The following is a 72089-nucleotide window of genomic DNA, read 5'->3' as shown; positions in this document are numbered from 1 at the left end:
GTTTTTTACAGACCAGCTTGAATTGAAGTGGGTGCAAAATCACTCTCAAGTGGAACCCTCATTTGGGTGCCATTGAATCATTTAGTTCCTTGTTCATGTGTCAGCCCAACTTGCCTATTTTGAAGTATGAGGGGAATACAAACTAGACAGGAGGGAAAATTTTATGATGCAAAAAAAAGCTTTAATGACATAGGAAATGAAGAAACAGCAGTATTTTTTTTCAGCAGGGAAAAGGGTGATAAATTAGAATGCAATTGATTTTTCAATCTGCACTATTGCTTCATTGGTTGTGGAAACAGAGGTTTCACAATGCTTCAGTGGTTACAGTTCAAGGCATTCAAGAATCTCTTCAGACAGGACATGCGAGTGCACAGTTGTGGGTTGTTCATCGTCAGAGCGGAAAAAAGGGGTGGGCTTATATGCTCTCCCCCACCCGCTTCAAGTCATAGTCGTGAAGTCTGTAGAAAGCAACAGAGCCTGGAAAGGATATTACTGCGAGTTATTTCTTCTTGTGTGCAATTGTGGAAACCAAAAATGCACACAGAGTTCAAGTGTGGATTCGCTGATCATTCAGCTCAAGGAGCTTGCATCAGCAGGCGACAGAAGGCGAAGGGTTTCCCCAAGTCCACTCCTGCAAGTTCAAGCTTTGGGTTCATCATCTTGTGTTTCTGCGGTTGTCCCGTGAGCTCTGGGTTGTTTCCTCTGGGTTCAGTAGCAGGTGTAGCATGCGGTACTAGGCAGCAGCGCCAAGCTTCCACCATAGGAGCCGCCATAAGACCTGCTGCTGTAGCCGCCTCCACCATATCCGCTTCTGCGGCCTCCAGAGTATATAATCCTTCTGGTGCCATAACTTCTGCCACCATATCCACCGCTACCGTATCCACCACTGCCATATCCGCCCATGCCATATCCGCAACTTCCACCATATCCACCACTGCCGTATCCACCACTGCCACCATATCCGCCACTTCCACCATATCCGCCACTGCCATATCCCCCACTTCCACCATATCCGCCACTTCCGTATCCACCACTTCCACCATATCCGCCACTGCTGTATCCGCCACTTCCACCATATCCGCCACTGCTGTAGCCACCACTTCCACCATATCCGCCACTGCTGTAGCCACCACTGCCACCATATCCGCCACTGCTGTAGCCACCACTGCCACTGTATCGGCGTCCCCCGCTGATTCGGCGTCCTCCTCCTCCACCACCCAGACTGCCTCCAATTCCACCAGTGCCACCACCAACACTACCTCCAGATCCACCAAGACCGCCACCCATGCTGCCACCACCTATGCTGCCTCTACGTCCGCTCACACTGCCACCACCTATGCTGCCTCTACGTCCGCCTCCGCTGCCACCACCTATGCTGCCTCTACGTCCGCCCCCGCTGCCACCACCTATGCTGCCTCTACGTCCACCCCCGGTGCCACCACCTATGCTGCCTCGACGTCCACCAGATCCACCAATGCCACCACTATCACCCATGCTACCCCCACCTAAACCACCCAAGCTACCCCCACCTAAACCACCCCCACCACGGCCCCCCATACTTCCACCCCCATAACCACCACCAATGCCCCCATAACCTCCTCCACCACCCAGACTGCCACCTGCACCTAAACCACCAAGCCCACGGCCTCCCATACTTCCACCCCCATAACCACCTTCACCACCAAGGCCTCCATAACCTCCTCCTCCACCCATACCACCACCTATGCCCATGCCGCTTCCGCTACCAATAGCACGGCCCCCCATTCCTCCGCTGCCTCCATATCCACCGCCATAGCCTGCGCATGGGTTGTATTGCTCAATGCCAAAGTTTTGGTCAGGGCAGTACAGCGCTGGTCCTGGGATATTTAGGACGAAGGGTGGTGGCTGTATAGTCACTGTGGATGCAGGACAGCTGGCATAGCACATGTTTCCACCGCCTCCGATGGACATCTTTGCAGGGTGAGAGCTGTTTCTGAAAGAGCACAACGAGAGATCAATGTGGTATGCAACATTTAATTCAACAAACTCATTCCAAATCCCTACAGATTAATAGAGAGGTTGATAAAGTCATGCCCTATGCTGCCGCTCACAAAGGTGTCCATGAACAGAAGCGTCCCACAGCTGGATCAGTCCAATGACCCATTGAGTCCTCTTTTCACATTGGCCAACCGGATGCCTACAGAAAGCCCACAAGTAGCCACTCTCCCCACTTGTAGTTCCCATAAACTGGTATTTAGTGATATTGTGCCTTTGGCAGTGGAGAGTAAACACAGTCATTGTGGCTAGAAGCCATTGATATCCTTCTCCTCCCTTAATTCAATGGTTCTAGATTGCAACTCCCATAAGCCCTGACTCTGCTGGCTGCATGGGCTGCTGGAAGGTGACATTTGTAAGAACATCAGAAGAACCCTAAAGACCATCTAGCCCAACATCCTGTTCTCACAGTGGCCAATTAAATTCCTCCAGGATGCCCATGAGCAGGGCATGAATGCAAGAGCCCCTTATTGTTACCGATAATAATAATAAAAAAAGAACCTGACTGCTGGATCAAGCCAAAGGCCCATTTAAACCAACCTCCTGTTCTCACAGTGGCCCACAACCACTGCAACAGCACTCTGCCCATTTATGATACCCAGCAACTAGAATACATTCTATTGTAGAAGCAATTACCTGCCAATTGCCCAGCTGGCATAGTTTACTCAGGTCACATATTAAGGAAATTAGGAGCAGTCTAACATGTTGGTCATGAAGTCACTTTGGAACAGGGTTCTTTAACCTTCAGTCCCCAGAGGTTCTTGGGCCATAGCTCACATCATCTCCAACTGGTTTAGCAAATGGTCAAGAATGATGGGAGTTGCCCAACAACATCAGTGGACCGATGAACATTGCTTTAGACCTTAATGCTTCATGGCAGTATCTAACAGTGCAACTGTCATTGGCAGAAAGCAGCCTGTGAAGACTATAATGCCCATGCCCTTCTTGGGGGTTTCTGATTGGCCAACTGTGGGAAACAGGACGTTGGGTCTGGTGGACCTTTGGCCTGATAATCCAGAAGGTTATACAAATCTATGCTGTGGCCACATTTGGAATACTATATCCAGTTCTGGGCACCTCAGCTCAGGAAGGATAGTGTACATATCAAAAGGGATATTTATAGAGCTGGAAAAGCTTCTTGAAAGTGCAACCAAAATGATCCAGGGGATGAAGGACAGGTTTGTCCTTTGAGGACAGGTTGTAGCATTTGAGTCTTCTTAGATCAGAGAAAAGGTGACTAAGAGGTGATCATGATAGAAATTTATAAAATTATACATGGCATGGAGAAAGCGGATAAGACAGAGCTTTTTGTCCCTTTCTCATAACAGTAAAACTCATGACTATCCAATGAAGCTAAGCGTTAGTAGAAAATGCTTCTTCACACAGCAAATAGTTAAAACTATGGAGGTCGCTCCTGCAGGACACCATGATGGCCACCAACTTGGAAGGCTTTAAAAGTGGGTGGGAAGAAATAATAGAGGATAAGGTTACCAATGGCTACTAATCATGATGTGTTTGCTCTGCCTTCATGGTCAGAGGCAATAATGCATCTGAATATCAGTTGCTGGAAACCACAGGAGGGGAGAGTGGTGATGTGTTCAAAACCCACTTGTGGGTCCCACAGGCATCTGGTGTCCACTGTGTGGACAGGGTGATGGACTAGATGGGCCATTGGCCTGATCCAGCAGGCTTTTCTTATGTCCTTAGGGATCTGACAGACTTTTGGTCTGATAATCCAGAAAAAAAGTTCCTTAGACAAAAGTCCCTGTGTTTAGTGGTTCTTGAACTGGGATCAGATGAAATATCTTCTGAATTAGTGCCATGGGAGTGGATTTGTCCAGGTTTCATTATTTAGTCATTTTTTTTGGAATAGGATTGATGAAGACCTTTTCAGGTGGTAGTTATGATCACAGGGAAATTTGTGTGGGAAGCAGGGATGGAACACTTTGGAAAGAAAATCAAGGGAGTTGGCTGCTCGAAGCCCGAACAAAGCGTCATTACTCAAAAGCAAGCCCTGCTGAAAACAATGAGTTTCCCTTCTAAGTGAACAACCCTAATTTAATTGGCCATTAGTCTTCAGGATAGGGCGATCATCTTAAGCAGCACTGCAAGATGTTGCAACTTGCCCTTAGGTTAGCATGATGCAAATCTGAAACCAACTAAATTGACAATGAGTTTTAATTAAAAACCATTAGAGTAATCTCTTAATATCTGACCCTTTAGCTATGTAGTGCTTAATGCAAAAAGAAGAAGAAATATATTGCAAACCAGCAACTCCCAAGTCCAGAGGTTCCCTACCTTCCCAATAGACTTGAAGACTTAATGATACTCCTATCATCTCTTGCCTGGCTCAGGTTCAGATGGTGCAGAAAATAAACTCCCCCGCTGTCCCCAAATGGGAAACTGTAACAAAAGGCCATCACAGCCTATATTCCTGTCCTGCTACCAATGAAAGAGGATGAGGACTGCAGAGCCCTCTCTTTGTGTGGTTAGAGGACCACCATTGCATTGGCTGCTAAATTTTGTTTAAATGGAAGTGGATTGAGATTGGAGTGGCTGGTTGGGTTATTCTCTGGCTCAGATTTCAATTAAGAATTATGGAACCTTATTTTCTTTGAGGTGAGGATTCTAAGCATGCAAAGCTCATATCTCATTCCAGAAAGCATCATCTGCATCTGTATTTTGTATAGTCAAAACTGTTTCTCACAGAAGTGATTGTACTGTTTTGGGTGATGGCAAGCTCCTCCACATAATATTAAAACCAAGGAGGACGTGTTGCATCTAAATAGCAAACAAGTCAACATAGATCAATCACTTTTGCCAGAAACATACTTAGAAAGCTTTCAGAATGCAAGGTTTTCATTGTGCGTGTTGTGCTAAGGTAGTCTCCCAGTATGTTATGATCTAGGGTTAACAAGCCAACTCATTCCACTTTCAATCATGTATATGGAACTGAAAACACACACACATTCATTTGGGTCAAAACACATTCAATATTGGTGCATGCAATGTCTTGACATGAGGGATGCCCCCACAACTTTCCATACCCCAAATTTAGGAAGGGTCATAAGATGCTGCTTTATACTAAATGGACCATCGGTCCAAAGCAATCTGCTGCAACCTAATCCTTTCCAGGTGTTATGGATTTCAACTCACATTTGCCCCAGCTGGAATGATTGTGCCCAACTGAGTTGTTGGGAGTTGAGGTCCAAAACATCTGTAAGGCACCAGGTTGGTGAAGGCTGAACTACACTGATTGGCAATGGCTCTCCAGTATTTCCATAACAATAGCCTTCCTAGCTCCTCCTGAAGATGCTGAGATGCTACTACTGAGATTCATTCAGTGAGGACATTGTTATGCCACTGAGCTATGTTCTTTATAACATAAGAAACTGCCTTACATCAAGTCTGACCACTGTCCATCAAGCTCAATGTTGTCTACACTGATTGGCAGCACCTCTCCAGAGTTTCCAACAATGGTTATCCTAGCCCAACCTGGAGATGTTGGGGACTGAACCCAGGTCCTTCCACATGCAACTCTGAGAAACAATCCCTTCTCGGGTTTTTCCTCTGGGTTTCTGAGGTCCCAGTAAACTCACCTTGTTTTGCAAGAAGTTCCAGTGAAATGAGAATTAATCACTGCTCTTCTATTGATTTCAAATTATATATTGTGTTGTTGTATGTGCAATTTTTACACATCATTTAGTTCACTCAGCTTTCCCACCCTTCCTTTAAGGGTGGACATGTATCAAACCCCACACAGAAATAGGGTCAGTTTAATGGGGTTGGATCAAGTGCCTTTGTGTACATCGTTTTCTCAAGGTGCAGCAGCAAATTTTGCTCATTGGTGACAACAATGTACAAAAAGAATCTTGATGTAATCGAGCCTGCGGTTAGACTGTATTTTGTTGTTTTATTTGTTTGCAATAATTTAGCAATGCACACATGCACTTTCAGGATGTGGAGAGGGATAATGCAAAGGAAGTACCATCTGCAGCAAATTAGGCATTCCAATATTGGATTACTTGCAACGCGCAAGTAAGTACTTGGACTACTGCAATGCGCTCTACGTGGGGCTACCTTTGAAGGTGACCCAGAAACTACAACTAATCCAGAATGTGACAGCTAGACTGGTGACTGGGAGCGGCCGCCGAGACCACGTAACACTGGTCTTGAAAGACCTCCATTGGCTCCCAGTACATTTCTGAGTGCAATTCAAAGTGTTGGTGCTGACCTTTAAAGCCCTAAATGGCCTCGGCCCAGTATACCTGAAGGAGCGTCTCCTCCCCCATCGTTCTGCCCAGACACTGAGGTCCAGCTCCGAGGGCCTTCTGGCAGTTCCCTCACTGCGAGAAGCGAAGTTACAGGAAACCAGGCAGAGGGCCTTCTCAGTAGTGGCGCCCTCCCTGTGGAACGCCCTCCCACCAGATGTCAAAGAAATAAACAACTATCTGCCATTTAGAAGACATCTGAAGGCAGCCCTGTTTAGGGAAGTTTTTAATAACTGATGTTTTAATCTATTTTTAACCTTCTGTTGGAAACCACCCAGAGTGGCTGGGGAGACCCAGCTGGATGGGCGGGGTAGAAATAATAAAATTATTATTATTATTATTATTATTATTATTATTATTATTATTATTATTTCTATAAATTCTCCATATTAAATCAGAACTTGAGAGAAGTCTATTGCAATGTGGAAAGAATCCATGTTACACCAAAGGGACAAGGGAATCCTTTCCTCCCTAGTTTACTTGCCAGCTTAGAAGATATTTTGGAGTTCTGAATCATTCATTCTTTTCCCCTGCTGCATCCTTTTTATGACTTGCTTATAGCTGTGCTTCTCTGTTACTCTATATAGGCAAGAGGAGATTGCATATGGATAAGAACTTAAAAACAAAAGAATTGCAACAGTAAGGCTGGGAGGCAGGACTGGTCCCAAGGAGGGGCATAGGCACCTGCAGAGGGCCTCCATCTGCGGAGAGAACTTCCTTCTAACTGCTTCTCTAACTGGTATTGTCGATGGGAAGAGCCAGTGGTAGCACTCCTGAATATCATGCAGAAGGCTGAAGATTCAACCCCCAGCATCTGTAAGTAGGGTTGGGATAAACTCCTGTCTGAAATCCCAGAGATTTCTTGCCAGTCCATGGAGAAAATGCTGAGCTTGATGGACCAATGACTTGGCTTGGTAGAACGCCACCTCCTATGGAGACTTCCAGCAGGTGGTCACTGCACTTGCTGGAAGCGAGAAGATACTGAGACAAGGGGCTTTAGGTGGGTTATTTTGCTCCAAGGCCCACCAAAAGCTGAAGGCAACCCTAGTGGCAAATTTCACTCTGCAGCCTCCACAGCCTCAGAGTTCTAACCTGAGGAGAAGCCTTCTACTGCTCCACAGGAATGGAGAGGCCCATATGTGTGGAAATCAAGCTTGAAAAGAACATTTTCAAAAGAATCCATAATCTTGTTGATAAGTTCTAACTTAACATTGGCAAATTTGCCAACTTTTTAAGTTTCCCCACCCTCTAGAAATACTTGCATCTGTTTCCTTGATTCATAATGTTTAGCAGACGGGCAGAACATAAGGACATAAGACCATAAGAAGAGCTTGTTGGAAAAGGCCAATGGCCCATCTAGTACAGCATCCTTTTTCTCACAGTGGCCAATCAGATTTCTCCAGGAAGCCCACAGGGAGAGCATGGATGCAAGAGTCCTCCCTAATCGTTACCCATAAGAACATCAGAACAGCCTGGCTGCTAGATTAGGCCAATAGTCCACCTAGTCCAACATCCTGCTCACACAGTTGCCAAGCAGATGCCCTAAGGATAAGCCCACAAGCAAGACCAGAGCACAAAAGCACACTCCTCCCCCCTGCAGTTTCCAGCAAGCAGCAAACAGAAGCTTTAGTGCTTCCAACCATGGAGACATTGCACAACCACCATCTGCTTTGCATGCAGAAGTTCCCAGGTTTGTCCTCCAGCATCTCCAGGTAGGGTTGGGAATGTTCTTCAGCCGCAACCCCTGTTGCTACTCAGTAAAGCTCACACTGAGCTAAGATGGACCAATGGTCTGAACAGCACAAAGGCAGTTTCTCATGTTCCTAGGATCAAAATTCAGATTCAAGCAACATTAAATGTGGGCATAATCAAGCTGAGAGAATCACCTTGAAGAGGTTCATTCATCTCCAAATTCATTTCAATTGCAATATCAGCTTTGAAAGACACCCGCTTTGACTTACCTGTGCTTGTTATTGGAGGATGGAAAGAGTCAAGAGAGATGATGAAGGCAGTCCTTGGGTACCGACCTTTTTATACAGTTCCATCCACCACCAGGTGAGTATGACACACTTTTGGGTGTGAATTAATCCATTGACACCTCCATGGAAATTGCTCTTAAGTAATCACCCACTCCCCATACTCTCCAGTGGTTGATTATCAAGCCGATAGGAATAATCACCTTATTGATTGTGTTTACTATTTTTTTCCCTGCGACTCAGCACACTATGGACTCCACCCAACAAGGTTGCCAAATTGAGGTTATGAACTCTTGGTCTTAATACCTTAAGTGGAAAGAAGTCCAGCCTATGAACATCTGTGTAAACACTTTGCACACTGTTCCAAATGTGGAATCACATGCCTTGCTTGCTCCAATTGTCCCTAATTATCAGGGAAGGTCCCAATGTTTGGGATCCTGCCTTGGAATGAATATATATATATATATATATATATATATATATATATATATATATCATTCTCCCTATTTTTCCATAACCTAATGGGGTCATTCAAGGAAACTAAATATTTCCCAGCACATAGTTAAACTTTGGAACATGCTTCCATGAGAAGTAGTGATGGTCACCAACTTAGACAACTTTGAAAGGGGGCTAGACAAATTTATAGAGGATAATATGACTAGCATGGGATGCGGGTGGCACTGTGGTCTAAACCACTGGGCCTTGGGCTTGCCAATCAAAAGGTCGGTGGTTCCAATCCCACCAATGGGCTAAGCTTTCGTTGCTCAGTCCCAGCTCCTGCCAACCTAGCAGTTCGAAAGCACGCCAAAAAGTGCAAGTAGATAAATAGGTACTGCTCTGATGGGAAGGTAAACGGCGTTTCCGTGCACTGCTCTGGTGTCAGTGTTCCGTTGCTAGCCATATGACCCGGAAAAACTGTCTGCGGACAAACGTCAGCTCCCTCAGATTCTAAAGCGAGATGAGCACTGCAACCCCAGAGTCGTTCGCGACTCGACTTAACTGTCAGAGGTCCCTTTAGCTTTACCTTTAATATGACTATCAATGTCCAGAAATCATTATGGACATATATACTACCTCCAAGATCAGAGACAGCATGTCTCTGAATACTGTTTGCTAGGATTCAGCAGGAGTAGAGGGCTACTCTGTTTGCAGATTTCTTGGATGCATCTAGATGTTCTTTGAGCAGAAAAGGTTGCTGGCCTAGATTGATCTTTGGTCTAATACAGCAGAGATCTTCCTACATTCTCAAAATCAGCCTGTTTGTGATCTGAACAATTTTTGTGCATGTTTCACTTCCATTACCTACAGAGATGGAAAAATCTGTCCATTTTGGTTTCTCTCAGTTTCTCATTTTTTCTAATCTTTAATTCAGTTTTTTCCCATTTCCACACCGGTAAACGGACACAAGTCACCACTCACTGGACAGCTGGCCAATCTACACTCAGTGTTGACACAAGATACATTCAGATTCCATTGATTATGTTTCTCCATTGTTTCCTTACCTGATGTCCACATTTTATGTGATCTGCCACATCACATAAACAAAAAAAAATCACTCCTGGAAATCCAGTGGAATATAGTGGAAGTTTAGCTTCATTTCTGTGTTAACTGTTTTCAGAAAAGAATCAATTTGCAACCTCGTGAACCTGCAAAACCACAAGAGTTTTGCACTGCAATTTCCCCCTGATTTTCATGGATTGTGTCATGAAATGATATATGGGGCAGTATTCCAGCATATAGTTCATACTATTCATGACAGCAGAACCACTAACATTATAACCAGGGAAATGAACACTATAATCCCCACTACTGAATGCACCCATTTTCTAGGGTGTTTGCAGTCTTTTTAAAAAATATATCTTTGACCCAATGAGCCAAAAAAACACTGACTATTAAATCACTGAAGGCCAAGCTGTTGTATAGCATAATGGATGCTGCTAACATCTGATCAGTGATGTATAATATTGATGGGGTGTATGGCTCATGAATTGGCAGGAGAAAAGGGGTGTCCCTGCATAATATCAGAGAGAAATGAGGGAAGGCAGAAAATGGAAGATCATTTCTTTTTTGGCATTTATATCCCATTTTTTTCCTCCAAGGAGCTCAAGGTGGTATACATGTATATTGACCATCCTCACTAAATCCCAGCAACAGCCCTGTGAGGTAAATTAGGCTGAGAGGTACTGATGGGCTCAAGGTGACCCAGTGTGCTCACCAGTGGCTGAGTGGTGATTCGAACCCTGATCTCCCAGGTCTTAGTCCCACATGTTGACCACTGCACCACACTGGCAGACGGTGTTGGCTGCAAATGGATTTCTCGATAATGCACCCTACCAATTCTAACCAACACTGCATTTCAAATCTACAACAAACAAGCAAGCCATCTCTTAAACATGGGCTGCAAGGAGATACCTCGCCACATCGCACACATATATTCAAGAGTCATGTAAAATATTGCAGCGGGTTAACTAACAGCCTGTTTTGCTCTGGGCTGCAAATTCTAGTTATAAACTGTATCAATGAATAGAAATTTCTTAAAATACAGTTTATAAGAAAGGGATAGCGAAGGAGAGAGTATATACTAGGGAGAGAAAGAAAGACAGGTATAGAAAAGAATGAAGAAATGTGTGTGTGAGAGAGAGGAGTGCCAACTTGGCCCCACAACCATGGGTGCCCAGGTCATGGGTGCCGTGAAGGATGCATGGCCCTGTCATCGAAATTTGTGGCTGTCCGGTCCATACATTGGGAATTTTGTGGTTGCTCAGGCACCCAGGGCCCCAGGGAGTTGGCACCCATGGGGTGGGTGGGTGTAGGTAGGTTCAATTTGGGTTCAATTTCTAGAATCTCCAGGCATTGTGAGAATGTCCCCTGTCTAAAACACTGGACAGCCACTGCCAATCAGAGTATACAATACTGAGCTAGATGAACCAGTGATAAGACTCAGTGTAAGGTATCTTCCTCTGTTCCTATATGTTCAGTGCCAGGGGAATTGTAACCTTACAATTATTTTTCAGGGAAATGCCATAGCTCAGTAATAGAATATCTGTTTTGAATGCAGAAGACCTTGGGTTGAATATCCAGCATTTCCAACTAGGGCTGGGATTGCCCCTTGTCTGTAACCCTCGACAGCATTGCCAATCAGTAAAGAAATTATTGAGCTTGATGGACCAATGGCAACTTCCTCTGTTCACCAACTGTACACATGCTTAAAGACACAAATGATAACAGGGGCACTTTTGTAGACACCCCCCCCCCCGTTTATATATTACAGAGATTCTTCTGCCTGGTGTATTCATTCACTTTGCAGAAGTCCGCCTTGCCCAGGCTTCTGAAGCAAAAGATAGCTAATGTAGTGATCAGAAGAGTTTTCGAAATAAAGAAAAAGAGCTTAAGAAGCATTTAATACAACATGTAATCTCTCTACAAATCTAGTTGTGCTTATATAATCACCGGGATGCTCAGTCAGCAGCATTTACTACATTGAGGTTACAGGAGAGGAGGGAAGACGTAACCACATTTTGCCAAAAAGGATAACTAACAACTCTTCCCTGGGGACAAAGTGGTCATGATGACTATGCTCTGCCTCCACATTCAGAGGGAGTAACTTCTGAATACCAGTTGCTGAAAGCCGCAGGAGAGAGGAGAGTGTTCTTGCGTCCAGGTCTTGCTTGAGGGCTTCTCAGAGGCATTTGGTGGACCACTGTGAGAACAGGATGCTAAACTCTCTGGGCCATTGGCCTGATACAGCAGGATCTTCTTTTGTTCTTCTTCCAAATATTTAAGGGACTCCCTTGGGCAGTTAAGATCAGCAGAGGTGGTCCTATGGATATTTCCACCACCCTCAGAAGTTTGAGTTGTTGTAGCCTGGGAGAAGGCCTTCTCTGCAGCACCCCCTAAGTCCTCCCTCCCCACAGAGATGCATCTGACAACTTCACTGTACAACTTTTGGTGAATGCTGGATACGTACCACTTTGCCCTGGCATTTCACATCTGAAATGTTTGTTTTCGGAACCTACTTTATGCCTGTGTGACTACAATTTGTTTTAACCCTCATAGGGGGTCAGGTTATATGGTTATAACACACCCTGAGACTAGGTCAGGGTTTCCCAAACTTGGGTCTCCAGCTGTTTTTGGACTACAACTCCCTTCATCCCTAGTTAGCAGGACCAGTGGTCAGGGATGATGGGAACTGTAGTCCAAAAACAGCTGGCAACCTAAGCTTGGGAATCCTTGGACTAGATGATCCTCAGGGTCCCTTCCAACTCTATGATCCTATGCTCTGTTGTTGTTTTTATTTAAAAAAATAAATTAATGTTTGTTTTTAAATGGTTCCCCCCTTATGTTTATAGCTGTTCTTATTTTATCTGCAAGCTGCCTTAAGTCCCTGTCAGGGAAAAAGTTGAGGTAAAAAATAAATACATAAATACATAATAAAACAAGTCAATTCTTTTATATGGATCCCGATGAACCAGGCCAGTCAAAGTTCCATCTTTTGCAGCCCTATTCTCAGACTGATCAACCGGAAGCCCTGTTGTGAAGTCTGCAAGCAGAACAACTTCCATCTTCATAGTTCTAGCCTCATGAGAGAGGAAGAGAAACTTTTCTTTGCCATGTCATGCATGATTTTTATAATATATGGGCCTTTTGCTTGCCTTTTCTCTAAGCAAAACAGCCCAAATGCTGTCTAAAGTCTACCTAGTTCAGAGCTTTCAGCCCTAGTTCAGGTGGTCCCTATGGTATGAGGTTTTGCTCGTTTATCTCAGTTGGCCTAGGTGGGGCTCTAAACAACATGGTTTACACAACACAGATCTAGCCCTCAATCAATGAAAGGAAGATGTTGAAAAACACCCAGATCACCTGCCTCGTCTCTCAGGGTGAAGCCGATGGATGCACACGCCTTTTCCAGCTGCTATGCCTTTCGGCATGAATCAGCTGATGATTACAGCTTTATCTGAACAAAGGGATGCGAACATTAAAAAAGAAAGAAAGAAGACAGCAGGACATGCCATGACCCAATTAAATCCATTTCCATTTTGGCACACTCGTCTCCACCCTTCCGCCAAGAATTGGGTTTTGGGACATATCTGTCCACAAAAGCCCTACAATACAAAACAAGTCAGGCTGAAAGAGGTTGACCCATCACCATCCTGTTGGCATTAAGGCCTTGTTTATTTGTAAGCCTTTTCGCCTGATCCAGCAGAGCTTTTTAAATTTCTAAAGTCCAGCACAGTTTCAGCATTTCCTACTTATCAACAACAGAAGAAAGGTACCAGTAGTAACAACCTTATTGCCCAGGCAGGTGCAATCTGTGGTCCTGAAATCAGTGCAATGACTGACACGGGACACAGGTATTGGGTGAAATCAGGCCAGTGTTGGCAAGTTAAATTAATGGAATATGCTGAAATGTCAAAACTGACAATGAAACTAAGAGGAAGAGACAACAACGAATTTAAGGAAGAATGGAAAATGTTTATTTCATAGATACAGAAGCATTGCACACAGGTTAATACATTAACAGAGTTTTAAGATTACTTGTAATTTTGTTATGAATGGATAATAGGTCATTTAAATAGGTTCAAAATTTAATAATGGGCATGCAGTATGTTGATAAATAATCGAACCAAGGAAGGGACTAGGGGGAAGTCAATTTGTTTTGTTTTGTTCTTGCATTGTTGTTTTTCTTTTTGTTATTTTTGGAAAATTAATAAAAAAGTTATCAAGAAGAAAAGAAAGAAATCAGGCCAATGGACTAGGGTGATTTCTTCATTCCCCTCTGCCCCTGCTGGTGGAGTGCCACTCCACTGTGTTGGGAAAGCACCCAACCTCACTCCAATGGAATCACCCAGCAATGTACCCTTAAACAGGACCTAAGCACAGGTCTCCCTGAGGTGAGAGATTCCAGGCAGACAGATACCCCAGCCCAAGCTCAGGGTGTGGCAATGGTGGACTTTGGTCTTTGAAATTTCAGCAGCTCCCTCTGAGAGGCAAAAATTCTGTGTCTCCCCTGCCTTCCACCTTCTGTTGTTGCAGTGCCCATCTTGGCTTGGCACTCAGTGCTCCGGAGAACCAGCCCTCTAGTCACAACCTGTTTTCTCCCATAACGTTTGCCTGCCCCATTCCTAATGGTTCTTCCTCTTGTTTATGCTGAAAATGTGATGTTTAGGTGCTTTTTTTAAAGCTGCTAATAGCGTTTTATAGATTGTATTTTTATGCTGAGGTCTTTGGATGAAGAGTGGTATATGCATTTAAGAAAGAAAGAAAGAAATCCCAATGGGAACCAAGAGAGGACTTGATAAACGTAGGTTTCTTCGCGCCTTTACGATTTATCGATTGTGAAAATCAAAAGAGGAAGGAGACAGGGAAGGCATAACAGGGTGAGGTTGCCCAGAAGATAAATGTGTCAGAAGGATGCTGGTTTGTTGGTAAAGCACCTGTTTTGCATGGAGATAGTCCCAGGTTGAAATCCTGGCATCTCCAAAAAGATTCCCTGTCTGAAACCCTGGAGAGCTATAGCCAGCCAACATGGGGCAATACTGAGTTGGATGGACCAAAGGTTTTGGCTTGATAAATAAGAACATAAGAAGAGTACAGTGGTACCTTGGGTTACAGACGCTTCCGGTTACAGACGCTTCAGGTTACAGACTCCGCTAACCCAGAAATAGTACCTCGGGTTGAGAACTTTGCTTCAGGATGAGAACAGTGTTGGGAAACTGTGTACGTGCAGCTACTCACACAGAGGCAATTAAGGTTTGGCAGACAGCCAGAAGGCCATCTGAAGGAGTAAGTCTGCGTGGTGGTAGCAGAGGTCGATGGATCGTAACCATCCTCTGCTACCACTAGGCAGATTTACTCCTTCAGATTGCCTTCTGGCTGTCTGCCAGAAATTGTGTGGCGGCAGTGGAAGGCCCCATTAGCTAAAGTGGTGCTTCAGGTTAAGAACAGTTTCAGGTTAAGAATGGACCTCCGGAACAAATTAAGTTCTTAACCCGAGGTACCACTGTATGCTGGATCAGGCCAATGGCCCATCAAGTCTGGCATCCTGTGCTCACAGTGCCTAAGCTGATGCCTACAGCAAACTCACAAGCAGGACACAAGGACAACAGCTCTCATGTTTAAAAACACTTTTGTTTTAAAACCAGAAGCTTTTTTCATTGGATACAGTGGATAGGGAGATACCAAGGCAAGAGAAAAAATTGTTCTTATACGCAACAACTGCGGCAAGACTTTTGTTAGCCCAAAGATGGAAACAACAGGAGTTACCAACAAAAGAAGAGTGGCAGATGAAGCTGATGGACTTTGCGGAACTGGCGAAGCTGATGGGAAGAATCCGGAAATCAGCGTGACCAAGCATTCCAGAAGGACTGGAACAAATTTATATTACGTTTGAAAGACAACTGTAAGCAATTAACAGCATTTGCAGGGTCATCTGAAGATTTGTAAGATGAAACTGCTGCCTATTCAGGTTGAGTAATATAATATTTTAGGTAACGATATAACTAGGAAACGAAGCAAAGTGGAACGATGCAAAGTTTAATTTTGTAAACCATCAGACGGGAGGGAGGGAGGTCGTTAGGCTCAGTTCAGCCAAAGAGATAAAATAAGAGGATATGATGTTACGTAATGTGATTATGGGGACATGGGTGGCGCTGTGGGTTAAACCACAGAGCCTAGGACTTGCCGATCAGAAGGTTGGCGGTTCGAATCCCCATGATGGAGTGAGCTCCCGTTGCTCGGTTCCTGCTCCTGCCAACCTAGCAGTTTGAAAGCATGAAGTGTAAGTAGATAAATAGGTACCGCTCCGGCGGGAAGGTAAACGGCGTTTCCGTGTGCTGCTCTGGTTCGCCAGAAGCGGCTTTGTCATGCTGGCCACATGACCCAGAAGCTGTACGCTGGCTCCCTCGGCCAATAAAGCGAGATGAGCGCTGCAACCCCAAAGTCGGTCACGACTGGACCTAATGGTCAGGGCCCCTTTACCTTTATCTTTAATGTGATTATATGTAAAACCTATTATTATTATTATTATTATTATTATTATTATTATTATTATTATTATTAAAAAAGACAACAGCAGCTCTCTTCCCTGCTATGGTTTCCAGCAACTAGTATAATGCAGCTTCTTGTTTTCCTTTGGGGATGGGCTTTAGCTCAGTGGTAGAGCATCTTCTTAATATTCAGGAGGTACCAGGTTCAATCCTTGTCATCTCCAGGTAGGTCTAAGAAAAGACTTGCTGTCTGAAACCCTGGAGAACTACTGCCGCTCAGTGTATGCAGTGCTGGCCTAAGATGAACTAGTGGCCTCACTCAGTATAAAACAGTTTCCTATGATACTGAACTGGGTTGGGGGATGAGGGTAGTCTCTGTAGGGGACAGAATATGGATATAGATATAATAATAATTAAATCAAAACATTAGTTTTATTGTTTTGTAACAGCACGTTCTACTGTTGTAACCCTCCCTAGGGCCTAATGGAGAAGGGGTGGATAAGAAACCCCATTCATTAAGTAATTAATTAGAACGATTGCTCACTTCCTGCTTCAGGCAATGAGGGTAGTGGTGACTCACATTTGGAAACATCTTGAAGGAACCATAGTAGAAGCTTGACACACTTAGGTTTGTTTTCCTCTCGATACGAGAGAGATAAATTGGAGCAAAAGTTTTGCTGGCTTAGAGGCCAAATAAAACAAGGCACGTTCTGTTCAGCGTTAGTCGGTTTACACGGGGACAGGAAGAGTTTTGGAAAGGGCCAGTACGCTAGGCACTCTTCTGAAATGGATGGCAGAGCCAGTTCTTTATTCCAGAAATTGTGTCAGGAAAGAAGGAACATATGCATACATGCAAAGTGTGCCAGAAAAAAATGGGACATCCTGGGGGATTTTATGCACATGATTGTTGTTGTTTAGTTGTTTAGTCATGTCCGACTCTTCATGACCCCACGGACCAGAGCACGCCAGGCACTCCTGTCTTCCACTGCCTCCCGCAGTTTGGTTAAACTCATGCTGGTAGCTTCGAGAACACTGTCCAACCATCTCGTCCTCTGTCATCCCCTTCTCCTTGTGCCCTCCATCTTTCCCAACATCAGGGTCTTTTCCAGGGAGTCTTCTCTTCTCATGAGGTGGCCAAAGTGCATGATAGCAGTGGCCATTTGGGGTTCCATGCTATTGCGCCATACTCTTGTCAGGAGCTATACCACACAAGATCTCACAATGAAAAGGTGCTTTTTCGGGGTGGGATCACAGAGCAGGCCATGTGGACTGACTCAGGAGCTCGTCCCAGCAGATGTGTGTCCCATCTGTTAATCTAAAAAAGTTGGACGGTATGCACATGCCATATGCAGCAAATACCCTGTGAATAGACAGGGTCTATTCCTGCATTGCAGGTTGTGCCATACCCTTCAACATTTCTCTGATGAAAATAGGGATGCCCTATTCAATTATTTGTATTTGTAATTTTACCTCACTCGTCTGACTGGGTTGCCCCAGCCACAGTGCAGTTTCCAACATACCGTATTTTTTGCTCTATAAGACTCACTTTTTCCCTCCTAAAAAGTAAGGGGAAATGTGTGTGCGTCTTATGGAGCGAATGCAGGCTGCGCAGCTATCCCAGAAGCCAGGACAGCAAGAGGGATTGCTGCTTTCACTGCGCAGCGATCCCTCTTGCTGTTCTGGCTAATGAGATTCAGAATATTTTTTTTCTTGTTTTCCTCCTCCAAAAACTAGGTGCATCTTGTGGCCTGGTGCGTCTTATAGAACGAAAAATAAGGTATATAAAATTTTAATAAAACATTAAACAACTTCCCTATGTAGGGCTGCCTTCAGATGTCTTCTAAAGGTTGTCTTCTAAAGGTTGCACAACCCCATACCCTACAACATTTCTCTGATTCTGTGTCGGTCCCTCAGTTGTGGCAATCCCTCTCCACAGCGGTGCAACTGGCTTCTTCACTATCTGGCTTTCTGCAAAATGCTGAAGACACACCTCTTCCACCGGCCCTTTGAGACCTGAGATATGAATTTTCGGGAGCCACCCTATTCCCATGATTGCAATCTGTTTTAACTATCTATACTTCTGAATTGTAAGTTCTTGTAAGCTGCTCTGGCACCTGCTGGTGAAGGGCAAGAAATAAATGTAATGATTACAGTAATGACGATAATAAGAGTAGTAGCAGGTTGTGTATGTGTGTGTTTGTTTTAAAGAAAATCTGGGCAAAGACATCTGTTTTTGAAAGTTGAAGTCAGCAATATATAGTTTTGGGGTACAAGGAGAATCATAAAATCATAGAATTGTAGAGTTGGAAGGGCCATGAGGATCACCTAGTCCAACCCCCCTGAATGCAGTAATATTTTACAGAATGTAGAGCTCACCTAGTTAGCATCACCTAGGGTACAAAATAGCCTGGCCCTGGCACAGTCAGGACCAAGCTTAAACTATTCAGTATAACAGTCCATATCAAATATTTCCATTTCCCCAGTTAGCATCATTTTTCTAAGTACCTAAGATTGGGCCCTCCAAAACCAGAAGAAGTCCACAATTCATGTAAGAGTCTTCTATCTAGTAGAGGCCTCCACTAACTTAAAGGTAAAGGTAAAGGACCCCTGGCTGTTAAGTCCAGTCGTGAACGACTCTGGGGTTGCGGCGCTCATCTCACTTTACTGGCCGAGGGACCCGACGTTTCGTCCGTAGACAGTTTTTCCAGGTCATGTGGCCAGCATGACTAAGCTTCTTCTGGCAAAATCAGAGCAGCACACGGAAATGCCATTTACCTTCCCATTGGAGCGGTACCTATTTATCTACTTGCACTTTTGATGTGCTTTTGAACTTCTAGGTTGGCAGGAGCTGGGACCGAACAACGGGAGCTCACCCCATTGCAGAGATTTGAACCGCTGACCTTCTGATAAGCAAACCCTAGGCTCAGTGGTTTAGACCACAGCACCACCCATGTCCACTAACTAAGGCCCTCGTTAAGTAGAAGGGAGTGAATTTGCAACTATATTTGCAGAAATAGGGGAAACTGCCTTATAGCAAGTGAGACCTTTGGTCCATCTAGCGCAGTATTGGCCATACTGAGCAGCAGAGGCTGTCGGGGTTTCAGGCAGGGGTCTCTCCCAACCCTACCTGGTGATTGAACCTGGGACCTTCTGAGTGCAAAGCAGGTGTTCTTCCAATGAGCTACATCCCCTAACCCTCTGGAGCAGAAGCTTTAGACGTTCATAGGGGTTTAGTTGAAAGGTAGAGTTGGTAAGGTCATCCCCAAAACTCTTCTGCTAGTGAATGAAACTGCTGGATCCAGAGTCCTTACATGAATGAATATAATTTGAGAATATGAGAAAAGGCATGTTGGATCAGGCCAATGCCCTTCTAGTCAACCATCCTGTTATCACAGTCGTCCCAGTGGTGGAGGAAGGGGGCAACTCATCCCATCTCTAAGGGGGGTGATGAGAAGGCACTCCATGGGGGGCTTGCCCCACCGCCCCTGGGCGCACCGCCCTGCCGCAACCGCGTGTGGAGGATCCTCCGCTCGCGGCTGCAGTGATGGCAGAAGGATCCCGCCGCCGTCAGTACAGCACTTGAGTGGCTACATCAGCAAACTGCCCCATGGCATATGTGCACTGCTGCTACGTTCTGCGCATGCGTGCCGCTGCCACATACGGCACACATGCATGTGCAGCACATAGTACCACCACACATGTGGCACGCATACGGCGCACACGCATGCCCCGCCGGGCAGTTTTCCCCGCCCCCTGACACCCCGGACCGGGTGCTGGTTAGCCTTCCTTTGCCTCTGAGTGGTCAACCAGATGTCCCAGTGAGAAACCTTCCAGCAGGACCCAAGTGAAAGGGCACTCTCCCCTCCTCTTCCTTCCAGCAACTGATATTCAGAAGCATTATTGACTCTGACTATGGAGACAGAGCAAAGTCATCATGGCTATGATGAGAGGGGGGAAATACGTTGGAGAGAAAAAAGCTAACAGGAACATCGATGACAAAGTTCTCATCAGGAATTGCAACAATCTCACCTTCACAAATAAAGAACCATATAATTAAAAGCCACTACTCCCTTAAAAGTGGAGTAAACATTGTATTAAATCTTGTTTGGGTGGCAATTAATTGCATTGTGTGTGTGTAGTGGGGGGGTGGCTCATATCCTTGATGCTGCCCCCAAAACAGTATAAAAATGCAGGTGACTCAAAACACTCCAGAATCTTCATCTGATTCCATTGCGGCTTCTCCTTGCTAGATATCAAGGTAAGAGAGTAAGCAGACCAGCTTCTGAAATGCTCCTTGGTGGCTGCTTTCATTTTTACTTGGTTCAGGTCTGGATTCAGAATTAGAGTTGTGCAGCCCATTGATGCTAGGGAATAGCATAACGTAAGGGTAGTAGATGTAGTAGATGTGTGTGTGTGTGTTTGTGTGTGTGTGTGTATGTGTGCTCCTGTTGTTTTGTCAGTTACGTATCCATAGGTATCTTGATTCAAATGTTTTTGGAAGCTTAGGTCTCTAACATCTCAATATCTTGCACTGTAGCTAAGTTTGTTTACTTGACCTTGTTTCCTTATCTGATTTCTCCCATTACATATATTTACTGTACTGTAGTACAATACATAGGAACGCAGGTGGCGCTGTGGGTAAAAGCCTCAGCGCCTAGGGCTTGCCGATCGAAAGGTCGGCGGTTCGAATCCCTGCGGCGGGGTGCGCTCCCGTCGTTCGGTCCCAGCGCCTGCCAACCTAGCAGTTCGAAAGCACCCTCGGGTGCAAGTAGATAAATAGGGACCGCTTACAAGCGGGAAGGTAAACGGCATTTCCGTGTGCGGCTCTGGCTCGCCAGAGCAGCGATGTCACGCTGGCCACGTGACCTGGAAGTGTCTCCGGACAGCGCTGGCCCCCGGCCTATAGAGTGAGATGGGCGCACAACCCTAGAGTCTGGCAAGACTGGCCCGTACGGGCAGGGGTACCTTTACCTTTACCTTAGTACAATACATCTGCAGGGTAGACAGCATAGTGCTTTCCAAATGATATTGGACTCCCACCACCATCAAGTATCTAAACCCAAGAACTGGAAGATAGGAGCAAATGAGCTACATTACATCAAATCATACCATTGGTCCGTCAGATTAGGCATTGTCTACACCTGGGATGGTAAGCCTGTTGCCTTCCAGATGTTGTTGAGGTACAACTCCACTCATCCTTGGCCCGAGGCCCTTCTGGCTGAGGCTGATAGGAGTTGGAGTGCATGAACATCTGGAGGACTTCATATGGGCTACAGCAGTGGTTCTCAACCTGTGGGTCCCCAGATGTTGTTGGACTACAACTCCCATCATTCCTAGCCAGCATGACCAGTGGTCAGGGATGATGGGAGTTGTAGTCCAGCATCATCTGGGGACCCACAGGTTGAGAACCACTGGGCTACATGCTTGCTCTGCTCTCCAGTCCTCTTCTACAGAATTCTGGTTTAACCAGGAAAGTGTTGGGACTCAATCCCACAAATGGAGCATGAACAGGCCCAGAATGATGGGATAGATTGGACTGTGGCCCCTTCTAAGACTGGCCAGGTGGTGATGGCCACCAACTTGGGTGACTTTAAAAGAAGTGTAGACAAGGTTAAGGAGGATAAGCTATTTCAACTGCTGGTAGCTATAGGCCTCTGAATATCAGTTTCTGGGAATCACAAGCAGGGAGTGTGCTGCTGAGTTTAGCCCTCTTGCAGGCTTCCCATAGACATCTGGTTGGCCACTGTCATGAACCACATGGAGATATATTGACCCGACTGGTCTGACAGGAGGATGAAAATGGGGAATTGTTGACACTGGAGTCTGGTGAGGGGCCCAGTAGGCTGGAGGACATTGATTCAGACCCCAGGAAGGTGACAAGCAGGCTGTAAGGACCTTGGTGCCATCAGACACCTCAGATACTGCACCACCTTTTCCTGACGTAGCACCAGAACTATCTCCCATGTCTTCTCCCACTGAGGAGATTTCTGCAGATAGATTACACAGTGAGACGGCCGAGTCAATTCCACCTCCATCGCCAAGTACATGGAGATGACAGTGCCCAGTTACATGGCTTTGGTCACCACCCACACAACTGACTGTGCCCACCTCACTCTTCAAAAGGAGAGCCATGGGGCGTGTTAAATTTTGGGACAACTGCAGCCCCTGTTGTACCTGTTGAGTGCTGACCAATGTGCCTTTTAACCTGACTTTAATCTGTGCATGAAGGCCTTTGTCTAAAACCGAGCTGAGATTTTAAGTACTGTATCCACTAGTGAGAACAAGGACAGCCAATGTAAGAATGGGATGCTGGACTAGATGGGTCATTGATCTGATCCAGGTGCAGGACTTTTCTTACGTGATTATGAGTAACAGTGAGGTCGGGCTCTTGCCCTCAAGCCCTGCCTGTGGGCTTCCTGGAGGAATCTGATTGGCCTCTGTGAGGATGCCAGACCAGATGGGCCATCTTCTTATATTCTTGATGTGGCTTGAAAGCAGAGCTTTGTTGTGGGGAAAGGAGATAAGGTGAAAACTAGCATGGAGAAGGAGTCAGAGTTGAGGCTGAGAGTGATGCAGTCAAACCCTGGAGTTCTTCTGGTAATATCCATGAACTCAGGTTTCCCCCCCATACAGTTGGAATCTCTTTTGCATTTTTAAAACTAATATCAGATGGCTTTGAACCTTTTCTCTGCACATCCACTGCTTAAAAACACTTATGGGATCCCCGTGGGGGAATGCTGATTTTGACACAACCTTTCATTCCTTCAGTTCATTTCGCCTTCCTTTTTATGTCCTGATGCACATTGATAAAACACTACGAAAAGCAATTACTGTGAGCAGATTGTCTCATGAGTCTTCTTGTGTAGAGTTTAATCATGCACACATCCGTTCCTGCAGATCAGGAAACCCCTGCACAAAACATCAATCAGATTCATTCCTTTGTAATGAATTATCAATGCCTGCATGAGTATTGCTTATGTAGGGCAAAGTTGGCACATAGGTATTCAAAGCTGCTAAGGAGAGGGCCTTTTCAGGGATGGCACTCAGCTCTGGAATGCTCTCCCAAATTCTTATGCTTGGGGGTCAAATATGCCCCCCCCCCAGATCTCTCTATCTGGTCCTCAGGACATTTTCCAGGCCACAACCTTCACTGGTCCTGCGGTGCACCCTGAGTGTTTTTGTCTAGCTCGAACATGACCTTGAATTCTGATAATGCCACTAATTTGCCTGGTTAGAAAATAAAGAGGGATATTTGAGTCAAATTACATTTCTTGCTTTGCCAGTTTTTGCTTCTGGCCCAATGCAACACTGGTTCATGGCCTAGGTTGTCTAGAAGAAAATGTGGTATTCAGCCTGAACGTTTCCTTTTTTAAAAAAAAATAATATTTATTAAAGTTTTCAAATAACAGAAAGTAAAGATAAAAGTACATTTAAAACCTTATTTTCATACATCCACTTTCTGGGACTCCCCCCCTCCCCCACCCCTACCATATTCCCCTTTCATATTGTTGTCTCCACAAGCTCTCACTTCTAATTTAAAGCTTAATTTGTTTACCCCATTATTCAAATTCAAATTTATACAATCCTCATCCATACCCTTGATAGAAAGACAAAAGTTCTCTCCCCAAGGCCCACCCCATTTTCATTCCACAATTTCCCCTTTTTTTATAATAAAAACACCCCACAGAATAGAAATATAAAGAATGAAAAATATAGTAGAAAAAAGAAAACCAATTCAAAAGATAGTTACGAGCCTTTGGATTCTAATTCTCCCCCCCCCCTTCCCCGGTTTAATTTCCCCCTGTCCACCAATCTATGTTGTCTGCCTGGAAATCTTAAATCCATCAATCACATTTTTCCCTCCACTCCTTGCAGGTTTTTTCTTTTTTTTGAATTATTTTTAAAGTTAATTCCTTAGTCTTTAGTCCTTAAAACTGTAAAACTATAAAGCTCCCCCCGTTGTTCTTTCCAAGTTGTAGTCCAGTTTCCTCTTGTTCCGCTGTTAGAACGTTCTAATTCAGAAATTTAATAACTCTGCAGGGGTTATTGTTATTCAGGAACAAAAACTTGCGTTCAGTCCCTTCCTTTCTTCAATAGAAAATTCTATTGTCTCCTTTAGTCTGAACACCCTATAGACAAAATACTGTTTCAGTTTTGCAGCTTTTCCAGGAGATAACCAGTTCTGTAAAATTCCGAAGGTTTTTTCCGCTTACGACCATCTTTGTAAAGTCCCGAAGTTCCTCTAGGGGGATTGTTGTAACTTTGTTTTCTCTAGTCCAAAAGTCCGGTTGTTATCCAAGTTTTCGCCATTTTGTATCCAAGTCTTAGCAAGTTGTAACAAATTGTAGCAAATTTAACCAGCAAGGTCCTCGTAATAAAGTCCTCTTTAAAATTCCGACTTTGACAGCTACTTTGACAGCTGTCAAAATCTCCGGCTCTTTTCACCAGGCTCTCTCCTCAATCACCCTGGTTCCCGGGGGGGGGGGGGGTTACATTTTCCTTCTCCCTCAATTCTTCCTCCAGCACAGTTCTTGTAGTTTCCCATCATGGAATTCTTAGTTTTTATCAAAAATACCGTTCTTTTTGGGCCTCGGTTTCCCAATCCTTGTTTTAGAATGTTTACAGTAGGGAGGGGGACTGACTTCCTTTTTGGATCCCCCCCCCGCTCGTCTCAAATCCGGGAAAATTTTTTTTTTCTCCTTTTGAACCCGATTTCCTAATTACTCACGGGTTGTTGTTAAGAGTCCGAATTCTCAATGGAAGAAGTCAGCGCTTCTCCGCCGAATGGCATGCGGCTTCGCTCGGCAGGGGTAGCGGAGGACTCAAAGCACCACGCTTCTCCCCGGCACCCGATCCGTAGCCTTTAAAAAGGCTCCTTCACGAGTCGGGAGGGCGCTAACGGTGCCAGCCGAGTCTCCATGTCCACGGCCTCCGTGGCCGTGGTTTTTAGGGGTCCCCGCGTCGCCGGCACGGTAGGACCCAGCCCCTGCCGAGCAGGCTCCCTCCGGAGCTCGGAGGGAGTCCGCCATTCGGCGATGGCGCCAACCCGGAAGTCGCCCAGCCTGAACGTTTCCTAACCCTTGTCTTAAACCTTTAAAACCTTTAAATTATGTTTAAATCTGCTACTATATGGCTTTGTGGTAGTAAGCTTTTGTAAGTATCACCCAATGGCCATTGGAATCTCCCAGATAATGTATTTTCTTTTAGGAATACAAACACCAAAAAAAAATAATTTCAAATATATGTATATAACAATTTCTGCAAATTTTAGCCTGAGATCAATGAATTGGCTCCTGGGTAACATAAACTTGGCCCTTTTTGAAATCATTGAAGCTCCATCACCAAGTTGAAAATAGTTTTAAGGTTAGAGGGTGTATTTCAATATTTTGTGGATATTTTGCCACCCAGAGAACGTTTTTAGTGGGCACACACATGGAAAATAAATGGAATGGAAGGCTACAACAAATTGAACAAATTGAACAAATTGAACAAATTGAACAAATTGAACAAATTGAACAAATTGAACATCATATGAAGAATTCTGGAAATGTATTTCTATATTTTTTCCCCTTCATGGATCACTGCCTTGCCGTGGCGAAGGGGCTTGAAGAACTCAGAGAAGCTATGAACTATGCCGAGCAGGGCACACAAGATGAACAGGTCATAGTGGAGAGTTTTGACCAAACGTGATCCACCTGGAGGAGGAACCGGCAAGCCACTCCAGTATCCTTGCCAAGAAAACTCCATGGACAAAGACAACAGGCATAATTCAGTTCAGATGACCATCACATCTACTACTGTGGGCAAGAAACCCGTAAAAGAAATGGAGTGGCCCTCATAGTCAACAAAAGAGTGGCGAAAGCTGTACTGGGATGCAATAAATGGAGGCAGTGAGAGATTTTACTTTCTTGGGCTCCATGATCACTGCAGATGGTGACAGCAGCCACGAAATTAAAAGACGCCTGCTTCTTGGGAGAAGGGCAATGACAGGCCTAGACAGCATCTTGAGAAGTAGAGATGTCACTTTGCCAACAAAGGTCCGTATAGTTAAAGCCATGGTCTTCCCAGTAGTGATGTATGGAAGTGAGAGCTGGACCATAAAGAAGGCTGATCACCGAAGAATTGATGCTTTTGAATTATGGTGCTGGAGAAGACTCTTGAGAGTCCCATGGACGGCAAGAAGATCAAATGCATCCATTCTTAAGGAAATCAGACCTGAGTGCTCACTAGAAGGACAGATCGTGAAGCTGAGGCTCCAGTACTTTGGCCACCTCATGAGAAGAGAAGACTCCCTGGAGAAGACACTGATGCTGGGAAAGATGGAGGGCACAAGGAGAAGGGGGCGACAGAGGACAAGATGGTTGGATAGTGTTTTCGAGGTTACCAGCATGAGTTTGACCAAACTGCGGGAGGTAGTGGAGGACAGAGGTGCCTGGCGTGCTCTGGTCCATGGGGTCACGAAGAGTCGGACACGACTAAACGACTAAACAACAACAACAACAACAACAATTTCTATATTTAAACTGATTACTCCTCCTGCATTGGTTCCACAATGGAAAGAAGACCAGATAATTTCAAAATCTAAGAAGAAAATAGCTGAGAATAATTACGGAAGATCTCTAACCATGTTTTCCTTACTTGCTTTCCTCCTTCGCCTTCTCCTTAGCTGTGATTCCTTCATTGCAGGGAGTTGGTCTACACGACCCTTTTGGGTTCTTCCAACTCTATGGTTCTAATATTCCTGTATGCATCTACCTCCTCTTCTCGCCATACCCTGGAGTCTCTACATCAATATTTCAGCTGCCCTTCATCTGAAGGCCTCCCTGATCTTAGCTACCCTACAGAATTGCCTCCAAAACTAGCTAGCCCATAGAATCACCACCAAATGAGGCCTAAATTGAACTTCTGTAGGACACATAGAGCTCTAGGGGATTGCCAGCAGCATGACTAAAACATTTTGATAAGACTATGTACATTCTCAAAGAGGTACAGTGGTACCTCGAGTTACAAACGCCTCAGGTTACAAACACCTCAGGTTACAAACTCCGCTAACCTAGAAGAGTTACCTCGAGTTAAGAACTTTGCTCTAGGATGAGAACGGAAATTGTGTGCCAGTGGTGAAGCAGCAAGCAAGAGGCCCCATTAGCGAAAGCACGCCTCTCGTTAAGAACAGTTTCAGGTTAAGAATGGACCTCCAGAATGAATTAAGTTCATAACTAGAGGTGCCACTGTACCTCATATCTATATAGGTTATCTGCCTCCTTGTGTTGCTTCCCAAATGGTTTTTGCTCCCTCTACAAACTCTGTTTTGCACCTCTCTCTGCAATGCTGCTTTGTCTCATTCTACTACTAACATCCACCCATTCTGGAAGTTAGAATGCTGGTAGACATTCTATAACTTCACAGCAACTTTGTCGGTGATGGAAGCATCTCAGCATGAAGACAAGCGTGCCCCATATATTTTAGTTTAGTCATAGATTTAGAGGGAAGACACTTATATTTAGATGGAAGGATAGATAAGTCTAGGCATTGCCTTGACTAACAAGGATTAACAACAATTTCAAAATTAGACAATGTTTATTTCTAAAACATTTTACTTTCAATGCTTTATATGGTCTTGAAGCAACCCCATGAGGTAGATGAAGTTTAGAGAGTGTGATTAGCCAATACCCACTATTGTAGTTTGGGCAGAAAGTGGATCTGAACCAAAGTTGCCTTGCTGGATAGTGGCTCACCATTGACTGGAAAGACAACAACAACGAAGTGAAGAAATCAGAGACAAAGTATATTAGTATTGTGTTCAATGGTCATCAGCTTTCCAACTTTTGAAATCTTACCAGGCATTGTCTGTGTAGCTTGATAGCCGACTACGCGGGACACGGGTGGCGCTGTGGGTTAAACGACAGAGCCTAGGACTTGGCAATCGGAAGGTTGGAGGTTCGAATCCCCGTGACAGGGTGAGCTCCCATTGCTCGGTCCCTGCTCCTGCCCACCTAGCAGTTCAAAAGCACGTCAAAGTGCAAGTAGATAAATAGGTACCACTCCGGCGGGAAGGTAAACAGCGTTTCTGTGCGCTGCTCTGGTTTTCCAGAAGCAGCTTAGTCCTGCTGGCCGCATGACCCGGAAGCTGTACGCCAGCTCCCTCGGCCAATAAAGCGAGATGAGCACTGCAGCCCCAGAGTCGGCCATGACTGGACCTAATGGACCTTTAGCTTTACTCAGCAGCCTTCAGTGTTAGAAACTTTAGTTTTCAAATTTGATATTCCCAAAGGAAGCCCAAATGCTGTCCCCCAAATACTAAATTTTAGATGCTTTAATGAGTGCAAAAACATCCATGTTTACTCTTTTGCCTGGTGTCTTGTTCCAGCGTCGCCTTCATCAGGAAACAATATGTCCGGAAGACACTCATGCCATGCATCCTGTCCTGCATCCACGGTCAGAGTACAGCCACCACCCTTTGTACTGACCATCCCGGGACCTGCTCTTTATTGCCCAAACCAGCCTTTGCGCATTCAACATCACAACCCTTGTGCTCGTGGTGGTGGGAGATATTCTGCCTTTTTCTATGAAGCTCCCTTCGAACTGGAATCAGAGGAGGAACCGACTTCTGGATATGGTTCAAGCATAGCAATGCTGTACCGCTCCAGGATGGGGCTGCCTTATCCCTGGCTCTAAGTGAGGAACAGAGGAACCCAAGGAAACAAAGAAATAAAGAAACACGGATGAGCTATTTTGCATGGACTTCTGGAAGCCCCCGCAACCTCAAGTTATGTCACCTAGAACTGTTGAGGGCTAAAACTTCTGAAGTTCAGCTTTAAACATGACAGATCTTCTTGTTGTTTGTCGTTTGAAGGAACTTTCTTCTAATTTCACACCCCCAACCATGGCAGATCCATATTAATTTTCCATATTAATTTTTATGGGCACTAATTCTAACTTGTTGAAAGAACATATATGTTCTTTTACATATATGCTTTCTTAAAAAGAGGTATTTTATCCATACATGATAAGACTGCCCTTAAGAAAGCACCCCTAAATTCTGAGAACCTAAGTAAACTACTGACCAGTTGCCAACCTCCCTTTTTCAGGCAAAATTCTTGACCAGATCCCGGTGCTCTTGGGGGAGACTATCTTTCTAGATAATAAAATCCTCAATATATTGACGATTAAAAGATCCAGTCTACATTCTCATAAATTTACACCCTAAATATATACTACAAAGAAACTTGAAAAGAGCAGTTGACCTCATGTTTTGGCATATCTCAATACTATTCGTGTTGGCAATGTTTTAGAAGGGCATGGACCACTTTTAACACATACTTATTCTTAGAAAAGAGATTTTTGGTGGTAGCCTATCCATGGCTACTCAGAAGTAAGACCCATTGAGATTGGTGAAGCTAGTTTGTATATAAAATTTCAGACTAAAGCATGTGCTTTCTTCACTATGGTGAAAATGGATTTTGCCCCTCGTTTTCATTCGTTGGCCACAAAAATCTGATGCAAAGCCTAAAGTTTTGAATGAGGGGAAAAAATGAGATTACATTATTCATACTGTCTCTTATAGCTGATTTATGTCTGATTTGTTGTAAAACTTTGTGGTTGAAAGTGTAATCTGATGTGTAATCATACCTGCTTGTTCTGTTCTCACTTCAATTTCAAGAGTCCATGTTATCACTTGCTTACCACTTTACTGTATATTAAACCTTGCAAAGCATCATAGAAGCTTTCATGTGTCTAATACTTAGCATGGCAAACTGCTTAAGAGACTGAGGTTGCAATCTTTAAGTGCACGTAAAAAGGAGGAAGTCTCAATGAATTCCTAGGATCACAGAATCAGAAATCAGAGTCCCCGGGAAAGAGGTACTTATTATTAAAGCACTCTTGGCACCCTCCACAAACAAACATCTTCCAGTATTCCTTGAGAGAAGCCAGGAATGTTAAAAATATTCTTAATGTATAAAGGTAAAAAAGGTAAAGGACCCATGGATGGTTAGGTCCAGTCAAAGGCGACTATGGGGTGCAGCGCTCATCTTGCTTTTCAGGCCGAGGGAGCCGGCGTTTGTCCACAGAAAGCTTTCCGGATCATGTCGCCAGCATGACTTAACTGCTTCTGGCACAATGGAACACCGTGACAGAAACCAGAGCACACAGAAACGCCGTTTACCTTCCCACCGCAGCAGTACCTATTTATCTACTTGTTCTGGTGTGCTTTCAAACTGCTAGGTTGGCTGCAGCCGGGACAGAGCAACGGGAGCTCACCCCATTGCGGGGATTCGAACTGCCGACCTTCTGATCGGCAAGCCCAAGAGGCTCAGTGGTTTAGACCACAGCGCCACCCATGTCCCATATTGAATGTATAGCACAGATGTGGCCATTATGTGTTGACCCCCATTTAAAACCACACTTCTGTCTCTGTGGCTTCGTGTTTCCCAATCAAAAGTGTCAGTGAAAGCCATTCTGAATCGCTGGTCCACAGTCAGCTTAGAGGCTGCATATTGAATGGCTATCGATTCAGAGCTTGGGACTGGGGTGCACACCTGTTGTTTGTTTGAGATAATTATCTGTGAAGTCAGTTTCTATACATACACACGCACCCCTCTCTAATCTTCCATCCAAGAGGCATTATCTGAGTTCGAGGATATTCAGACCAGGCCAAAAAATTTCAAGGAAGGTGTAAAGCAGGGCTGCCGAAGATTATGGCCTAGAAAGAGAGTCCCAAGGGCAAGACAGAGAGGTCTGGAGGGATGCATTTGACCCCCAGGTCTACACTAATTCTCTACACTAATTCTACCTTTCACACTGCCTCTCCAGAGCTTCTGAAGCAGCTCCATGTTATAAATGATTTCTGTAATTCATTGCAGTGGCGTAGCGTGGGTTGTCAGCACCCGGGGCAAGGCAAGTAATTTGCGCCCCTAACCCGTGGATTTGCGCCCCCTAACCCGTGGATTTGCGCCCCCTAACCCTAACCCCCAGATGTTGCGCCCGGTGCGGCCGGCCCCCCCCCCTGCACCCCCCACGCTACGCCACTGATTCATTGCAGCTGAAAGTTGGAAGATTCAGGTCAGATAAAAGTAATTCATGCAGTGCATAGTTCAGCTATGGAACTTGTTAACCCCAGGAGGCAGGGATGGCCACCAATTTAGATTACTTTGGAAGAGGATTTGACAAAATCATGGAAGAGAAGGCTATCCCTGGCTGCTAATCCAAATGGCTAAGCTCTGCCTCTGCAGCAATGCTCCTGAATATCTGTTGCTGTAAACTGCAGGAGGCTAGAGTTGATCTTGTGTTCAGGTCCTGGTTTTTGGTTTCCCACAGGCATCTGATTGCCACTGTGAGAAAAGGGCGTTGGACTGGATGGACCGTTAGCCTGATCCAGCAGGATCTTCTTATGCCTTATGCTGTTCTTCCTTCAGATGAAGAACCAGAATCTGCATGGAATGAAACACTGGACTCAGGTGTTGCTTTGAACACCGTGGTTTCATCTTGACGTGTTGTCACCTTAGATAACTCTTGCGGTTGCCTATCTGGTCTAGGCAGCCAGGTGTATGAGCATGATGGTGCTCAGATAGGCGTTCCTTTGAAGTTGCCCAATGATTTTTTTTCCAGGCCTGGATTAACTTCAATGGGATTAATTTCGGGGAGAACCTGAGATCTTAATCTTGCCCAATTTTTGGTGGGGTGGAATTTAGATATGGTTAAGCATCATTCAGGGGTGAATTTATCCTGTTAGATTTATGAGCTGTCGTGATCTTAGATGAACCTGCACATCAGGATAAAAGTTCAGCAGCAATAACGTTAGTGGCATTTAGAGAAGCTCTGTGATAAAATAAGAAATATTGTAAAAAAGTAAAATATAAGAGGGGGGAAGGCATAAAGGCAATATAAAAATTTGGAAATGCGTATTTAAAGAAACCAAATTCGAATGATTGGCAGAAAAGCCGAGGGAAGTCAAAAACTGAAAAGTTCAACAGAAATTGTAATGTGGTATGATTGTATGGAAAAATTAATAAAATATGATGATAAAAAAAAAAAGTTCAGCAGCAACGATTAATCACGTCAAATGATCCTTCTTACCAAGCAATTAGGAATTTGAGTGGGGGAAATAACTGGAGACATGGAAATTTGCCATCTGAAAATTGTCATTTGTCAGCAGGGCAAGGAACTAGCATGGCCCTGAGACAATTAAGGTTTGCATACCTATAACAGGAGGCCATTTTCAACCCATGACTAATAATTTAATAACGAGTGCAGTGTTGTTGATCTATTGTTGTTGTTTTTAGCACTAGCATTAGCATTTATTAGCATTGGCATCTGTTAGGCATAGACCCAGGCTATCAGAAGGACCATAGTCTCCCTTCCAAACCTGGCCGGGCTCTAAGATCTTCAGGGGAGGCCTTCTTCTCAATCCTGCCTCCCCTGCTTGGTGGGGAAGTGGGACAGGGCCTTCTCTGTGGTGGTTGCTAGACTTTGAACCCCTTTCCAAGAAAGGCTAGACCTAACTATCCTTCTCCCTGTGAAGACTGTTTTATTGTGGGAGGCTTTGAAGAACTGGCTACTTTTAAGGAAAGGGCTTTTAATAGCACTGTGCTCTTTTTAATATATTTGTCTTCACATCATTTTAATTCCATATTTTCATTACATTTTTAAGCATTATCTTTTATATATTTTAACTATCTGTGTTTCTTCTAATTTTTGTGAGCTGTCTTGAGTCCCAGTTCTGGAGAGAAAGCTGAGCTATGAATAAATGAAATAATAGTAATTAGTCACTTTGCACAAACAAATTCTCAAAGCAACTTAACAAGATAAAATAAGAACAATTAAAAGCTAAGCTAAAGCTGTTTTAAGTGGCATCATTTATGGTGTGAATGTGATCTTTCTCACATACCTACATACACATACACACTGTATTTGCCCATATCAGATAGTTGTTGTTGTTATTGTTATTGTTGTTGTTGTTGTTGTTGTTGTTGTTGTTGTTGTTGTTGTTATGTGGCTTGCCACATAAGGAGTCTCACAGCAAGTCACAAATATAAGACAGAACAAAATGAAAAAAGCAACAAGAAGAAAAATACTTGCAATAACTTGTAAGATACTCAATGAACCTGCAGCGAAGTCGAATAGGGTTGAATCCCGCTAAGACTTACTCAGAGGAGGCCTGCTGAAATTCATTGATCTAAGTTAGTTGTGTTTCTGAATTTCAATTTGTCTTCTCTGAGTAGGACTAAAATTGGATACAAGACATAATCATGAAACTGCAAAATAATTATATTCCATCAAATGCCTGGGAGAAGAGATGCATTTTCACCTGGCACCAAAAGTGTGTTAATAATGGTGCTAGGTACGCCTAACTGGGGAGAAAATTCAACAAGTAGGGAGCCACCACTAAAAAGTCCCTTTCCATTGTCATCACACTCCAAACTTCCCTCAGCTGGGCCACCTGGGACAGAGTCTCAGATGAATACTGAAGGGTCTGGGTAGGTTCATAGAAGTTAGATATGAATCAAAATTGAAACTGAATGGGGAGTTTGTGAAGGCCGACACGTACAGGAGATACCTTTCCTCATATCTTTGCCTTCCAGCTTTGGAGAATGATAACTGTTCCATCTCTTTGCTCTCTAACTCATGAGGATTGAGAGGGAGGAGTCTTAGCATTTTTGTACCCCCCACTCCCTTCATGTATTGAGTGAGCTTAAATTTAGAATGTCTGAAAAGGGCATCGTTGTTGTTATTGTTGTTGTTGTTGTCGTCATCATCATCATCATCATCATTACATACTACTCTTTGTCAAAAAACAACAGAGTAGTTTATCCATACCCCACCTTTTCCAGACTGGGACTCAGAGCAGCTTACACGAATTAAAATGACCATGATAAAATGCAAAAGCTAAACATGTCTGAATTGTTAAACATGGTTAAATTCTAATAGAATTAAAATGATTTACAAACCAAATTTATTAAAATACAGTGGTACCTCAGGTTAAGAACTTAATTCGTTCTGGAGGTCCGTTCTTAACCTGAAACTGTTCTTAACTTGAGGTACAACTTTAGCTAATGGGGCCTCCTGCTGCTGCCGCCGCATGATTCATGTTCTCATCCTGAAGCAAAGTTCTTAACCCGAGGTACTATTTCTGAGTTAGCGGAGTCTGTAACCTGAAGCGTCTGTATCCTGAAGTGTCTGTAACCCAAGGTACCACTGTACAGCATTTTCCTTTAAAAAGCAGTCAGCCTGTTAGAATAAAACCATATTCACCTACCAGCAAGACAACGAAGAGGGAGCCAGTCTACCTTCTCTAGGAAGGAAGTTCCAAAGTCTGGGAGCAGCCACTGAGAAGACCCTCTGCTACTATTCATTTAAACATATCAGAGCAGATATATATATATATATATATATATATATATATATATATATATATAACCATACAATGAGGGGAAACACATTAAAAAGTTATAACCAAAAATCTGCTATTATGGAAAGATGTCTTCTTAATTGCCTGCATACGCCTGATGGAATACACAATTTTCAGCCAAAGTTTGCAGCACAAAACATAACAGCACTATATAAACACATAATATGATATCCATACTATACATAAAAAGAATCAAAACAGTTATATAAATACAATTTGTAACAATCAGCAATACATAGTACCTAATCCACAATGAATATAATGAACACATGCTAAGTAGCAACGTCAAAGGATACACAATAGCACCCCAACAATAAACTTGGTGACACTTGTCAGTTGCTGAGTCTTGTAACATTAAGTTATTACCTACTTAACTCGGTCGCAGCTGTACAATATAATGCACATTGAACAACAGCCTCTGGAAAAATAAGGGAGGGGAAAATCAACAGGGAGGTATCCGAAGTGCCGAAATGGTATAGAATTGCATCATCTTCTTTCTGTAGAAAACTTAGTCTAAATTTCCACCCCCCCCCAAAAAAAAAGGACAGACCTTCTCAATTCTCTCCTGGGACCTTTTCTTATCTTTCCCAGTCTCTCACCCCAGGAGAGCAGGTCCTTAGTCTTTAGTTGTTCCATGGGAATCTCACGGTCATCACTTGTTTTTTTATGTTTGATTTCTTATTCTGTTTAATATTCAGTTGGAAGCCTCCCAGAGTGGCTGGGGAAACCCAGTCGGATGGGTGGGGTATAAATAAGAATTATTATTATTATTATTATTATTATTATTATTATTATTATTATTATTATTTTGAGGGAGGCATTCAAGCAAAAACCAGAGCTTCAGATCTGTGCCCTTAAAATGGATTCAAGCACTCTGACTGCATTCACATGGTAGTTTATCCCCTTTCCCCAATGTTTTCCCTAATTGTTCATCTCCACTTTATATGTGAGTTTTCAAGTGGTACAAAAGCCACTTCTGGAAAACTAATGGAATGGAATGCATGTTTGATGCTCGCTTCTGTGTTACTTGACTCCAGAGAAAACAAACCCATTTGCAGGACACTTAGTTCGGAAAATCGTGGGAGCAAAGTGATGAAATTTGGGGTTGTATGCCAGCAGGCAGTTATTCCCTGCCAATTTCATGGAAGAATATTAGCCATGTCCTTCAAATTGATTTGGGGCCAGATCCTGTTTGGATGTTCCCAGGTCAGCTTGGGTCGTGATAAGGGGGTGCATAGCCCTTGAAAACAACAAATCCCATTATTCATTTATAAATCTTTCCTGCTGCTGCTGCTGTTTGGAATTGCTGAGCAACGCTGGTTACTTTCTGCTAGTGATCAATAAACAGGCTGTGATTTCTGCATTGCATGGGGTTGGACTAGATGACTGTTGGGGTCCCTTCCAACTCTACAGTTCTGTGATGCTATAATTCTATTATAGGTCACCTGGAAGAGCCCTGTGACTGTGAGGAATTCATTTGGTAGTGTTTTGTTGTTGCTGCTGTTGTTGTTCAGCCACCTGCTACTGATATGACGCGGGTGGTGCTGTGGGTTAAACCACTGAGCCTAGGACTTGCCCATCAGAAGGTCGGCGGTTCAAATCCCTGTGACAGGGTGAGCTCCCATTGCTCGGTCCCTGCTCCTGCCAACCTAGCAGTTTGAAAGCATGTCAAAGTGCAAGTAGATAAATAGGTACCGCTCCGGCGGGAAGGTAAACGGTGTTTCCGTGCGCTGCTCTGGTTTGCCAGAAGTGGCTTAGTGATGCTGGCCACATGACCCGGAAGCTGTCTGCGGACAAACGCCAGCTCCTTCGGCCAATAAAGCGAGATGAGCACCGCAACCCCAGAGTCAGCCACGACTGGACCTAATGGTCAGGGGTCCATTTACCTTTACTGATATCTACCTGTGATGCATTCTTTTGGTGACAGCACAGGAGTCACTGACCACAACAAATTCACTTATTCCATATTTGTGGTTTGACCTTTCTTCTTTGTTTTTGGTGGCATGCCAGTGAAAGAAGGTGTGCAGAGCCAGCAACTGACTCATTTGCTAAAAATCTTCCCGGAATCACTACCTGCATTACAGGTCACGCAGGTTCTGCTGTTGGGATCACGCTGTTGTCTTCTCTCACCCCCTAGAGAGGGCACTGTTCCCATGCGCAGCAGAGTAAGCAAAGCGATGGAACACATCTATTCCTTTCTTACATAAAGAGCCTACCTGTCATTATCTCCCAAACATCAGCAACAGCTTTCATTTGCAAGCAGATTCGCTGGAGGCTGAGAGATAATGAGCATGGCATCAAATGCGCCGAGAGCAAGTCAAATGGCTTATCGGGCGTGGGAGGAAGATTACAGCAGGGAGACACAAGTTATTGAGAAGGGAGATTCTACGGAAGAAAAAGAATTTTGTATGCCGAGTCAGGTACCTGGTTTATCAAGTCTACAGACTGACGGAAGAAGCACTCAGGCTGAGGTATGTCCTACCCTGACTATCCGAGATCCTTTTAACTCAGTGAAAGAGGGATTCAAAGCTTTCCCCCAGAGGCCCTGGGATCTTTCAGCGAGTCTCTGGGGTGATTCCCCCATTTCCTGGTGGAAGAGGGAGGGTTCTCTGCTTGGCATGGAAAGCTTTGTCCTTCTGGCTCATATTCTTAGTGAGTGGAAGGCTATGGACAGGGGCCTTTGGGCATGGCAACCTATGTAGGGAAGCAGAAACCTTTGGTCCAAGGGATGAAACTGGGTGGTCATGCCTCTTTATCTGGCACCCAGCATTTTTCAGGGGAGGTGGGGTATGAGTTGTGCTTGGGTGTCCAGAGAAGCTGGCAAAGACAACAGGAAGGGCTTTGTGTGCTTCAAGGTCCTAAAGACAAAGAGCGTCATGCAGTGGGCAGAGTAAATGCCACTTTCCAGCTAGGATTAGAATCATAGCATTGTGGAGTTGGAAGGGACCCTCAGGATCATCTAGTCCAACCCCCTGCAATGTAGGAATATGCAGCTGTCTTATAAGGGGATCGAACCTACAACCATGGCATTATCAGCACCACTCTCTAACCAGCTGAGCTATCCAGCTGATCATTAAGGTCACTCAACATACTATGTTCAAGCATAGAGGGTGGAGAAAAGTGAAACATTTAATGGGAGCTTCCATCTAGAGATGCTCCTCCCACTTTTCAATCTCATTGCCTGGTTGGTTGGGCTTCGGAGAGATGACCTTTCCCTTGTACCTACTTTTTGTAAAATTATTTTTGATTTCTACTAGTAGTGATGGAGTTCATGCATGTGGTAGTGTAGCAGAATTATGCAAAGTTGCCTGCTAAAACAAGGGCCAGTAACTGCCTAACCTACCTCACAGGGCTGTTGTAGGGATTAAATGAGGATGAGGAGAACCATATACACAACCTTGAGTGAAGGAGAAATGAGGATATCTTCTGCATCTGAACTATGGCATCCTCCCTGTGAAACATTTTTTTCTGATACCCTGGTCTTGATTGTCCTAATCCAAGCCTACCATACTAAAACTCAAAGACGCCCTTGTTGTAACTGTCCAAGGATTCCAGCATCTGGTCAGTTCCAGGCCAAGCCAAATTCTTCTTAGATCCCCCAAGGGGAACAGGTTTTGTTGCTGTTCTAGTCCATTAAATAACATAAAAGTGGGTGGAGGGGGAGAGGGGGGGAGGAACAAATTTTGTTCTTATTTGTTTTGTGGGGAACAAATAGTGCAGTCTAGCTATTCCCTGATCTTCATCAGCTGCATTAAATGCATGGTGACAATGTGATCAAAATATCACCAAAGCTCCATGGAATTCACCCACAACCAATAACTAAGCATATCTGTGATGGTTGACTGACCCAACCCAAAGAATGCTTACTAATGGTTTCTCGTCATCCTGGGTGTGGGGGGAAGTGTCAAGTGGGGTGAGACAGGATTCTGTCCTGGGTCTATTGTTGTGCAACATCCTTATAACATGACTTGGTTGAGGGAATTGAAGGAGCGCTCATCCAATTTTCAGATGGCACCAAAATTGAGAGAGGTAGCTAATTCTACAGAAGACAGAATCGGGATCGAAGATGACTTTAACAGATTGGGGAACCGAGTCCGAACTAACATATTGAATTTCAATAGGGGCAAATGTAAGGTTCTGCACTTAGGCAGGAACAACCATCCCCTGAGGCGCTTCTTCATGTGCCTCCTCCAGGAGAGCTCTGAAGGGCCTTTTCTGCAGTGGCTCCTTGCTCGTGGAATGCTCTCCCCAGGAAGGCTTGCCTGGTACCTTCATTACATATCATTAGGCGCCAAGCAAAAATGTTTCTCTCCAACAATGCACCTGACTGATTAACATTCTGTGGCTTTTAAAAGTATCTATGGGGAGGGGGTGTTATTGATTTGCTTTTGTTTTATTATGTATTTTGTATTCTCGTTTTGCGTTTTCTGTTGTGAACCACCCTAGAATATTCGGATGAAGGGCAATAAGCAAATTAATTAATTAATAACCAGCAGAACAAATATAAGATATGTGACAAATATAAGATAGTAGACCACAAGCTGCACAAATGTAAGATAGTAGACTACAAGCTTCACAAGAGCCAACAGTGTGATACAGTAGGCTACATCAACAGGTGTCTAGCATCCCAATAAAGGGAAGAAATACTACTGCTATATTCTACCTTGGTCAGACCACACCTGGAGTACTGTGTCCAGTTCTGGGCATTACAATTTAAGAAGGATATTGAGAAGTTGGAACATTTGCAGAGGAGGGCTAGTAAAATTATCAATGGTCTGGAAACCAAGCCTTGTGAGGAACAGTTAGAATAATAGAATTCTAGAGCTGGAAGGGATCATCTAGTCCAAACCCATGGACTAGGATGCCTGAGGATCATCTAGTCCAAACCCATGCAATGCAAGAATATGCATCTGTCCTATATGGGGATCAAACCCGCAGGCTTGGTGTTATCAGCACCATGTTCTAGTCTAAAACTTGAGGGAGCTGGGGGGTGTTTAGCATGGGTAAGAAGAGACTGAGAGGAGATATGATAGCCATCTTCAACTATCTAAAGGACTGTCACAAGAAAGATGGAGCAAGTTTGTTTTCTCCTGTTCCAGAAGTTAGGACCAGAAACAATGGCTTCAGCTTACAAGAAAGGAGATTCTGACTAAACATCAGGAAGAACTTTCTGATGGTAAGAGCTGTTTGACGGTGGAACAGACTCCCTTGAGAGGTTGTGGACTTTCCTTCCTAGGAGGTTTTTAAGCAGAGGTTGGATGGCAACCTGCCATGGCTACTTTAGTTGAAATTCCTGCATTGCAGTGGGTTGAACTAGATCAGGCTTCCTCAACCTTGGCCCTCCAGATGTTTTGAGACTACAATTCCCAGCATCCCTAACCACTGGTCCTGCTAGCTAGGGATCATGGGAGTTGTAGGCCAAAAACATCTGGAGGGCTGAGGTTGAGGAAGCCTGAACTAGATGATCTTTGGGGTCCCTTCCAACTCTACAATTCTATGATGGAAGAGAAGCACACCTGCAGAAATAATTTGTTCTCTCCTGCCTCCCATAATTGGCTTTCCCTAGACAGATGCCTCAGTCACTCTGTGCCTTGGAGACCTGTTGTCTCCCAGCCCTTGAATAATAGGTACGTCTCCCTAAACCATTAACTTCAACTCACTTTTTTGCTCTTGGCCCAGATGTGGTAATAATATACTAGACAGCAAGTTCTCATTTTCTTTCTTCCACGAAGACTGAAGTCAGGTGATTCATCAGAAAATAAAGCAAGATGATTCCACATGAAAGCCAGGGTGGAGTTTAAATAATTATAAGTAATGACATTTTTATCCTAGTCTTTCTACAAGGAGCTCAAGAAGTACCAGGTTCACAGTCTTCCCACCACCACAATTTTATCCTGATGACAATCCTAGGTTAGGTAGAATAGTGGCTGGCCCCAAGTCACACCCAGCTAGCTTCACAGCTAAGTGGGATTTGAACCCAGACTCACCACTGCTCATCAGGCTCTCTAACCACTATTCATAGACTACCACAGATATAATCCTTGAATGAAGGGCAATCTTCTACTCTTAAGGCATATGCCCTGACTTACTGTCATCTTGATACTTTTGGAAACCATAGCTCAATGACTGAGCACATGCTCTACATGTTGAAGGTGTAATAATAATAATAATAATAATAATAATAATAATAATAATAATAATTTATTTATACCTCACCCATCTGCCTGGGTTTCCCCAGCCACTCTGGGCAGCTTCCAACCGAATATTAAAAACACAATACAGCATTAAACGTTAAAAACTTCCCTAAACAGGGCTGCCTTCAGATGTCTTTTAAAAGTAAGATAGTTGCTTATTTCCTGACATCTGATGGGAGGTATCTAGGTATCTAAGGTATCTAGATAGGATTGGAAAAGACTGGCCACTGTCTAAAAATCTGGAGACTCAGTGTAGATAGGCAACCTGTAGTCCTTCAGATATTGTTGGACTCCAACTCTCAGCCCCAGACAATAGAGCCAGTGGTCTTGGATGAAAGGAGTTGTAGTTCAACAATATATTTGGACTCTCCATCTCCCATCAACCCCAGCCAGCATGACTAATGGTCAGGGATGAGTGGAGTCATACTCCAACAACATCTGGAGGGCCCCAGGCTCACCATCCCTGGTGCAGACAGTGCTGAGCTTGGAGAACCAATTGTTTGATTTGGTAGAAGGTAGCTCATTTGCTCCTGTCTGCCAGCTCATGCATTTAGCTGATTGTAGCAGTGGTGGGGCAGCATAAAATCTACTGTCAGAGGCAGAATTCTAGTTACCAGGAATGGTGAGTGGTGAGAGCACTATTGCACCGAGGTTCTGCTTTGGGGCTTTCCATAGGCATCTGAGAACAGGTTGCCATTGGCCTGATTCTTATGTCATTCACTCCAACCATGCCTAATGCAACTTGAACCTGTTGTGGCCATATGCATTACCTTCTCTTCAATGGCTGGAGGGAAGCCCATGGCTTGGATCATACCACACATTATACTGAAGGTGTAGCAGGCAGAGGGGCTGCTTTGGTGAGTGTACATGGAAGCGGGCCATAATTACCATGGGCGATTACGTGTGAGTACAGCTCACACATTTTAGCGAGTCTTCTTGCTACACATCCTAAATTATACTCCACCCTCCAGCAGCTAAATGAAATAGAACATATGTGGGAGTTTGTAGTGTGCAATGCAGAGCTTAATGGGCTTGTATCCTTCTAATAGACCTGATGTCTCATATCTTGGTTTGCCGTAGTTACTGGAGAGATATTCATTTTTAATATGAACCTACCTAGTTGACGCTTCCTCAAATGCAGCTGTGCTGTGAGATTTCCACCTTTCCGAATTTCCCCCCTAATTATTTCCAACCCAATAATTAGTACAAAAAGTTGCATGTTAGAGGAGGAAGTTGTATGCCTGTGGTATAGAGTTTGGAGTGTTGGACTAAGAAGTGGGAGATACCAAGTTTCAAATCCCTGCTCTGCCGTGAAATTCACTGGGTGGCTTTGGGCCAGTCTTTCGACCTAACCAACTCCCAGAGTTGTTCTGAGGATAAAAACGGGGAGGAAGAGAGTGCTATGATCACACTGAGCTCCTTAGAGGAAAGGAGGTATATAAATTTAATAAAATAATAGTCATATATTTGTGAAAATAACAGGAAAGGGGGCATAATTGCTTGCAAAAATGAGTCTGCTCAGCAAGGGAGGAGCACTGTAACACCATCTGCAACTGGCGTGATCCTTTCTCTGTGAATTTAAACCTACAGCTTTCACATCTCTCTGTTGTCTGTTTGGTCTTCCTGCCCCCTCCATATTGCCAATGCAGATGTGTTCATTGATAAAAAGCACTACAGCAAAACAATTGCTTTTGATGTGACCGCGTACACACTGTTGCATCAAGATCGCTTCTTTGTGCAATTGCTTACTGATTCGCCTGTGAAATCCTGTGCGTTGAGCAACCACTCTTTGCAGGGAGGCAATAAAAGTAAAGTAGCAGATATGAAAATTGTTCGGTGTGCTGTTGTTTTTATCCCTAATGTGCAGGGCTTTGGTGCAGATCTGCATCAATGAAATATTCCCCACCACCACCCCGCTCCAAAACAAAAGCCATCTGGTTCTGATCATATGCATCATTGCATCAAAATTCTCCTTCTATAGCGTTTTGTCCAGGAAAGATCATTCCATTAGAACGTCAGTTTCCAATACTTTTGATATGGTGAATCGTGTATTCAATTTCAAATTCATTATTTATTACTGTTTATTTATTACATTTATACAGTGGTACCTCAGGTTGCATACACTTCAAGTTACATACGCTTCAGGTTACAGACTCCGCTAACCCAGAAATATTACCTCGGGTTAAGAACTTTGCTTCAGGATGAGAACAGGAATCGTGCAGCAGCGGCGCAGCAGCAGCAGGAGGCCCCATTAGCTAAAGTGGTGCTTCAGGTTAAGAACAGTTTCAGGTTAAGAACGGACCTCCAGAACAAATTAAGTACTTAACCTGAGGTACCACTGTATATGTCACAGGCTGGCTGGATGCAGAAACAACAACAATAACAACAAAGCAATAATCCCCCCTCCCACAACACATTTCAAAGGGCATTGGGTGTCAACCAGCCAATCAGCCAAAGGCCTAGCTGAAGAGAAATGTTTCTGCCTGGCATCTAAAGAGGTACAATGAAGGAGCCAGCCGAACCTCCCTGGGGAGAACATTCCACAAAAGAGGAGCCATTGCAGAGAAGCCCCTGTTCTCGTGTTGCCACCCTCCAGACCTCTCATGGAGGAGGCACACGAAGAAGGGCCTCAGAGGACGATCTCAGGGTCTGCATAGGTTCATATGGAGAGGTAGTGCGGTCCTGAGCCATTTAAGGCTTTATAGATAGAAAAACAGCACTCTGAATTGTGCCTGCTAAGTACTTGCAAAGTTATTCATAGTTTCTTTTATGGGGATATAAGATCAGCAACATTTGATTGCAGGATATTGCTTCATAAGCTATACATTTTTATTCTAAGGCCAGATGACTTTGCATCAGAGGGATGCTGTAACAGTCACTCTAAATAACATTCTATATGAGCACCTTGAGTTGAATTGTCACCTCATTATTTATTTATTTATTTGTTTATTTGTTTATTTATTTATTTATTTATTTATTTATTTATTTATTTCCTACCCTTCACCCAAGATCCCAGGGCATATTACAACACTAAAAGGCAATTTCAAAAACGTGGACAGACAACATGAATACTTGTCACTCTAAAGGGCTTTCGACCAGGATGTTAGCTGCAACTAGAATTTCAAATTCCCAGCCATAGAAAACCTAGAAAGAAAATGTACAAGAATACGGGGATTCATATAAACTGTGTGTTTCCAGGAAGTTCAGAAGATCCAGAATGCTTTTATGAAATCTGGTGGAATTTTATATCCTATGCTTTGGACTTAGACATTCATCATTCTCTATCCATTCCATCTTTAGAAGCAGGAGTGTCTTGGTTTATATTGGTTTCTTTCTCTTGTCATTTATTTATTCCTTGCTTTTGCTTATTTCAGTCAACCTTTTTATACCTACCACCCACTAATGCATCTTTCTTTATGGTAAAATTTCCTTACCGCCCACCAGTGCTCAATGGAAGGAGGATTCAGTTTGTGCCGTAGAACCCCCTACTACCCACCTAGAGTCCTGAAATGCCCACTAGTGGGCAGGAGGGACCAGGTTGACAACCCCTGGCTTATTTTGTTGGCATCTGTATGAGAGACAATGGAAGAGTGTGCCACTGGAGGTAAAGTCAAACTGTTGCAGAGTTACAGCGCGTGCTGTGGCCGTAGAGACCAATATGGGATAGATATATTTTGTTGCAGCTGGGATAGAAGAAGGCATCTGTTTTCTCTTGTACAGTTGCACCATGCTCCTCCCAGGGATCATTTCTTCTCTGGTTATTACTGTGGATACAAGAACTGACTGTTTGTCTCTAGGCACAGCAGTCATCTAGGCTGGAAGGGTTAATGTTGCCAGCCTTCATGTCATGACTGCAGGCATCTTTGTAATCAGAGCTGTCTTAAGCATTTGTGGCACTGGGGTGCAAAGATCCACCCAGTGCTCCCCCTGATTGCTCAGTCCCAGGCGTGCAGGGAGGGCAGAGCCAGCCAGCCACCTCAGCATCTTGCTGGCTCGGTCGCCCCCGAACAGCACAGAGCTGCCTGCAGCAGAAGAGCCTGCCATGGCGCTCCGACCAACGGGTGGGCTCTTCCCAAGCCTCAACTCTCGGGCCCCGGACTCTTGGCCTGGCATTCCTAAGAGCCCAGCACCTGGGTGCCCCACACCCCTAGCACCTATGGGTAAGACGGCCCTGTTTGTAATGCATAGTTGGCCAGCCAACAGGCATAGTCCCTGAAGCCCTCTCTCTGTAAAGCTCATCCTTGGAGATCCTGCCATCTTTCATTCTATGTACATGACCAAGCCAACTTAGATGTCTCTAAGACAGATGTATAAACATGCTGGGCATGTGGGCTTAGAAGAGCACATCTTTGTTTGAGACTCTGTCATGTGATGCCCCAAATCTTCCTGATGCTGTATATATGAAAGCCACTAAGTATCACTCCTGGCGAGTGTCAGTTGCCCACAACTCACTTCCATAAAACAGTGTGCTCAACACGCAAGGCTGGTAGACCTTCATCTTGGTATGAGAGCTTCTCCATTTGCACATTGGGGAAACACAAAGGTGCTGCTTGTGGGTTTCCCATAGGATCAGTTGGGCCACTGTTAGAACAGAACACTGGACTATGTTGGATCTTTGGCCTGATTCAGCAGGTTCTTCTGATGTTCTTCTGTTTCTGGTGGTGGTGGGGATATGCAAAAGAACAGAAGCAACCCAAACCTGTAGCAACCTGCAGATGCTCCCAGTACATAATTAACGTTAGAAAATCTTTGTGGTTTGGTGAGGATTCAGGCAGTGTGGAACGTGGGACTGAATAAATTAGAGGAGGCAATTAAAGGAACAGGTTGCGGAATGGCCTTTCATCCCAACAGTTCCCGTGCTGACATTTGCAATGGCTCCTCACCCATCCCTCTCTACATTCTCCCCAAAGGTTTCTGCTTCTCTATTTCTCTTCTCTCCCCGACACCCTTTCTTGTCTATCTCCCTGCCCAGTGGAACACCACTCCTGCGAGAGGCCTGATCAGATCTCTTGCTCAGAGCTCTTGAACATCAACCAAGAGCCACAAGTTGCCCACCCTTCTCTCAAGACTTCAGACTGTGTCCTGAAGTCACATGTGGTGGAACATTCAGAGACCGCATGAAGCTTAATGTAGGGGAAAAGTGGAATGTCATTTGAATAATCTCTCAGATGTGGTTAAAAAAAATTAATGGGTCTGGGTCAGGGAGTTTCTGGGAATCAGTTTCACTCAGGGGTATCTTCTGAGTTAGGCAAAAGAAAAGCCTATGCAACTGACTTCTCCCAAATGATTCCCATAAAGAACACGAAGGGCCAATGCACTGCGGTCAGAGAGCTCGCTTTGAGGTTAGCCTAATAATAAAGCCCATGAAGCAATGTGTTCTGAATTGTTCCTGACTATAAAACAGCCACATGTGTAAGACAAACATCGCGTCTCATCCAAAGAACAAAAAAAGCAGAAGATCACAAGCAGGTTTCCCGACAATTAGAGCAAATTGAGCCGCGTGGAGCAAATTTTGGCCGGGATATAATTAAGACCTTTGTGTTCAAAGGCTGTCTCATCCCCTTAAGGCTGTCTGAGAATCTTTATAAAAGCTTGCCATGACTCTTAAAAAGAGCTTATTTGAATCCAGCCGCGGAGGGAACCAGGTAAGCCTGAATTGACATGAGCTTGCTTATGATGCTTCTGTGACTGTTTCCGTTCTGAATTGCCCCCCACAACCCAACAAGGAGCCCATCTAGGACCTGCTAACTTTGTGAGAAGTCCAGTTGACTGAAATGGGAGCACCTTGGATTAAAACAAGAATGCTTCTTCAAGCATCTTGAATGACTCAGACAGAGCACCTGTTGTGCAAGCAGAAGGTCCAAGGTCCAATCCCTGCCATCTCTAGGTAAGGATTGGAGGGACCCCTGCCTAAAATCCTGGAAGGCAAGTGCTACTCAGTGTAGACAATATTGACCTAGATGGGCCAGTGATCTAACTCAATATAAGGCAGCTCCTTCTATTCTTGTGTAAGCACACTTCTTCTTTGTAATGCTTGAGTTGATAGTCAAATTGTTTCTCCCTTTACGTCCTTTCACATCAGTCAAAATCTGGACCATTGACAGCAGCCTTTGTGTCCATGACTTTGTTTAATTGTTTAAGGAAGGGACTTAGCACTCATAACTCCTGGATATTACTAGATTCCATGGGTTTGGACAAGATAACTCTTAGGATCCCTTCCAACTCTCCAATTCTGTGGATCCTAAGATTAGATACCTTAAGGAAGAAAAGTTGTTTTCCTAACCCACCTCCTGCACCCCCTAAAAACTTCTCCAGAGAATCAGAGAGGTCCTCCTAGGATGGTTTGTTGGGTTTTGCTGGGGGAAGAGGGATTGTTTGAAACCAGGATTAGAATCTAAAATGAGTTGAGTAAGGTCATGACAAGGAAGCTTCCCACTGCTTCCTTCATTCATGAACCTCCCTCTTCATTCCACAATGGTCTGGAGGCCCCACTTCCCAGGCCACAGGTAGCTTCAGAGGGGACAAGGGAGTAGAAACTTTCCTTCTGTGAACTTCCTTCACTAAATGCATCTTGGGATCCAAGCCTTTAAGGCTTAAATCTGAGTAGGCATGCATGTGTTTTGCTGTACATGGCTGTCTGTTGGTGTTCACTACAATTGGCAGTGGAAAATAGTCAACATTCAGTGATGCTTACTGGAAACCATAGGATGAATCTTTGCAAACTTTTTCTTCTTCTTAATACACCGTCTTATTCTTATTTTTCTCACTGTAGTTGTTTTTGGTGGTGGTGATACAGTATAGCTGAGAAACAGGGTTAGGGAGAAATTCTAGTAAAACCACATAAGTCATTCAAAGAAGGAATCCTCTGTTGGATTCTGAATTTCACTTGCAAGGATCTTTTGTCGACAATTCCATCATTCCAATGTAGTCTTCAGTCCCCTCTCTGTATTTTAACTGGAACCTAGGAAGCTGCCTTTACTGTGTTTGACAACTGGTTGATCTAGCTCAGTACTGTCTACATTGACTGGCAACTACCTTTCTCAGCCCTACCTGGAAATGCTGGGGGTTTCACCTGGGGCTGCCTGCGAAGCTGATGCTCTGCCACTGAGCCACCTCCCATTCCCATCACCTCCCTTCCTGACAGCCTCCTCCTGCTATGCTCTCTTTCTGTCCCCTTCCACTTTTGATTTTCATGGCTGAAAATCAAGAAACCCTTAATGGCACAAAGACAACCACATTTATCAATTCCTCCATTGATTCCCATTTGGCTAGAAATTGCACCCTGCTTTGGAAAATACAAATTTAGATGGCCTGCCATTCACATTTTCTTTTTCTTTTAAAATTCTTTTTATTCGCTTTCATTTTTAACAATTACCATCATACTCAAATCATAATCATTTTACAAGTAGGATTATCAGAATCCCAAGATTTCCCTCCACCCCTCCATGGTTTCCCTAAATATTCTTTTCAAACTGCATTGGATCATATTATCCATATTTTCTTAAAACTCAGTTGTAACCATAATTCTCACTTCATTGCAAGTGGGTTTTTTTTTTTACAATCCTGCCAATGTTTTTAATTGTTTACAGTGTTCTTTCAAGTAACTTGTAAAATTTCCCCGTTCTTTATTAAATTGATTGTCCTCTTGATCTCTGATCAAGTTCCATTCATATTTTCAATATAAAGGTAAAGGGACCCCTGACCATTAGGTCCAGTCGTGGCTGACTCTGGGGTTGCGGCACTCATCTTGCTTTAATGGCCAAGGGAGCCAGCGTACAGCTTCTGGGTCATGTGGCCAGCATGATTAAGCCACTTCTGGCGAACCAGAGCAGCGCACGGAAACACCGTTTACCTTCCCTCCGGAGTGGTACCTATTTATCTACTTGCACTTTGACGTGCTTTCAAACTGCTAGGTTGGCAGGAGCAGGGACCCAGCAATGGGAGCTCACCCCGTTGTGGGGTTTCAAACCACCGACCTTCTGATAGGCTCTGTGGTTTAACCCACAGTGCCACCCGCGTAGCATTAGACAATAAATAGGTAGGTAAGTAGATATCATATTCAGGTTTCCAAGATATGGACTCTAGAAATGATTGGGAATGGATGTAGATCTGGGGCCACTTCAGACTGGTGTTTTTTGTTTGTTTGTTTGTAATCTATTTATTTTGGTAGATGTGTTCTGCAACATGTTATGGATGCTATAAGAGTGCAATACTGGTGACTTATACTGTGGCATTATCCTGCTTTATGAGCTGTTCTGTGGTGTTTCTCTATTGCTACTGCATTATCTGGAGAGGCACTCTCATGCTATAGTTCAAGAAAAGAGGAGCAAAACAGGAGTATCTGCAGTGTAAAAACTTACAGGATATCAGCAAGAGGTTATGGGCTGTGTACCAGTTGGAAAGAAAGCTATATACCCACCCCTTAAACTCTTGCTGGTGCAATTAGTATCGAAAGTGAATAATCACCCAAATAATCACAAATTGGCAATAATAATAAGGGCATCCTGAGGGGACTCTGGACAAGGATGGAGAAACTGTGGACCCCTAGATTTTTCCGGTATCCAAATCCCATCAGTCCCGGTAGCACAGTGAATGGCCAGGGATGCTGGGAGACACAGCCCAACAGCTACTGGAAAGTCACCTATTCCCTGATGCTGACTTGCACTCAGTTCTTTGATGTCAACCATAGTACGGGTTTTGCTGTTAGTAGTCTAAAATTTACAGGAAGGTCTTAAATGGGAGTGAGGTGCATTCACTTTAATTAAAAATGAGCAAGGAACTGGTTTACATCAGGGATACTTGCAGTTTCTCCCTCTGGCAAACATATCCCAGTAAATACAACAGATGAATCCCGTGCTCTGTACATTCATTTCATCCCAGGCTTCTCCAAACCGACTCATTTATTTGTTCAGAAGTCAAAGTGTTGCTTTTGGAAACCCGCCTAAACTGGTTCTTGAGATGATGAGACTAGCCCTTTAGCAATTAAGATAGCTTCTGGAATGCCATCCACACCCTGCTCACCACGCTCTCATTTCTCTCAAATCCTCTCTGAATTGTCAAGTTAGCTTCCCTTTCGACAGATGAGTTTATTTTACATATCCATCTATTTATTTTGATCAATTGTATACCACTTAGCTACAGTCATCCGTGGTATGCTAAAGAAATACCATTGGGATAAACTCAGAAATGACTTAAGATACCTGCTGATTTTTAAGAAGTCTTTTTCCGCAAGGTGGTGGAAGTTCAACAGGGAGGTGGCTTGCTGATCTCAGCAGGGAGGGAGCGTCATAGAACTGGTTCCACCATAACTGAACACACAGCTCCTGATGGATGCAAGCAACACAGCATTTGCATTTTGCAATAGATAGCGTAGAAAGGATTTGCATTCTTACTTCTGTGAAATGGGTACGCAGATATTTCCCCCTTCCCTCTTGCATCTGTCACAATTGTGTGTGGGCATCTCATTCCCATCTTTCACTCCAGTAGTGCATGATTCAGATAAGCGGACTACACCCATCTTGGAGCTTACTCAAAGATTCTCTCCTTCATGTATTGCTACACCTCTGCTACCCGTGCCCTCATTTCACGGCATATATCGAGGTGTGCAGCCTGCTAGGTAGGTTCCCCCCAATCACAATGGCCTTGCTCAGGAATAATAATAATAATAATAATAATAATAATAATAATAATAATAATTTATTTATATCCCACCCATGTGGCTGGGTTTCCCCAGCCACTCTGGGTGGCTTCCAACAAAATATCAAAATACAATAGTCCTTCAGATATTATAAGCTTCCCTAAACAGGGCTGCCTTCAGATGTATCCTAAAAGTCTGGTAGTTGTTTTTTCCTTTGACATCTGGTGGGAGGGTGTTCCATACGGCAGGTACCACTACCGAGAAGGCCCTGTAACTTCACTTCTCGCAGTGAGGGAACTGCCAGAAGGCCCTTGGTGCAGGACCTCAGTGTCTGGGCAGAACGATGTGGGTGGAGACGCTCCTTCAGGTATACTGGGCCTTTGAGGCCATTTAGGGCTTTAAAACTCAGCACTTTGAATTGTGCTTGGAAACGTACTGGGAGCCAATGTAGGTCTTTCAGGACTGGTGTTATGTGGTCTCAGCAGCCACTCCCAGTCACCAGGCTAGCTGCCACATTCTGGATTAGTTGTAGTTTCTGGGTCACCTTCAAAGGTAGCCCCAGGCAGAGAGCATTTCAGTAGTCCAAGTGGAAGATAACTAGAACTAGGAAGGAGAGGGATGCAGGTTCTCAGGTTCCTCCTTGACCTCTTCCTGATGAGACTTCTGTGCCAGTTACACAGTGAGGCAGTTAAACAGCTTCAAGTTCTAGGTTGCATCGAGGGGAAGGGTTCCTTTTCAGAAATTAAGACACTTATGATGTATTGAAGGCTTCTTCTCCTCATTAAGACCATTGGAAGAGTCTGGCTGCTGTATGGGGTCAAAGGTGAATCTCATTCAACACCCTGTTCTCACGATGGCCAAGCAGAACACAGGAAGATGCCATATAGCAAATCAGACCATTAGTCTAGTTTATTCTATACTGCATGCCAAGGCCACTGTCCCCGCAGTTCCCTTATATAATAAACACACGGACATGAATATTTTAGGTTAATGGGATAAAATAGGCCACAACTTTGATTTGAGTGGTTTGGCTTAGGCATTGGGTGAAACCAGACGATATCCTGACTCCTGCCCGTCTGCAGGGAGTCTCACTAAGGGTAAACCACCAGTAGGGGGAGCCCTATGACGAACGTCAAATACGGGCACCCCCTGGGTCCCTGATGGGGTCATGGCATGGCCCTAGACTATGCCCAGGCTTCGGGCAGGATCCACACCCCTGGATCCCTTTAACAGGAAACCCTTATTGAGGAGGGACAGCGAAAGGAGGACACCCCCCCCAGCCGTGCCGCAGTTTAAATGGCCTGTAATAATAATAATAATAATAATAATAATAATAATAATAATAATAATAATAATTTATATCTTGCCCATCTGGCTGGGTTTCCCCAGCCACTCTGGGCAGCTCCCAACAGGAAATTAAAAATAGAATCAAACATTTAAAAACTTCCTTAAACAGGGCTGCCTTCAGATGTCTTCTAAAAGTCAGATAGTTGTCTATTTCCTTGACATCTGATGGGAGGGTGTTCCACAAGGCGGGCGCCTCTACCGAGAAGACCCTCTGTAGCCACGCCCCCGGCCGTGCTGATTGGACAGCTGGGGGCATGACGTGGCTGGGAGTCCCCATGAAACAGGCAGCATTCCTTCATCTTCCAGCTGGGTCACTGGGAGGTCCCGGATGCTGTGCCACAACACCGTGCACCAAGGGAGTGGACTTGTCTTTTTTTTTTTTTTTTATAATAAATTTTTATTAGTTTTCCATAAATAAAAAATAAACAAAACAAAAACATAGACATAAACAAACAAAAACATGACTTCCCCATACCACCCCTTTTCTGCATTCTTGTTTCAAGATTTTTCAGCAACCCTCTGATCATAACTTAAATATATTTCATGTATTTAACTTCAGTTAATTATTAATACCACTGTAGTTCTTTATCTCTTATAACTCTGAGCCCCTAATTTTCCAAATTACAACAGTTTTTAAGATAAACTTTGAATTTGTTCCAGTCTTCATCCACCGCCTCTTTCCCCCGGTCTCGAATTCTGCCAGTCATCTCTGCCAGTCCCATATAGTCGATCACCTTCGTCTGCCATTCTTCCAACGTGGGTAAATCCTGCGTCTTCCAATACTTTGCTAGAAGAATTCTTGCTGCTGTGGTGGCGTACATAAAAAATGTCCTATCCTTCTTTGGCACCATTTGGCCCACCATACCCAAGAGAAAGGCCTCTGGTTTTTTTACAAACGTTCTCTTCAGAACTTTTTTTATTTCATTATAGATCATTTCCCAGAAAGCCTTAATCTTCGGGCAGGTCCACCAAAGGTGATAGAAGGTTCCCTCCGTTTCAGTGCACTTCCAACACTTGTTATTGGGCAAATGATAGATCTTTGCTAACTTAGCAGGAGTCATGTACCACCTGTAGATCATTTTCATAATGTTTTCTTTTAAGGCATTGCATGCCGTAAATTTAACACCAGTGGTCCATAACTGCTCCCAGTCTGCAAATTCAATGTCATGCCCAATGTCCTGTGCCCATTTAATCATATTAGATTTCACCATTTCATCTTGAGTATTCCATTTCAACAGCAAGTTGTACATTCTTGACAAATTTTTAGTATTGGGTTCTAACAGTTCTGTTTCTAATTTTGACTTCTCCACCTGGAAGCCTTTCTTTCTGTCCTGTTTAAATACTTCATTTATCTGTCGATAATGTAACCAATCTCTCACCTTAAATTTCAGTTTCTCAAAACTCTGCAATTTTACATTTTCACCTTCCTGTTCTATAATTTCACAATATTTAGGCCAATTAGAACCCATATTCAATTTTTTCACCTCTTTTGCTTCCATTGGTGACAACCACCTGGGGGTTTTACTTTCAAACAGGTCTTTATACTTAATCCAAACATTATACAGAGCTTTCCTCACCATATGGTTCTTAAAACCCTTATGCAATTTTACCTTGTCATACCATATATATGCATGCCAGCCAAATCTATTGTCAAATCCTTCAAGGTCCAAAATGTCTGTATTCTCGAGGAGCAGCCAATCTTTCAACCAGCAAAACGCTGCTGATTCATAGTAGAGTCTTAAGTCCGGCAGGGCAAAACCCCCTCTATCTTTCGCATCTGTTAATGTCTTAAATTTTATTCTTGGCTTTTTGCCCTGCCAAACAAATTTCGATATGTCTTTCTGCCACCTCTTGAAACAGTCCATCTTGTCTATTATTTGTAATGTCTGAAACAGAAATAACATTCTAGGCAATACATTCATTTTGATAACAGCAATTCTGCCTAACAAGGAAAGTTTCAGCCTTGACCATATGTCTAAATCTTTCTTAACTTCTGTCCAACATTTATCATAATTGTCTTTAAAAAGATTCACATTTTTCGATGTCAAATTCACCCCCAGGTACTTCACTTTTTTTGCTATCTCCAAACCTGTTTCATTCTGGAATGTCTCTTTTTCTTCATTTGTTAGGTTTTTTTCCAATACTTTAGTTTTTTGTTTGTTCAGCTTAAATCCTGCAACTTGACCAAATATCTCGATCAGTTCTAAAACTCTTTTTGTACTAGTGATTGGCTGTTGCAAAGTCAGAACTAGGTCATCTGCAAATGCCCGTAATTTATACTCTTTCACTCCGACCTGAATTCCTTTAACCAACTGGTCCTTTCTAATCATATTTAACAAAACCTCCAGAACTAGTATGAAAAGTAGGGGGGAAATAGGACATCCCTGTCGTGTTCCTTTCTCTATGGCTATCTCTTCCGTTACCACATTGTTCACAATTAGCTTTGCCTTCTGCTCAGAGTAAATTGCACCTATACCATTTTCAAAACCTTGGCCTACCCCCATCCCTTGGAGATTCTTTTTCATAAAACTCCAACAAATATTGTCAAAGGCTTTCTCCGCGTCCACAAAAATCAGAACCGCTTTTCTGTTAATGTTCATTTCCAACAGTTCCACAATGTCTATTATGTTCCTCACATTGTCAGACATGTGTCTACCCGGGAGAAAGCCAGATTGATCCTTATGAATCTCACCTGTCAATACTTTCTTCAGTCTTTTTGCTAAAATGTCTGCAAAAATTTTGTAATCCACATTTAATAATGATATCGGGCGGTAGTTCTTAACCTGGTTCTTTTCAGTCTCGGTCTTTGGTATAAGTGAGATAAAAGCCTCTTTCCACGTTTCAGGTGCCTTTTTCCCCTCCAATATTTCATTGCAAACTTCTTTTAGTGGTTGCACTAGACCTTCTCTCAAAGCTTTATAATATCTAGCCGTCAGTCCGTCTGGTCCTGGAGACTTTCCCAGTTGTGCCTTTTGTATGGCCTCCTCTATTTCCTGTTCTGTTATTTTCTCATTCAAAATCAACTTGCCCTGTTCTGGAATTTTCGGTAGTCCATAATTTTTAAGAAATTCTTCTATTTCTTGTTCATTTACTGGCCCTTGTGTGTATAATTTCCTAAAAAAACTTTGGAAACAGTTACTTATCTCATTTGGCTTATGAACATTCTTTCCCTCTATCTCCAAACAAGTAACTGTGTTCATTTTTTGTCTCTTTTTCAATTGCCATGCAAGGAGCTTCCCACACTTGTCTGCAGACTCAAAAGTCCTTTGTCTCATTTGTTTAATTTTCCATTCTATCTCTTGATTTGTCAGTTCCATATATTGCGTCTGATAATATTTTATTTCTCTCAAAATTTCTTGAGACTTTGGTTTTGACCTCAGTTTCTTTTCTCCTTCCTTCATTTTTTCTAATATTCTTTCTTTCCTTTCATTTTGCTTTTTCCTCTTGATTGAATTCTGTTGTATCAGGAAGCCTCTCATCACGGCTTTACTTGCGTCCCAGATTGTTCTTTTTTCCACATCCGTTCTCAAATTTATCTCGAAATAATCTTTCAATGTCTTTAGGGCCTTTATACAAAATTGTTCATCTCTAAATAGGGAGTCATTCATTCTCCATCTAAAGGATCCAGTTGTTGTCATTTTCATTTCCATCTTTACGGCATTATGGTCGGAGCAGGTTTTTGGGCAGATTTCTACTTTTTTAATCTTTGTAGCCATCACACTAGATACCCAGATTTGGTCGATTCTCGTCCATGTCATTTTAGATTCCGAGAAAAAAGTTCCCTCTCTCTCGAGAGGATTCTTTGTTCTCCAAATATCAATCAAGTCCATATTTTCCGTCATCTCGAAGAAAGTCTTTGGTAATCTTCCTTCTTTAGATATTGTCTGTCTTTGTGCCTTGTCCATGTTTGTAGAAACCACTCCATTCATGTCCCCCATCATTATTATTTTGCAGTCAAGATAATCTAGTAAGGTCTCATGCAACTTCTTAAAAAATTCTGCCTTCCCATCATTTGGTGCATATACTCCAATTATCAAATATTTTTCCCCCTGGATCTGTACTTCAATTGCCAAGTATCTTCCTTCTTCATCCTTAAATTTTAACTTTGGGTCCAATTTTTCCTTTGCATAAATCACTACTCCTCTCTTTTTTACTTTATCAGAAGATATAAATTCTTGTCCCAGTCTTTTGTTCACCAACAATTTCCTGTGTGCTCTAGTTATGTGAGTTTCCTGTAGACATATCAGATCCAGTTGTTCCCTTTTCAGAATGTGGAAAACCTGTCGTTTTTTTCTGGGATGGTTCAAACCGTTGCAATTCCAGCTTAGAAGTTGCAGAGACATTTTATTTGTTAGATGTTTGATCCTCCGACTGCTCCAAGTTTTTCTTCCTCTTCAGTTGGCAGTTGTGGTAGTCCAAATGATAGATTTGCAATGTCTGTTAGCCCTCCTCCTTCTGGTGTTAATCCTTGCCCTTCTTTTGCCGGGTCCACCGTACCTTTCTGTAGGTCCTCTAGGTTTCTCTCCAAAAAGTACTCTTTCTCCTGTACTGTTCTTATTCTTACTTTCTTCCCTTTGTAGTTAAAGGACAACCCCTGTGGGAATTCCCACCTGAAGGGTATGAAGTTCTTCCTCAGCAAATTGGCAAGATCTCTATAAAAGGTCCTCACTTCCAAGATGTATTTAGGGATGTCTTTAAAGATTTGAACTTGAATGTTTCCAATCACCAAAGCTTTTTGATAATGAAGGTTCAGTATCTTGTCTCTTTCCTCTTTGGTTCTAAAGGTGATCAGACAATCCCTTGACTTCTTGCTTTGCTTTCTACCAAGTCTGAAAGCAGTTGTTATCCCCACTTCATCTTCCTCCAGATCTTCTTGCCAATTTTCCAGAATTGCCTCTGTGAGAAATTCCGCCAGATTGTCCTCTTCTTTCTCTGGAACCTGTCTAAATTTCAGATTTCGTTCTTTCCGTTGTAATTCCAGTAAGGAGAGGGCCGCTTCATGCTCATTCACCTTTTTCTCAATCGGCACAAGTCTTTCCTGTGTCTCACCTGCGACAGATTTTGCACTCTCTGCAATTTTCCTTGTTTCTGAAGATTCCTGAATCAGTCTATTTATAGATTCTGTATTTGTTGCCACTGATGTGGTATTCAAATCCAATCTTGCTGTAAGTTCTGTCAATTTCTTTGAATTTTCTGCTGATTGCTTTGTTAAGGCCTCAAGGGATTGATTTATTTTAAGCAGTGCCTGTGTCATAGGTTCCATTGATGCTGCTGTCCCAGTGTCTGGTGCAGGCACTGTGTTGCCAGAGAGTGAGCCTCTTTTCTTTTGTGTTTGTTTAACTTTAGATCTGGTTCTTATCTCCTCTGCCGTGCCACTCATATCCCAAGGCCGTTCTCACAGGAAAAACTTGCAATGGAAAATCCCAGTATTAGTCAGTTACTTTACAATTTTTCCCTCTTAGCCCTCAAGAGGGAGCAGTTAAAAGTTTCCAAGTTAGAAACAACAAAGAGACAGAAAGCCGGATGTAGAAAATCTCAAGTCCGCCATTAAAGTTATAAAACTTCTTCTCCAATTTAAATTTGGTTAGTCCAATATCAGTAACAAAGTCCCATTTAAGTCTTAAATGTCTTAAAATTTTTCCACCGTTTAAGGTGTAGTCTATATCCACTTCAAAGTTGTTTTAAAGAACAGTTTTCCCGGTGTTAAGTCCTGGCAGGTCGTCCCGGGGATCAGAGCAGTGAAAAACTTTGTTTCCCTTTAAGTTAAAAGTATCTTCGCAAGACTGTCTTTTTTTCCCCCTTCTCCTGCCAATCTGGAGGGGAGAGATACTTTTGACAGCTCAGGTTGACAGTTCGCAACTAAGTCTCTAATAACTGCAGCGAGGTCTTTCGTTGCTTTAAATTCCTGCAGTCCAGGGGGGGCAGACTTCCTTATTTTTTGCCCTCCCGTTTTCAGCCAAATTTTCACTTTTTAAAAGTTCCTAATTTTTTCCCTTCTTACTCACGGGAATCCAGTCCAGATTTTCTTTTCAGGAAGGAATCGGCGCTCTCCGCTAATGGCGACGCGGCTTCACTCCGCAGGCTGGGTAGCGACTCTCAGCACCGCGCTCACTCCCGATGCCGCTCCGGAGCCTTTAAAAAGGCTCTTTCACAGTACCGGGGGGCGCAAAGGTGCCCACCGAGTCTCCTTGCTCTCAGGCTTCCGCGCCTGAGATTTTAGGGGTCCCCCGCTCGCCGTAGCGGGTAAGACCCGAACTTGCGGAGCAGTCCTTCTCCGGAGCTCGGAGGTAGGACCGCCATTAAGCGCTGGCACCGACCGGAAGTCGGGAGTGGACTTGTCTGCACTGAGTGTCAGTGGCTCCCCAGAAGTTCAGACTGGGTTTTCTCCTGCCTGGAGATGCTGCGGACCGAACTTGGAATCCTTCTGGATATAACACAGATGTTCTACAACTGTGGATCTTCCCTTAAAAATAATTTTAAGATTCTAGTCCTCATCATTCTGAATAAAGAGCTGTCTTAAACAGAAATATGAAAAGCTGCATTAGTCCAAGTCAGACCATTGATCCATTTAGTTCAGTATTGTCTACACTGACTGCCAGCGGCTCTCCAAGATTTCTGCCTCTTGCAACCCTCCCTGGAGATGCCAGTGATACAAATTGGGATGCATTTTTATGCAAAGCAATTTCTTTCCCATCAAACTTTGTTTATTTATATTTGATTTTATGTTGATGTGTTTTATTGTTTTACATTTTTAGACTTTGTATTGGAAACTGCCTTGAGATGACAGTGTAATGAAGGGCAGGCCATAAACTGGGTTAATAAGCAAACAAAAGAATTTCTTGAATTTATGAGCCACCCTAATTAAACAATAATAATAGTTCTATGGGCGTTGTGCTTGGGAAAGGAGTTAAAACTAAAGCATGCCATATAAAACAACTCAATGAAATCATTGCATGAATAAAAACCACCTGCAACAGTAGAATTATTCCATTCAGATGCAAAACTGAATGTTGACACACATCAAGATGCCGTCATCCACTCTAACAAGACGTAGACCAGCTATGAAAGCTAAAATCAGCCGGATTTTCATTATTCTGTACTAAGAAAAGAAAAGAAAACAATAACAATGAATGTTAAGAGCTATGAATATATCTTAAATAGGCTGACATTCTAAAAATAAAAGCTTTGTGTTGGAGAACATTCCACAGGTAGGGGAGCCAGGCTGACTCAGAACATTTGGGAAAATACAATATCCCCACACAAGCATTCCATATAGAGAAGCTGGCTACCTCATCACTGGCAATGGAATGCCATCCCCCACAGAACCTGAGGGTAGCAGGTGGGTTAGGAACTGTCTTATATTGAGTCAGACCCTTCGTGCATCTAACTTAGCTTGTCTGCAAGGACCAACAGTGGCTCTTCAGGGATTCAGGCAGGGAGACCTACCTGGAGATGCTGGGGATTGAGCCACTGAACTATGCAGCCCTCACCTTCAATATAACAGGGAGATTCCAGTCCTCATGGTTCTGAACAAAGGTCTGGTTTAGAAAACAGGAACGTAGAGAGAAAAAGCTTGTTTTCTCCTGCTCAGGAGGGTAGGGCTTGAACCAATGGCCTCAAGTTACAAGAAAGGAGATTCAGACTAAACATCAGGAAGAACTTTCTGACAGTAAGAGCCATTCGGCCGTGGGAAGGTCTCCCTCAGGAGGTGATGGACTCTCCTTCCTTGGAGGTTTTTAAGCAGAGGTTGGATGGCCGTCTGCAATTGATGCTTTAGCTGAGATTCCTGCATTGCAAGGGGTTGGACTAGATGACCCTTGGGAACTCTTCCAGCTCGAGAAGTCTATGATTCTAAGCTAGCTTATGCAGAGTCCAACCATTGGTGTCTATATTGATTGGCAGCAGCTCTTTGTCCAACATAGAGAAATCTCCTTTATACCAAATCAGGCCATTGGTCCATTTAGGTCAGTACTGTCTCTAAGGTGACTGGTTGTGTTTCTCCAGAACTTCAGACAAGGCTTCTTTCCCAGCCCTATCTGAAGATGCTAGGGACTGAACATAGGACCTTCTGCATTCAAAACAGATGCTCTACTTCTGAGCTATGGCCCTTTCTTGGGTTGTTGTTTGGGGGGGGGCACCTGAGGGCTCCCGCTGCCAAGCATCCCCCCATAATGGTTGCTGTACACTGCCTCATGGTAGGACAGACCCTGCAGAGTGTGGAGGGCACAGTCAATGGCGTTGCTGATTTAGCTCAAACTCTGGTGAAGTTTGCTGAACTGAACTATTTTCTTGGGGGGGGGTGGGTAATTTAGTCTTCTATTTGAAAGCCCGACTGGGGAATTTCACCCTATCATTTCTTTTGAAGTCCAGCCCTTAATATAGACACACCTTTTCCAACCTCTAATTTAGAAACCACAAATGCTTCTTCTTCCCCTTTGACTTGTTTCCTCATTGTAGAAACACCCATCTTGTAGATGACTTTCCTCCCCTAACCGGTCTGTCATAGCGTCTACTTCTATGATGCATCCCTGATCTCATCTGGGCCTTTCAAGGGTTGCTGCTTGGGCTGGTGAGACATAATTAGAAATGCTGAGAAAGCTAGGGAGAGAGAGAAAAAATAATAATAATCAGGGAGTGCCTGAGCTCTCCTAACACATATAAAGCCAGGGGCAATAGCCCTGTAACTCCACATAGGTGATGAGTTCCTTAGTGTCAAGCAAGAGTGAAGCAGGTATGTACAAAATTCACAATGCTCCTCATTGAATTGGACTCTCAAAGAAGTCAAGGAATCAGAGGAAGGAAGGAAGGAAGGAAGGAAGGAAGGAAGGAAGGAAGGAAGGAAGGAAGGAAGGAGAAGGGGAAATTGTGAGCAGGCAATGGGACGTAGGGAGGACAGTGTACCCTTTGGAATGTGACCTGCACCCAGAGGAAAGGATGTTTCCAAAATGGCCATGGGGCTGCTTTATGTAAGCAAGTCACCATAATAACCAGCCATGCAAGCCCTGTGGAAGGCAGAAGAAATTCATACAGGTCATTAGGAATGTCACAAAGAATCCCAGGCAGGCAGGAAAGGATTCATTTGGAGCAATTGAGGCAGGCTGGTCATTTGCGAGCAAGTGCAATTGCCATTTCCAGCGGGAAGTGAGTGACAGAGAGCCACGGGCCCTGGTTCCCTAGATTCTTCCATGGTCTCCCCAAAATTGCAAGAGCAGCCAGGCACATGAAGAGTTTGTAATGAATTTGGAGAGTCTTCCTTTTGTGTAGAGTTTTGAAGAACACAGATGGAAGATTATTTATTAATTTGTTATTTGCATTCTCCTCCCCACCACCAACTCACAATACAACTTCTCTAGATGATCCTTATATTCAAGGATGGAAAAACTGTGGCCCTTCTCAAGATGCTGTTGGACTCCAACTCCCAACAGCCCCAGAAGCCAGTCTGGCCAATAGCCAGAAGTGTTGATGGGAGTTGTAGTCTAGGAAGATCAGCAGGGGTAAAACTGTTTTTGTAGACATGGATGTCTATGAAATTTTAGAATCTGGACTTGATAACCCTATAGGAAAGCGAGTAGGGAAACTGGTGCCCTCCAGATGTTGTTGAACTCCCATCAGCTCCAGCAGCCAGCATAGCTGATGACCAGGGACCATGAGAGTTGTATTCCAACAACATCTGGAGGGCCAAAGGTTCCCCTAACCTGTTGTAAGTAGACAGACAACACTGGAAGGGGTTGGAAGAGGGTCTTCACATTCCTGTTGACTCTGAACTTGGCCAAGAGTGAAATTCCAAGGTAAAATCGGGGGCTTTGAGGTTGTACAAAGGCATATGGGGAATTGAGAGAAACGCTACAATCACTTCTCTGAGACTAGTGGACTTTTTATGAGGATGGAAGTATGGTGGCTCCATCCAAGTACTGTATGTCCTTTTTAAAATAGCCTCAGAACACCAAACTAACTCTGCTTCTCCCTGATCTATTTTCTGTCTCCAGGCTGAAATCCATTCCAGCAGAATGTCCACATCGGGTGTGAAGTGCGTCACCACACCATGCGTCACGTCGTGTCCGGATGCAAAAGTGGTGATACATCCACCACCGATGGTCCTCACTCTACCAGGACTGAGCCTCACCACAGCCCCTAACCAATGTCTGGTGGAAACCCAGACGTCGTGTCTCACCAATGGCTCCGAGCTGTGCGGTGATGGATCTTCCAAAGCAATTGTCACTAAGTCCTCTGGTCTGCGTGCTGTTTCCGGTGGAGACACCCCGTGTTGTACGACCACCTGCCCTGACTCGCAAGTGGTGATACAGCCACCTCCTGTTTGCATTACAATCCCAGGTGCAGTCCTCACTAGCTACCCCAACGAATGCCTCATCCAGACCTCAAACCCCTGTGTCCCTAGCGGTTCCCAGCCACATGCCATCGCCCGCTCTACATCAGTTTCTGACTGCTCCCTTACCCCACAGCGTATGACTCGTTCTACCTCTGTCCCATGTGGTCTCAATAGCACACCGGCATGTGTGACACAAGGTCCTGGTTCCAAAGTGGTGATATACCCACCACCGATTGAGGTCACCATCCCTGGCCCTATTTTGGAAATTGCTGCAGAGGAGTGCACAGTGGAGGTCTACAACCCGTGTGACACAGCTGGTGCCATCACCAGTGGTGAAGAGCGATGTGCCATCACCAGTGGCGAAGAAGGGGAAGTCAAAGCCCTGACGGCACGTGCCTTGTCCTGCACTAAAGTGTGTGGGGTGTTGGGTGCTTCTTCTTCATGTGTCTCCCAAGGACCAGAGATGAAGATTGTCATCCAACCCCCTCCAATTGAAGTTGACCTTCCTGGACCAATCCTCCAAGTCTTCCCAGAAGCGTGCAAAGTGGAAACACTTACCCCATGTGCTCCTGAGCCACAGGCACTGTGCAGCAACAGTGATCCAGCTACCTCAACAGCTCTTGCCACCAGGACCAGCTCGCTGTCCACCATCAAACGTCCTCTGCCTGATATGAGAAGGCCTGCCCGTCCTTGGGCTGAGATGTACAGCCGGTCCATAACTCCAAGGAGCATTTTGGCCAAGACTTCCAGATTTTCCAAATACCACCATGGCTTCAGCACTTCAAGCTATCAGTCATCTTACTGAATTCCTCCATGCATATTGTACAAGAGACAGCTGGAATAAAGAGGTGGCCTTTGTGGCTTGGCTCATGAAGAAGAGCCTTCATCCCAAACACCTATCAAATAGATGGACAATATTATTTTCCCTTAAATTATTTGAAAGACATAACTAAGATGTGTTTTCTGTACTATTGTGCCCAGTTGGGTCCCACAGGGATCTAAGTGTACACTGTCGAAAACCCTGCATTCCATTGATTGCAGTGTTTACATGCCCTTAATTATATCCTTTGTCTTTGGTCTTGTTTTTCTTGATGGGGCATAGCAAATGAACAGAAGAAATGGTGCCTTATCGAGAGACCAGGGTGTGTCTCTGAATACCAGTTACTGGAATCAAAAGTGAGGAGAGTTGTTTTTTCACTTAGGTCCTGCTTGTGGGTTCACAGAGGCATCTACTTGGCCACTGTGACAACAGGAAACTGAACCAGGTGGGCCTTTGGCCTGATCAGCAGATCTCTTCTTATGTTCAGCCCTGCTATTGTAGTGTAAATGGACCCATAATCTAATGTGAAATCAAGAGGCCGGGATCAGGGATCATCACTAACTATAGGTGATGGGCAGTCTTCAACTAATATTATTACATCATTGCAAGGATTTCTGTTTGTGCAATGAGACTTGCCTTCCTCTGTTCTGCTCCCCAGAACCCGCTCCAGAGGATTGGCAGATGGATTTCCCCCCTAAATTAAAAACAAAACACATTTCACACATGATCAAAACAGTGCTTTCTTTAAATTATGATAAACATTATTTTAAACATATCAGTATTTTAAAATGCAATGCGACCTATGAGCTAAATCTTCCAGCCTCCATTTTCTCCCACTGCATGGACTATTGAACCTCTTATGCAGCATGTGGCTCTGTGGTTGTTTACTCAGAAGTAACTGCTGTTGAGCTGAAGAGTACCTCCTCTTTTGTGAGGATGTTTAGGATTCGTGGGTTGAATCCATCACAGTGCCGTGTGAATGTTACTTTTAGCTCAATGATTTCTGCTTGTGCAATTGAATGTTCTGCCCCTTTGCTCCCCTAAATCTGACCAGTGGGTTCTTTTGTCAAAGTGCGTATTTGTCTAATAATAAAGCAAACGATGACTTCTCAAGCTGGTGTTTTATAATGCTTTTGTGCAACCAGGATGGTGGTGGGGTTTTGGAAACCATGCCCTATGAGGAGTGGCTGAAAGAACTTCCTTTCTTTAGCGTGGAGAAGAAAGTGGTCTTCATATATCTTAAGGGATGTCAGTCACACAGAATATGGAGCAGGCTTGCCCTCTAGAGGGCAGGACTAGATTGTCTCTGAGATTCCAACCTGTCCCAAAACAGGTAGAACTCGATCAGGGATGGGGAACTTCAGGTGCAGTGGGACAGTTGCAGCCTTCAAGATTGTATACTGGGCTCTTGGGACTCAGTCCAGGTCACACATCCTCCAGAAACATATACCTTCCAACAATTCTCAGATGAAAATAGGGACTGGTGGGGAAAATAGGGGCGTTCCGGAGTCAAATAAGAAGCTGCATTGGCTTTCATTATTCTGTTTCTGTCCCTGGAAAATAGGGGCACTTGGAGTGTATGGAAACCCACCCATCACTGACCCTGTTTTGCAACCACATTGAGTGTTCCTGTCTGACTGGAATGTGCCTTTGAACTCTGGTCACACTGGGTGGAGGATAGAGAGGGATGTGTGAGTGTGTGTCTTTTAGAAACTGGGATACCTTACACAGGTGTCAGGCTTCAGGGAATTGGCTCCACACCCACCCACAGGGGCAGTAGTTAAGCAGAACAAAGGAAAAAGAGTCTTCTTACCAGTTAGAAACTTTAATAATCACAATGAGAGAACGAAGAACCTATCTCCTAGAATGGCAGTGCTCCCAATTAAGAATTCTACCCCTTATGTCCCTATTTTAACCACACTGCAGGAGGCAGTGGAAGACAGAAGTGCCTGGCGTGTTCTGGTCCATGGGGTCACGAAGAGTCGGACACGACTAAACAACTAAACAACAACAACATGTCCCTATTAATCCACTTCACTTCTGTGTCTTGTAATCTGAGCTTGGAGCCTCTGTGTTTTCTGTTCTGCCACTTTCTGAGCTCTTCTTGACCTTGGGGAGAGCAGGGGAATACTTTCCAGAGACAGTGAATCTCTCTCTCCCAGTGTTTCTTCTCCTAGCTGTTCCCCATCCAGTATTTCCCAGCTTCTGCCTTCTGAACTATGTCCCTCTGCAAACCACTGTTCCAAATCTATACTGTCTGCCTGCTCCTCGGAAGATTCAGGATCTGGAGCAGGAGCAGGGGAAGAGGGAAGGCTCCCATTCCTCCTCAGTGCTGCCCTCTTCAGCACAGTCCCTGACAACAGGTGAAATTTAAATATTCAGAGTGGTTTAACAATCAGTCCCTCTTCCCAGGGAACTCTAGGAATTGTAGTTCTCTGAGGAAGAATGTGGTGGTGGGGGACTACTAACAACTCTCAGCAACCTTACCAAACTATAGCTCTCAGTATTCTTTGGGGGAAGCCATGACTGATTAAAGTGGTATCTTAGGCTTTAAATGTATGTGGGTGAATGGGTCCAAACATTCTTAAAAGACTGCACTACACTGGCTTTCATAACAGCATAGCCACATATGCAAAAAAGCTACCCTGCATTTAGATCGGGGTCGGCAGCCTAAGGCCCATGGGCCACAAGCAGCCCATGGGGGTCATTTAACTGACCCATGGACACCTCACTCGGTCGCGAAGCAGAGTGGGGACCGCCTTCCGCGATGCTGGCTGGCTTCCCATTGGCTGCAGGAAGCTCCTGCAGCCAATGGGAAGCTGTGCACGCCTCCTTCGTGCCAGAAGGAGTATCGGAAATAGTGTTTGTGCATGCACACATGCACTCCAGCCCACCACAGCGTCTGCGGGACTGTGAACTGGCCCAAGCCACAAAAAACTTTGCTAACCCCTGATTTAGATGGATGGGACCTGCAATGAAAAGTTGCAGCTGGGAGTGCTTTGGTTCAAAACGCCAATCAGCCATGCCTTTTCCAATGCTACTCAGTTCTATCCTCCTTTTCTTTTTTTCTTTTTTTTTTCTATCCTCCTTTTCCTTCCCCTGCCCCCTCAACAGTCAGCCAATATCTCAATATCTCATATTGAATTAGCATGCTCAATTTTCACTGGGCTGTTTCTTGTTTCTTTGCTCCCTTTCAAGTTCCACCCTATCTATCTATCTATCTATCTATCTATCTATCTATCTATCATCTATCATCTATCTATCTATCTATATCATCTATCTATCTATCTATCTATCTATCTATCATCTATCTATCTATCTATCATCTATCTATCTATCTATCTATCTATCTATCTATCTATCTATCTATCTATCATCATCTATCTATCATCTATCTATCTATCATCTATCTATCTATCTATCTATCTATCATCTATCATCTATCTATTTATTTAGGTGCTTCTGTAACCTTTGGGACCCCTCCCCATAAAACCATCTAATCTCTCCTTCTGGTCACTTGAAGGTGGCAGTCACCTTGGTTCCATAAAGATCCATACTCAGAGGATGAGTTTACTATTAGTGTACTTTCCTTTTTACTTAAAGGTATTGATACACTGTAGTTTGCATGGCCAATAGGGGGGTCATATCAATTGCAGCAAGAGGATTGGAAAACAGGTCCAGGGGAGCTCTTTAACAGAGTGGAGGGAGTGCTGTGAAAGGCCTATCCCCTCCGCTAAATGAAATCTGTTGGAAAATCTTTAATATTAGACACACACAAACAGAAAGAGAGAGAGAGAGAGAGAGAGAGAGAGAGAGAGAGAGAGAGAGAGAGAGCCACCCCTCCTTTAGGCTTGGGGAGAGAGGGAAGGAGTAGCTTGGGGTGAGCTGCATGAGGAACGGCTTGTGGTGAGTTGTGGACGAATAGGTGAGCGGGCAGCAAGGTGTAAAGGAAGAGAGGCTTGGTCAGGTGTGAGAGAAGAGCAAGTAAGAGGTGACAGAAGTTTATCTGAAAATAGAGATGATGTACATATTTTTGTGGGATGCGGGTGGTGCTAAACCACTGAGCCTAGGGCTTGCCGATCGGAAGGTCGGTGGTTTGAATCCCACCAACCTAGCAGTTCAAAAGTACATCAAAGTGCAAATAGATAAATAGGTACTGCTCCTGCGGGAAGGTAAATGGCATTTGGTTTATTCATGCTGGCCACATGACCTGGAAAAACTGTCTGCAGACAAATGCCGGCTCCCTCGGCTTGTAAAGTAAGATGAGCGTCACAATCCCAGAGTCGTTCGCGACTGGACTGAACTGTCAGGGGTCCTTTACCTTTACTATATACTTTTGTAACCCAAGAAAATTACACACACACAGCGTTGTTGTTGTTGTTGTTGTTGTTGATGATGATGATATATTTATACCCCGTCCATCTGGCTGGGTTTCCCCAGCCACTCTAGGCAGCTCCCAACAGAATATTAAAAACACAATAAAACATCAAACATTTAAAATTACCCGAAACAGGTCTGCCTTCAGATGTCTTCTAAAAGTCAGGCAGTTGTTTATTTCCTTGACATCTGATGGGACGGTGTTCCACTACCGAGAAGGCCCTCTGCCTGGTTCCCTGTAACCTCCCTTCTCACAGTTAGGGAACCGTCAGAAGGCCCTCAGCACTGGACCTCAGTGTCTGGGCTGAACGATGGGGGTGGAGGCACTCCTTCAGGTATACTGGGCCAGGGCCATTTAGGGCTTTAAAGGTCAGCACCAACACTTTGTGTGGTTTTTTGTGTGTGTGTTTTTATTTTTATATAATAAATTTTATTATTACTTTGAATTGTGCTCGGAAACGTACTGGGAGCCAATGAGCCAATGTTGGCCTTTCAGGACTGGTGTTATATGGTGTTGATGGCCACTCCCAGTCACCAGTCTAGCTGCTACATTCTAGATTAGTTGGTGTTTCCAGGTCATCTTCAAAGGTAGCCCCATGTAGAGCACATTGCAGTAGTCCAACTGGGAGATAACTAGAGCGTGCACCACTCTGGCAAGACAGTGGATAGAGTCTTGACAAAGTGGACAGAGACAAGTTTTTCCTCCTACTCTCAGAACACTAGAACTCATGGGCATCCACTGAAACTGAATGTTGGGAGATTCAGGACAGATAAAAGGATGTTACTTCTTCACACAGGGCATAGTTAAACGATGGAACTCCGTCCCACAGTGGACCATGTTGGCCACCACCTTGACTGACTTTAAAAGAAGTTTAGATGCATTCATGGAGGAGAAGGCTGTCAATAGCTACTAGCAATGTTGGCTGTGCTCTCTTGCCATGGTTGGAGGTAGTAATACTTCAGAATACAATGGTACCTTGGGTTACATGCGCTTCAGGTTACATACGCTTCAGGTTACAGACTCCACTAACCCAGAAATAGTACCTCGGGTTAAGAACTTTGCTTCAGGATGAGAACAGAAATCGTGCTCGGGTGGCACGGCGGCACCGGGAGGCCCCATTAGCTAAAGTGGTGCTTCAGCTTAAGAACAGTTTCAGGTTAAGAACAGACCTCCAGAACAAATTAAGTACTTAACCCGAGGTACCACTGTACTGGTTGCTGGAAGCTGCAGGAGGTGAGAGTGGCTCTTGTGCTTGACTGCTGCTTGCAAGCTACCCTGTGGGGCATGTGCTTGGCCACTGTGAGAACAGGATGTTCATCTAGATGAGCCATTGGCCTGATCCCAGAGGTATCTTATCATATTCTTAAAGGCAAAGAGTTAGCAAATGGGATAAGTGGAAGAAGCAGCAGGAGGAGTCCTTAATAGAAGTGTGTGTGTGTGTTTGTGTGTGTGTGTGTGTGTGTGTGTGTGTGTGTGTGAGAGAGAGAGAGAGAGAGAGAGAGAGAGAGAGAGAGAGAGAGAGAGAAATAGTGCCACTGTATTCTGCTTTGGTCAGACCTCACCTGAAGTACTGTGTCCAGTTCTGGGCACCACAGTTCAAGAAGGACACTGACAAACTGGAACGTGTCCAGAGGAGGGCAACCAGAATGGTCAAAGGCCTGGAAACGATGCCTTATGAGGAACGGCTAAGGGAGCTGGGCATGTTTAGCCTGGAGAAGAGGAGGTTAAGGGGTGATATGATAGCCATGTTCAAATATATAAAAGGATGTCATATAGAGGAGGGAGAAAGGTTGTTTTCTGCTGCTCCAGAGAAGCGGACACGGAGCAATGGATCCAAACTACAAGAAAGAAGATTCCACCTAAACATTAGGAAGAACTTCCTGACAGTAAGAGCTGTTCGACAGTGGAATTTGCTGCCAAGGAGTGTGGTGGAGTCTCCTTCTTTGGAGGTCTTTAAGCAGAGGCTTGACAACCATATGTCAGGAGTGCTCTGATGGTGTTTCCTGCTTGGCAGGGGGTTGGACTCGATGGCCCTTGTGGTCTATTCCAACTCTATGATTCTATGAGAGAGAGAGAGAGAGAGAGAGAGAGAGAGAGAGAGAGAGAGAGAGGAGTTGGGAATTTTCATGAATTTTGGGGGAGAGAGAAAGCACACAGATTGAAGCAGAAATGAAACAGGAAATAATTCGCCCGCCTCCATTTCTTTCTCCCCTTGCAAAAAAGAAGGCCACCTTGCATATTTTTCTCTGAATTTTCTCCACCACTTTCCTTGGGTGGTGGCTGCCCTAACTTCCTCCTCCTCTTCTCCTATTTCCAGGGAATGGTGAAGAATGCAAAATGGTGGCCAGTCTGATAACACAGTTTCCCCCCACCCTCTGTATTCTTGTTGGAAGCTGCCTAGATAAATAGATAATAAATAGATGGGTATAATAAATGCATCATCATCGCCGCCACCACCACCATTGCATTGCCACAGATAATGATGAGAACTACCCTCAACAAAGTGTTGGAGAATTTCTCCTTACTTCAGAGAAATTTCTCTCCCCACAAATAAGGTGGTTAATTTTGAAAGGACATTTGTGCAAAGCTCAGATAAATATGTGTGCAGAACATTGGTCTAACAAGCCCAATGTCCTAGACTAGATGTGTGCATCACCTCTCTTCCCTAATAATGATGTTTCTTTTGGATACCGTTAAAATTTGCTGCTTTTTTAGCCTGAGGAGCGCTAATGGGAATGAACATAAGAATAGCCCTGCTGGATCAGGCCAAAGGTAAATCAGCCTCATAAAGCCAATGTGTTTAAATCTAATTAATGCATGAAGAGGAAAGGAGGGATGTCGCAAGCTCGGCAGAATTAAAAGTACATATGCGATTTAATGTATTGTACTGTAAAAGAATGTAATAGGAAAATAATAAAAAATTATGGTTAATTAATGCATGAAGGGGTTAAGTCAGTGATTTTATTATTATAATTTTGAAGGACATTTGTGCACAACTCAGATAAATGTGTGTGCAGAACATTGGCCTAACAAGCCCAATGTCCTAGACCAGATGTGGGATGGTGGGGATTGCAGTCCCAAAACAAATTGAGGGCCAAGTTGGCCATCAATGGGTTAAGTCCATAGAGTAAGCTGTCTTGCAAAGCTTAGCTAGGTCTCATCCCTTCACCTTGGAAGGGTTATCAAACTTCTTGTTCTGTCTGTCTTCCAACACGTGAACACTACCAGGAAGGGGGATCCAGGTTTGGACTGTGTAGCTTGAGCAAGCCATCATTATGTTTGTATACAAATAATTTAAAAACATTTGCCACTTTTAGAACCTAAATTAAACTGTCCATCTTTACCTGCTGCTGCATGGAAAAACACATGAATCTGATATTTGAAGAGTTTGTAAGTAAACCATTTTAAACTTACAAAGCATATGGTCTCTTTCTATGGTAAGGAAAGTGGGGACATTTGGAAGTAACCTAGAATGGGGTCAATTAAAGTTATAACAGTCTATATTTCCACACTTCCCTCATATTCACTTTACCCAAGAATGGACACAGATTCGTTCTCCTCCATGCCTCATCAAGAAAGAAACCAACTGATAAATGAATGAGAGGAAAAAATATCCATGATGCATTGAAGTTTTTAATGGCGAAAGATAGAAAATGGATACAATTGGAGAGTGAAAAAGAATGGTTACAGAGTTTTAAAAAGCTAACATTGTTCATGTTTCAGTACAATCAATCACCTTCTGAGTGGAAGGGGGTAGGCACTTACAATGACAATACATGAGTAAACAGTAGCAAAAAGGATGAAGTAACTATAAACAGTAAAAAGTAGCAAAAAGGAAAAGGATGAGGTAACTATTGTGATGAGGAGGAAACTGAGAGAGTCATATCCAGGGAAGGTAGACCCAGAGGTCGAGGACCCAACAATCCCACCAAGATGGCAAGAGTGGAAGGTGCTCAACACTCTGAGAAGACGATCTTATTTTGCCCAGTAACATTGCATGGTCTCCGTAGTGACTTAACATGGACCACATTCACAGCACGAAGTGTTGACATTACCACAGTGGGCAGTGCTGCACAGGAATCCTGCTGGCATGATCACATCATAGCCTGGGTAGCACATATCAACTCTCATGCCTGGGCCATAGCCTCCATGACCCCCATGTCCACCCCCATAAGACCCAGAGCCACAACAGGAGGGTGGGCAGCATTCGGAAGCGCACACACAGTGGCAGGACACTCTGGGGTCGCAGTGACAGATGAGACGGGGTCCTGGAACGGTCAGGGAGCAACCGCCGGGTTGGACGTGCACGATTGAGGTGTCGCCAGTGTCAACCAAGACTCCGCCACTGCCGGCGCCAGCTCCGCCACCACCATATCCTCCGTGTCCGCCGCCGTATCCGCCGCCATATCCGCCACAACACGATGTTCCACAGCAAGCCATCTTGAGTGAGAGAGAGGGATCTGAAACACAGAAGAGGTGGACAGTTAACAAACAGGAGAGCATTGGATGGATGGGCCTCAGACATACTCTCAGGCAATCCATGACGCGAAGCTTGATTGGAATTCCAAAGGCAGATGTTTTCTCTACTGTGTGGATTCATCAATTTTGGCTGCATATGGACACAGACTCAGAAAGCAAGTTCACTGACAGTATGTAGTAGGGGTGGAGTTCCTGTGGAGTTCTCCCAGGTCCTGAAGTGCCTCTGCTCTGGCCCTGT

General features: G+C 44.1%; 2 protein-coding genes across 2 annotated transcripts; one reads left to right on the top strand and one right to left on the bottom strand.

The window, feature by feature from the left end:
* Positions 1-176: 176 nt before the first annotated feature.
* On the bottom strand, positions 177-8294 carry LOC114586946 (uncharacterized). The gene is made up of 2 exons (XM_077920456.1): positions 8267-8294; positions 177-1972 (listed from the first exon to the last, which is right to left on the bottom strand). Exon 2 carries the CDS (start codon positions 1948-1950, stop codon positions 709-711), a length of 1242 nt encoding a protein of 413 aa, XP_077776582.1. The 5' UTR covers positions 1951-1972; positions 8267-8294; the 3' UTR covers positions 177-708.
* Positions 8295-36954: 28660 nt separating this feature from the next.
* LOC114586841 (uncharacterized) lies at positions 36955-63670 on the top strand. The gene is made up of 2 exons (XM_028710669.2): positions 36955-37140; positions 61834-63670. The coding sequence occupies exons 1-2, from the start codon at positions 36955-36957 to the stop codon at positions 62977-62979; spliced, it is 1332 nt and encodes a 443-aa protein (XP_028566502.2). The 3' UTR covers positions 62980-63670.
* The last annotated feature ends 8419 nt before the right edge of the window (positions 63671-72089 follow it).

This window comes from Podarcis muralis, chromosome 16, assembly GCF_964188315.1.
Source record: "Podarcis muralis chromosome 16, rPodMur119.hap1.1, whole genome shotgun sequence".
In the NCBI taxonomy this organism is placed as follows: Eukaryota; Metazoa; Chordata; class Lepidosauria; order Squamata; family Lacertidae; genus Podarcis; species Podarcis muralis.
The sequence above is the reverse complement of the archived record's forward strand: the minus strand, read 5'-3'. Positions and strand labels throughout refer to the sequence as shown.

What these genes read in the sequence shown, in the direction of transcription:
- LOC114586841 (XM_028710669.2), top strand. Translation starts at nt 36,955, where the DNA reads ATGAGCATGGCATCAAATGCGCCGAGAGCAAGTCAAATGGCTTATCGG. An exon ending in GAAGAAGCACTCAGGCTGAG is followed by an intron (nt 37,141 to 61,833) that starts GTATGTCCTACC and finishes TTCTGTCTCCAG; the next exon opens with GCTGAAATCCATTCCAGCAG.
- LOC114586946 (XM_077920456.1), bottom strand. Translation starts at nt 1,950, where the DNA reads ATGTCCATCGGAGGCGGTGGAAACATGTGCTATGCCAGCTGTCCTGCA.